The sequence below is a fragment of the Pezoporus wallicus genome, unplaced genomic scaffold (assembly GCF_028554395.1).
Source record: "Pezoporus wallicus isolate ANWC-B61680 ecotype Strahan unplaced genomic scaffold, APGP_CSIRO_Pwel_v1 contig_8333, whole genome shotgun sequence".
NCBI classification, from domain to species: Eukaryota; Metazoa; Chordata; class Aves; order Psittaciformes; family Psittacidae; genus Pezoporus; species Pezoporus wallicus.
In genome coordinates, this window is record NW_026637037.1 from 1,611,049 (window position 1) to 1,683,137 (window position 72,089).

General features: G+C 42.0%; 1 long non-coding RNA gene across 1 annotated transcript; it reads left to right on the top strand.

The window, feature by feature from the left end:
* The first annotated feature begins 2,472 nt into the window (after window positions 1-2,472).
* On the top strand, window positions 2,473-15,236 carry LOC130595761 (uncharacterized). The gene is made up of 3 exons (XR_008971386.1): window positions 2,473-2,729; window positions 14,166-14,294; window positions 15,099-15,236. It is a non-coding gene; the product is annotated as an uncharacterized LOC130595761 (long non-coding RNA).
* The last annotated feature ends 56,853 nt before the right edge of the window (window positions 15,237-72,089 follow it).

Genomic DNA, 72,089 nt, shown 5'->3' on the forward strand with positions numbered 1-72,089 from the left:
ATTAAGTATGTTAAGTTTGTGTGGTTTAACCTCAGATTGCTTCTGCCTTTCTTTACAGTGTTTTTTACAGTTTGTTTCCATGATCTATTCACACTCAGGTAAGCAAAATAGTCAAGGCCCACTCCTGCTTTGCTGCACTCAGTTCAGCTTCACACTGGCAGTAGAGGCACAGCCTACACTTTCACCCTGTCCATTGCTCAGCTTCCCATTTGTGATGATCAGTAATAATCAGAGAGCTCACTTACAGCAGGAGGAAGTTATTGATTGTCATTAAAATGGGGAATTGTGTCTTAAGAAGTCTCATTTTGCTCCTCACTGTCACAGCACTTGGTTGACCTTGGATGAATAGGATTGTTTCTAGGCTGCACGAGGTGCATGATGCTGTCGCAGAGCCCTCAGCTGTTTAAATAGAGAAGCACTCTGGAATAGGGAGTGTTAAAAGAAGTTAGTGGGGTGCCAGGGAAAATGATTTTGTTATTTTGTTTTGGGAGAAATGCAGGGACTTTTTGGGAAAAAAAAAGGGAAAAAAAAGGTAACAAACATGGATGCTGGAACTGCTCATAAGAAACGGTCAGGACAAGCAAACCTCCCAATGGATTTGTTTCAAACATGAAAAGTGAGAAGTCTGCAAACTCATTTGTTCCCAAAAGAGGTTATTGAATACAGGTGTAGCTTGGTTTGATTTGGTTAGGTTATTCATAAAATTGGCTGCGTATCTATGTGAATTCCACTGAAAAAGCATGAGAACTCTGTAAACTCTTCCCTAGGTCTAGTGGTCTTGGTCTAATCCAGATAGTCCTTTCTTCTTCTTAAGTGGTGTATAACTGAAAAGGAGCTGTATATATCTATTAGTTAAGATGCTTTCATTAATCTTTGTGGTTACAATCCATATCTATTTTGCCATCAACTGCTTTGCCTTTTGCTAATGCTCACTTGAACAGGATGGATTTTCTTTGTTAATGATGGTGCTAATGTTTCTTGTCTCTTTTCCAGCTTGCTTGTCTTTAGCCGCTTTCCCACATTCTCCAAGTCTTAAGGAGGAGGATGGACAGCAGAGATCTGTAGCATTTCTTAAAGGCAGCAGTTGAAATGATCTGACGCTGACTCTGTTTAAGGCTAAATTGTGCATATTTATCCTTAGCTGAAAAGGATCATTAGATTATGCCCCATGCTCATATGAAATTGATAGTAACATGTGCAATGAGCCTGTCCTCTCTTTTATGACATTACGGACTCAAGCATTTTACACATAAGTAGGGCAAGATGTGAAGTAGAGTGCATACTTCTTTGAGTTGGGAGGCATGCACCATAAATCAGGATATGTGTGCATAATTACAAGATATCAGAACAAGTCTCAAGGGTATTTTTAGCATTGTACAATGTTAGATAGACCTGCTTTCCTACAGAACATTATCCTTCTTACTGCTCCACTCCTGGGTACCAGACGGCTTTGTCGGCCAGATTACTTGACACAGTAGCAGTATGATAAATGGCAGCTGCAAGAGTATACAGTGTTTAATTGCACAATCAGAGCTTAAAACTTCTCCTGATTAAATTGTGCAAAGCCTCTCAACTAATTGTCTGAAAATGTCTTCAGGGCTGAGATGTGAGAATCAAAGGCTTGGCTTTTCTACCGGTGTGCAGTGTTTTGGGAAGGTAGCTTTACCTGGCCGAATCCTATATTTGTTTAGGTTGGAAAACCCCATTATGATCATTGAGTCCAACCCTTAACCTAACACTGCCAAGGCCACCATTAAACCATGTCCCTAAGTGTACATCTACGTGTGTTTAAATACCTCCAGGGGTGGTGACTCAGCCTTTTGAAATGCTTAACAACCCTTTCAGGAAAGAAACTGTTCCTCAGCTCACCTCCCCTGGTGCAGCTTGAGGCCGGTTCCTCTCGTCCCATCCCTTGTTCCTTGGGAGCAGAGCCCAGCCCCTCCTGGCTCCATCCTCCTGTCAGGCAGTTGTAGGGAGCGATCAGGTCCCCCCTGAGCCTTCTCTTCTCCAGACTGAACCCCCCAGGTCCCTCAGCCGTTCCCCATCACACTTGTGCTCCAGGCCCTGCACCAGCTCCAGTGCCTTCTGAACATGCAATGAGGGGCTTTGGGAAAGAATAACAACATCATCGCTGTGCTGGAGTGTCTTTATTTTTAGAAGTGTTTGGCCATGAGAAACTTAATTTGCAATGTAACTTTCAAACATATTTGAAAGGATTTGACAGGAGAGAGGAAGGATCTGTTTTGAGTTTAAATACTAATTTTTTGGCTAATTGTTAGTGTAGGCATGAATATGAATTTGATCATAATAATACCTGATTTTTTTTTTTAAGGTAATTTTCTTCTTTTTCTCTGTTTTCAGAACAGAGAAATGCATTCCATGCAGCTGGGGGACACATCAGTCTTCCTCATGCACCTTGTCCTTGTGTCAATACTGAGCATTAGCTGCGCCTTCTTGACTGCCACAGTTCAGGATCAGCTTGAGGAAAGCCACCAGTGCTCAGGTTCACTGAATGACATGAACTGGACACACAGGCAGTGTCTTGGGCAGCATTCTCATTTTGATACCTCTAAAACAACGACCACCAAACAGGAAAGAGAGGAGCGAGATGAATCACAATGTTGTATTTGCTTGTATTGTCCACATGGGCTGCTGCTGAGTTGGCAGGAAGGAAGAGGATGGAAAACAAACCCGGACAAAAGTGAAAAAGGGTGAGAAGTACCTCAATAGTAAGAAAAGCTATGATTTCTTTCTTCTATCATGTAACCTAAGCTTGTGTGCAGCAGAGTGTGTGATCCCCATTGCAGCTGAGTTCAGGCTTAGGAGTGTAGTTAGAGCTTTGATGTGATCATTGTTCCTAAGAGCAGATTGTAAACCTACTTTTGCACAAAGCCAAGACAGGGTTCTTACAAAACCTTAAAGGTGGTTATACCATGTGATTTCGCAAGAGACTAACGAGCTTCCTTGAGCTCTCCTGTGTCATTCCTGTCTCAGCGTATAAAGCAGCACCTTAGAGGGCAGGATGCCTTCAAATTGATACAGCAGGGATGGTGGTAAGAAGGGATGGGAGAAGAGGCACTGTCTAGTTGTCTTTTTCCTTGGGACATGTGAGATAATAGGTATGGCAGATCTTAATTACTCCCCTTTATGGAAGAGGGTCTGTATGAAGAAATGCTGGCTTGCTGTTGCAATGCAACTCTCCACTGCTACTGCAACACCCGTAATCTTCTCTGTGAGCTTCTGAATGTGAATTGTTACCCTTTTTTTTGGTCATCTGTTTTTCTGAAGGTGGAAAATATATAAATGTATATATATAAAATATAAATGGCTTTTAATGTGTTTTTAAGTTTCACAGGGAAAGACCCCTGCACTGATTTAAGTACCTGAAGCCTCTTATTCTGATGTTCTTTTGTGGAGCAACTAGCTGCCATTTACCTTCCTTTAGGCAATTTACTCATATCAATTAATTGGATAAGAGCCACAGGCAGGCTTTAGGTATTTTAAAACTATTATCCTCATTTACTGCAAGAGAAAATAGCATCTAAATTTTCCTCAAGTGTTCCAAAAACATTTGTCTCTTTGAACAAACTGAAATTGCCACAACTTTATTTGTCCTTGCTGGTCTGTGTTATCTTCAGATCCATAGTTAGTTTTTCTTCACTTCTCATTTGTGTAAGGACACTCTTGTATCGTAAAATGGTGAAACCACTCACGATGCCTGTACGTTTGCACCCATTGCTTAGAGGGTGTACCTTGCACCATTAGTTCTGTGGGTGTTTAGTTGGTAGACAGTTAAAGTTTAATCCTAAAGCTAGTTTGCTGCCATTTTGTTCCTCCATCTAATAGATGAAAGAAGTCAAATTCATGACGTTCTCTTTGCAGCTAGGGATGGCGGCGTGATTTCTTTCTTGTGCCTTTGTAAACCTTTTGTAACATGGCCTAAACTATTTTGAGAGGAAGGTGCTACATAGACTGATGGGCACATTAAACAGTGTGTGTTCCTAAAACAGGCCTTATCCACCACTTCAATGCAAGGAAAACACTTTGCAAAGGTATTAAACATTTAACAGGCTTAAAAATATACTTTTAATAACGGAGTGGCTCGTTCCCCTGGCAAAATGGGATTTTTTGATTAATTTCTGGGAGATGTTAATTTTTAGGCAGCGGTGTAATATTCCTCTTCAGATTTTCACATAACACCGAAACATCTTTAAATTTCACCTTACGATGCATTCAGGGATTTTTTTAATTAAATCTGGTACTTGCAGGTTTCTTATTGGCTGAATTATTATTTGGCTTGTATCTGCCTTTTAGTTTTATGCCCATTTAGGTGTATCAGTCAGTTGAGTCATTCTAAACCCTACTGATTTTGTCAAAAGGATGTGACTTGCAGCAGCAGGCCAAGGCTGTTGGGCTTTTCACAGTGTGGATGGATTCCTGCAATGCAAGTCCTTTGTACCTTAGAGGCATCTGCCCTTCCACACATGATATCAAAACATATAGGTCACATTACGTACTGTGATTTATTTCTAGGAGCCTGAAATACCACATTTGCTGTGCAGAAGTGCTGGATCTATGGCTTTTGAGTGCCCACATGAACAAGTCCATTTTTAATGTACAGAGTTAAATATCTAAAGAAGTTTGGGTTGGTTTGTTTTTGGGGTGAGGGTGTCAGGTTTATACGAATGTTACTTTTTTCAAAGCATGTAAATCTGTGCATGTTCTTATCAGGAAAAGTACAGGACTGAGAGATTTTGTGTTAGTCCTAAACTAGACCTTGAAAATGAAGGGTGGGGGGTTTAAAGTTTTAGGATACGTTTCCCAATAATCAGTCTTTTCTCTTTTTGAAGGGATTAATGAAACACTTTAAAGCTGCATTGGGTGATGGCCTGCAGCATATTGCTGAGGGCTCATTATCTTGTCAAAGCTCCTAAAATAGGGACTCCTTAGGAGTGATGTTGTTACTCAGTGAGTTAATATGGACTTAGTCTTTTCCCGTGGTGCTAGGAGGGAAAATGCTACAGTAGGTGGAGATGAAAATGCAGGACCCTGTGAGACTCTTCCCACTGCGCTGGTTCTGAATTTGTTTCGAGCAAATTGAATTTGTTGCTTTTGAGTTTTCCTTCTGAAAAGTCTCTTGTGACTTTATTGTCAGCTGAAGTGTTTATTGACTGAGGAGTGCTTGCATTGTAGTGATGGATATGGTGATCCTGGTAAACACTTCGGGGCTTTCGTGATGCAATATGCTGTGTAAGTGTTTGTGTCATTTTATGCTGGAGTGGGCAGCAGCTTATTTAAATAAAGGGTAGAATAAAAAGCCCATAGTTTCAGCAGCCATTAGTTTCATTAAAGCTAGGACAAAGATAAGAGTGAAATGATTTGTGGATAATATACAAATGTCTCAAAGTAGAGAAGTAACACAGGCTCCAATGCCATTATTGCTGGGAGAAGTGCCAGCCTTCTCATTATTTTTAATGACTTCCAAACTGGACCCTTAGTGACTGATGAGGTAAGCGATTTTAGATGGGAAACACAGTATCTACAGTGCTGGGGGGTGCTGGATGCCCTCAGTTGTTAAGGGCCATGGCTGTGCTCAGGGTGCTGTGAGAGGCAACAGACAAATTGCAGGTAAAAGGCTCCCATGGCTACTCCTTTAGGAAGGGGCAAGAGAAAAAAGGAAGTTTTAATGAAATAGAACCATCTAGGTGATAAAAATTGCGTGTGATGACACAGCTTCTGAACAAACATCCATCACTGCAGAGAGGTGCGTACTCAAGAATACAGCTGCAGCGCTTTAATTTTATCCTAATATTAAAAAAGCCCCCAAACCTAAACCCCCCTCCAACTGTAGCAACTGTTTCTGTTTATTAAAAAAGATAAGCACCTTCCGAAGTTCTGGAAGCTGTTACTAATGAACGGTAAATGGGAGGGATAGCAAATACAGGAAGCGTTTCAGTGGTGGAAAAGGGATTTCTGCAGGAGCTGGGCTCCTGGTTTTCACTCTGTCTGGCACATCTATAGCTGTATTTCAAACAAGAGGCCAGACAGCCCCTTACCCATGTTTGTCCCTCTCTGGACAGGGCATCCCTTCCCTTCCCTTCTGGCTGGACATGTCTGCATAGAAATGTTTCCTATTGTGTCCAGTGTGTTAAAAACCAGACTTTTTTTCAGGTTTCAGAGTTGCTGATCAGTCAGTGAAAAATACTGCTTGGTGTGGAGCAGGGAAGTTGCATTGTGCTGCTCCTGTCATGATGGAATGTCTGCTTTGGAGGTTAAGATTACTGCCAAGATGACCCAGTGGTAGCAGCCATACCCACAGATTGGGCAGATTTAAAGCAAACACGAAGAAATATATTTGTATGGGTTGGGTTTTTTTTTATGCAATAGATTCAATTGTGGTGCTCGCTGCTGTGTGATATTTGGGAAGCTAAATATATAAACAGATTACAAAGATATTAGAGAGGTTCATGGAAGATTGGTTGACTGATGGCTATTCAGAATGACAGCTGACGTGCGGCCCCCATCTTGGGAAATCCATAAATCACTGTGTGCTCAAATTTGGAGGGATAAAACAAGAGGAAGGCTCATGCTCTGTACCCCTCTCCTGGTCCCTGGACTTCTGTTACTGACCCACAGAGAAGGGGCACAGTGTTGGCCTCACCCTTGAGCCAATGTTGGATGTCTGTTCCTATGTCCAGGGATGTAGATTTTCAGGCACTCACATGTGGTCCTGCTCCAGACAAGGTGAATAACATTGCTCTGCAGTCTTAAAAGTAGCCTCTGCATATGAGACACGTGCACAGAGGGTTATGGCTAGTGGAAATGTTAGGTGAGCACTCCACTGCATAAATTCTCACTACCCTTAAGTGTAAGTTACTTTAGACACATAGTAATATCCATAATGAAAATGCTCCCCTGAAGTAAATAATTAAATGAGGATCAGAGTTATGAACCACAAAGTGACACAGGCGACAGGCTTGCCTTAAGTAGGACAATTAAACTGTAAATTAAAGTTAAACCGCTCCATGAAATTAGAATATCAGGTAAGGTAATTATTTAAGAGTAATAGGTGAGGTCTGTATACTGAATCAATAAAAAGGATTCTCTTGCAAGAAAGCTGCTTGGAAAGCACTATAAATTAATGTTTCACTCAGAATTGGGAAAATAGAATTGTGGTATCCAAATAGTGCATAGAATGAAGTATCAATTAGCTTTAGACAAAGTGGGTTATTAAAAAGAATATTCAGGAATTCTGTAGGCAGTTTTAGGAGCTTTCAGCACCTCTAGTGTGAGCTTCAAGGCCCTTTCTGGATTTAGAGGTGGTTTTGGCTTTGTCCAAGGGAGTAAGGCAGCATGCCTTATGGGATACAGTTAGGGATGTTGTATGTTAACGGCAGGATTTAGCAATTCCTTGCTTGGATTAATAATTCTTCCTCATGTAAGTATCATGACTTAGATTGTTGAGGTATTTTTGTGAGTAAGAGTGTTCTGAACATAGAACCATAGAATCATAGAATCCCAGACTGGTTTGGGTTGGAAAGGACCTTAAGATCATCCAGTTCCAAACCCCTGCCATGGGCAGGGACACCTCACACTAGAGCAGGTTGCTCCAAGCCCCATCTAGCCTGGCCTTGAACACTGCCAGGGATGGGGCAACCACACTGCTTTGGCTTGCTGGTATCTCAGCAGCTTTACTGATGTTGTTTATCACAAAGGCAGAGCTGCTTAGATCATTTCTCATGATTGATATGCCGCTTGCCCACTCTGTGTGTGTGTGTGGTTTTATTTATTTGAAGTTCTATTAATGTAAATAATCAGAAATTCTGAAATCATTCCAAAACTTAATTAGAATCTGATCAGAGTAAGTCAGCAGCCTTTAGGAACTGGACAATTTGAAGCACACCAGCCTGTTAAATCAGAACATCCAAACATCACGACAAACAAGAAACTCATTTTGACAGCCTTTTAACTCTTAACTGAGAGAAGAAGCAAGAGAGGTTTTGTCATCTTTAAATATACAGTCTTAAAGCCTGGAAGGATTTAAATCCCTTTTTAGGTACTGTACTCTGTTTAGTGAAATATTTAGTGCTATTAAGATAGTGTAAACCATTAGACTGCAATTACACTACCACAGCACAGAGAGTAATAGTTCTGTTGGAACACAACAGTGATGCATGATTGCCCCATTAAGATCGGAAGCTTTTTGTTATTAAAAAAAATCAATCACTGCTACAGTCTTGATTTTTGTTAGATTGCAATAAAAAGATCTTATTTGTGGATGTAAGAACTCCAGTGTCAACCTCTTGAAGGGTTTTTAGTAAGGATTCTTTGGATCAGGATTATTTTGCCTTACTGCAGCTGGAAACACACACCTTCATCTGTACTTAGCCAGAAGTGTTGTTTAGGCAGGTTGTGTGTCCACGACTTGGAGCCGTTTTAACAGGTATTTATGAGAGAAGTTTGAAAGGTTGTGAGAGATTTTAAGTCATATTGTTGTCTATATATTCTTTTCCTAAAATACCGAAACGTGCACCCAATATACTGGCATCATTTTGAATACAAGTATAGATGAAAGGTAGGAAGAAACGGTTTTTGCTACCTTGTTTGGCTTTTAAAGCATTTAAAGAGAGTTTCTATATGTACACAGTCAGGTTTTCACAGCAACGGGGGAATAAGAAGCATTTTGCAACTAAAAAGGAGATTGTAAAAACTTGCAAAACACGATCAGGCACTCAGGAGCTCTATTAACATCGGTAATAACATCTAACTAGTCAAGAAGAAAACGGATTTCATTTCCAATTGCTAGCATTCCTTTCTATTTGCACATGTGGGTGTCGGTAGCGTATCTGCCTGTGCTTAATATAATCAGAGAGGAGACTGCGAAATACCTGAACTAGTCACCACTGAGCTAATTGCTGGGGACTAAAAACCGCAGGTGTTTGCAGATAATTCCCTCTCCAACCATCCACATACTGAAAAATAAAGCAGGAAAAAAATCACTCTCAGCTGACAAATTCATCGGAGAAACTAATTTAAAAGTTTAGGAAGAATTAATGTCTGAGGGGGGGAAAGAAAGGCTGGCAATGATTTGTGTGTGCTTCACAAAGAGAATGAGTTTTGCCTATGGTGACTGAGGAGTGATGCTGGGCTTTGAAGGGGTGAATATGCGGCTAGCGGGGTGACTGGCGGATTCCCTCAGAAATGCTGCAGGAATGCACCCACTGCAGCAAGTTTTGGAAAGACATAGGAGGAGCAGAGATCAGAGGGAATGTGAAGAGTGAGGAGGATGGGTAGGTTGGAAAAGTGAAGAGAAAGCAGGAAAAAGAGAGTGTACGCTATGCAGGCAGAAGTAGTCATGTTCTTTATCCTAAATGATTCCTTGTCCCGAGTGGTGGATGAAGAATGGTTTTAGTCAGTATTTAGGTGTATTTGGGCAGTGTTGTCTGTGGTAGAGGGTTGCTCTTGTTTCTCTTAGTTGGGCTGCCTTCTTCCAAAACTAGTTTAGGTCAGCGAAAATATGGTTTAAACTTAAGGCTGATTAAACATTGTTTAACTTGCATTGTCTGCAATATAGGTAAAACGCATCGAACATGTCGATTTTCTGCATCTGCAATGAACTTCACGCTTTTGATAAAAGTATGTGTTTGATAAATACTGAATAGGGGTTTAAAAGTGTGTGGGCATAACTATTAAAACACTGTATTAGTGAGAAAAGGGTGCATTTAAATGCAGAATTAACAAATATGACTCAAGGGTAGGAGGTATTGCTTTAGAGAAATGATACCATTTGAATAAGGCACTTGAAAATAACACATTAAAGTGTCTTTAATGTTGTAAGTTCTTTGAATTGTGTCTGTTAGCTCCATAGTAGAGGTTAGTTTGAATAAGCCATGGTACAGAAGTGACCTGGCCCCTATTTAAGCATGCTCTGGCATAAAGGGATCTTTGAAATAATGCAGATATGAGTAGGAATCTCTGATGTTCAGGGTCCCATCACAGACCCTGACTTTGGACCAGCAGCTGATCACATCCACCAGGCTCCTATATGTTTGGGATTCTGCTGACTGTCATAGAAGGCAGCCCCATGGCTATTAATCTGCACCAGTAATACCAGTTTCTTAATGTCTGCGGAGTGCAGGATTCTTGATTCTGATTCTGCAGGTCATGCGAGGCCAGGAAAACAAATGTAATTGGGAATAGGGGAATGGCAGTGTTGAAGGAACCTATTTCAAAGAGCTGGAAAAGCTTCAGTCTCTTCCTCCACAAATTCTATTTAAAGGATCACAGGCAGAACACCTCAGTGTACACAACATACAGACTCGTGATGTTTTCTGTATAGCTTAGACAAGTTGGATGTTATCTCCCCACTTCTTTGGGATGCTTTCTAACAAGGCCTACCTGCCTTTGTGCAGTTGTCTCTTGCCTAGATAATGGGGGAGACCTGAACTGCTCTATAAAATGAAACGACAAAAGTGCTGTATAAAACGTTTCAAGTTGTGTATTAGCAAGTGCATGTAAAAGAGTCTGGTCCAGCCTTTTAGGGCAAATCTCATTCCTCTCTGGTGGAGAGGCACTGAGGACAGCTTTATTTTAAGTGAAGCTTGGAGTGTGGCTGTCTGTGCCTTGGCTTTTGGCTGCATCCTCTGGCTATTGTCCACAGTGGGTGTTGCTGGCTTTTGAAGCTCTTTTCTTAACCAACTCATTATGTTCTGCTGTTTAAACCCAATTCTGGCTTTAGCTGCTATAGCTTTCTGAAGCCTGATCTTTTGTGGCATTCTTGCAGGTTCTGCTTTGGGTTTTTTTGCCTGCTTTTCTAGAGGAGTAAGTTGGACTCAGCCATGCTGGTTTCTCCAGGGCACTCACTCACCGTTGAATGCATTGTTGTGTTCCCCCCACATTTGATGATGTGGGACAGAGCTTCAAAAATACCACGTTTCTTGGGGAACAGCTACATAAATACCATGGAACTGCTCACCTTTAACGTTAGAGAGATATTACACATGCCCAGTGGGGAAATCTGTGTTAAGAACCAGGAAAAACTCCAAGAGGAGACACAAAGCTGTAGGCATCCTGTCCATATGCAGGGTGTACTTCCCAGGCTGTGCACTGCACATCGATCTGCATCCCTTGGGTATCCCTGTGTGCTTTGCTGGTGCCTTGTATTAGCAGAGCTAATCTTAGCACTGTCTTTCTTGATTCCAGTTTAACACAGTTAGGATTTTTGAGTACTCTGACTTGTTTTTTCCCCAATACCAGCTGTCAGAAGCACACATAGGTCTCATGAAACAGGTGCAGTTTTTGAACTGATTTAGATGAAGAAGGGAGAGACATTTGGTAAGTATTAATTGGCAGGCACTTGGGGTAAGGACAGCAAACAGAATGGAAAGAACAGGAGTTAGGGAGTGCCTCATAAATGGGATTTATTTCACTTTACTTTTATTTCTTTATATCTCTCTGATAAAAAGAAAAGGGGACGAAGACCTCATTCAGTTCTGTTCCTGTGGAGCCCTTCATGAGGCTATATCCCTCTGACTCATTAAGTGGATGGGAGCATTTGTTAACTGTGTGGCACCTCCCAGTCATTATCTTCTTTTGTCTTTGGTGTTCTTGTTTTTGCCTTTGTGTCTTCTAATATTTGAAATAAGCAGTAAAAATGTTAACACAGGAAATAATCACGGAGATCTTTTTTCTCCAGGTAACATATTGCACAGAGCTTACCTGAGAAGTCTTGAACTCGTAGTATATACAAGAGCCCCAGCCCATTTTAAATGCTGCATTGGTTTTATGACAACTAGATTAGAGTTTCCCAGTCTATGGACCTAGCTTATAAGAAGTATTTGTAGATGAAGGTTAAAGGATGGAGGTAAAGTAAGGAAAATGTCTCTTTATTCTCTGATGATGCTGAAGTCTGAAAGAAATATTATGGTCTGCAGGAACAAACAGAAAAAAATGGGTATACTTTATACTGATTTAGGTATGTGTTTAATGCTTATACTTTAAATTTATACTACTTGGTATGCTATTATGCATTTTTCAGTGTGATTTCTGTTTATTACTGCCTGAAATGGGAACTTTGACATTGGAAAGAAGAACTCTTTGTGTCCAGACAACAAGAAGGATGTAGATTGCATCAGCCTCTTTCCCCCTTGTGACTTTTCTTTGTAGACTAAATCCTCTGGTATTTGTGTGCTCAGTTTCACATGGAACACTTCAACACAACATCCCTGCCTTGGGGAGTGGGAGGAATGGTATGCTTTGAACAAGTGTCCTTGAGGCAGAAAACAACAGGAAGGTGCACTGCCGAGCATCCTCCTTTCTTTATGTATGCATATGGAGTGCAAGGTAATCGGGTCTGCTGTGGGAGAAGGTGCAGTGGAATCAGGGAGCTCTGGAAGTTCAGCAAAAACAATGCCAGGAGTGCAGCTTTCCTGTATCTGCTCTGCGTAATGGAGACTGGTTTCTTCAGCACTTGGATGCTCAGGCGTCCTGGGATTTTGTGAAGGACATGGAAAACAAGTGCATTTGCTGTACCTACTTCCTGCTGATAGTCTGGAAATGGAGCAAATCAGAGAGAAATGTAGCTTTTTGGATCATTAAAAATCCATTTTCATTAAAAGCCAAGGATTGCAGTGACATACTTATTTATACATTAGTCCCCTGTCTGTCTCTGCCTTTACAGATAGAGTGAAAAGAGAGCCTTTTCAGAACAGTTTTAAAGCCTAAATGAAAGAAAAGCATTCTATTTACCTTGAATTACTTACATGGCATACTTGTTTGGGTTTTTTTTTCCACACTGTATAGAATGGCAATTACTCTGCATTCTTTCTTTACCACCAGCTCCTTTTGTCCTATGTACCTATAATTTGTTTTTATCTATATCTTCCACCTATCTATCCATTTCCTCTTTGTGCTTAGAGTTGGTTGCAAATTATATTTGTGATGCAGGGAGCTTTCAATCTGACTGCCTTGATATTATTTTATGCAACCGTGACTACCGTAAAAATTGGCTTTACTGCCTCTTTTGTGTTATTGATTCAAGCCCATTTCAGAATTAACTTGTTTGGAATGATCTGGCAATGTTGTGTGCCCCAGGTTCTCTCAGGAAAAAAATTTGTATCTCATAACTAAATGCAATAAAATGTTCAAATATAGCTAAACACAGTTATATTTTGAATTTAGATGGAAGCCTTATGGAGTCAGTCAAACATACAAGGCATGTGTAAGTTTTAGTTCTAGGCTTACAAGTAGTGTACTGCAGAAAAAGTACTCAGAGATCAGCTTTTTCCTAGAGGTCTGTTCCTTATGGATGCCATACGAAATGCCAAATCACATCATTCCTGTTTCCATCCTGGATTGGATGGACAGCAGTTTGACATTTTAACTAGAGCTGTACCTGTAATTTGAGATTATTGCTTTAATTCAGTCAGAGCTTAAGTCTTTCAAATCTTAGGGTTAAATCTGTCCTCGTGCTTAGGTGGAAATATTTGTGTGCTGACAGTCAGTGGAAAGCGATCTACAAACCTTAATCTTCCCTCATTAATGGCTTGACTGGTGAATTTGGAATTGGTTTTGTTATAAAAGGAGCAAACTAAGTGCTAGTATGAACAGGGAACTCTATAATATCAGTTAATTGTAACACCCAGGTGTTAGAAATCAGATCCCAGTGCCTAACATCTTTAACTAACCCATAAAACCAGTGCATACACTGAAAAGCTCATCTCCATTAGGGTTGTTTTCAGGTCAGAAATGTGAAGTACACTTTGAATAACCTAATAATGTTAGCCTTTCTATTTTACAGACACCCCTGCCCTGATGTCCACCACAAAGACAACATCTCCAAGGCTGGCTCAGGCTACACTTCACTCTGGGAGCAGAACAGGTTTGGCTGGTGGGAAAAAGCTGTATGCCAGCTACCCTTTAAAATGCTTTGGCAGCCGTGGATCTGGAATACAAATCCCTTTTTTTTCCCCTTCTTACCTTTTTTCTGACTGGTGTCTCCTATTCTTTACTAATCTTTTTAGTGTCCTTTAGAGTACAGAGCCTTTTGTGAGTATATATATTAAATGTGTGGAGAGGAAAAAGCTACCCAGCGTGAGCACAAAACAGATGCATGTATATCTTGAGATGAGTGCAATATGGATAAAGAACTATTAGTTTTCCCACAGTCGTGTTTCCATCTACTTATGAGATGTATACGTGTGCCTTGTTAGCAATGATCTTGTAAAGCAAAAGCTGAAGTTTTCGTATCGGAGGAAATGTATATTGTTAAATGAGCTGAGAACATTCTCCCAAGGGTTAGCATTTCTCTTGTACATGTGAAATCCTCCTGAAATAAATGGCCCTATTATTTTAATTGGATCTTTTGGTATTAGAACATCTTTCTTTGTACTGCAGTAAAGAACCTTCTTTTCCTTCCTTCCTCCCCTGAAAATGTGAAATGAACAAACACAGGCGCTGCATTAAAACATTTATGACTTCAGCAGTAGAAGACTACACCGATATACACAGATGCACATACACATGTATAAATTAAATTCATATTTTATGATGTATTCCTCCATTCTATTACTATTTGGGGGTTGGAACTGGATGATCTTAAGTTCCTTTCCAACCCTAACTATTCTATGATTCTCTCTGAAAATATACAAACAGGGTTTCTGCTTATAGAATATGTATGATTAAAATTGTGTCTTGTCCTTTAGGCTGATTCCTTATTTACAATGCTGCTAATGACCAAGGCACTTAAAACCAAGAAAAAAGCTCCTGTTCTTTAATCAGAACGGAGTAGGAGATGTTCAGAAAGGATAGTATCTATTTAATAAATAAATTAAAGCATGCTCTTTAACTCCCCTAACAGTTGTCAACAGACTTCAGTTCTCCAAGTATTTGGACTATGTGCTTAATTTTCTTCTGTGAGTGAGGGATTAGACAGTCTTAATAGAGAATGGACCATTCTAATCTGGTTTGTAGATCATCACAGAAGTGAGGAACTCTGTTTATCACATTGTGATCAACAGCACAATGGAGTATAAAATTTCCTGTGTGCATAGGCTTGAAAACTAATTTGTTGGTGTGTTTCCTTCCTCTGTTTTCTGCAGCTGTTCCATTGCAAACTGTTACTGCTGGTCAGAAAACCAAATATCTATTCTCCAGAGTTGGCTATGTGCTCGAATGTTTGAAGATTTGGTTTCTTTTATAACTTGAATGCAAGGAATTCTCCCCCTCCTACATCTGAATACGAGAGCTGAAAATACCTGTGTATGCATTGTGTGTTCAATATATAGATACAATAATGATGTGAACCTGAAAACAAAATTATAAAGGCAATTTTTTATCATACAGAAAAGATCAAGGAATTATTTATGTGCAAAATGAGAAAGTTACAGGGTTAGAGTTTATTGGACTTTCTTTTTATGAGGTCTGTTCAAGTTTCATAAGGGCAACTAAGCTTTGAGGGGGCAAAAAATGCTCATAGACCAACTAGTTATGAAAACCTGGAGAAGAAAATACAGCTGGAGTGACAAGCATTGAATTGTCTTGTTTTGGGTGTCTCTTCCCTCAGTGGGAACGATGGATTTTGTTTCTCATCTCTTTATCCAGAACGATCTGCTCTTTTGGACAAATTAAGAAGATAACTTCCAACTTACGAAGTATATCAGAATTGCTCTTGCATAGGTAATTGCAGGAACTTGCTGGGAATTGGAGCCGGTTTCCATGTTTGCTTCCCCAAAAACCTGTTCCAGTGCGTGCACATCTCCTGCTGAGTGCTGCTCTTGCTGGGTGCTGTCCAGCTTGAGCCCACCACTGCAGGTCACAGTGCCAAAGCATGGGATGGGTGCCTTGTGGTGCCTAAGCCTTGGCATCTTCCAGCTGTTTCCATAACAACACACTTAGAGAAAATAGACATTTGCTCCACTTCCACAATTGTCATTTTGCTGAGAATTAATGGATATTAATGTTTTTCCCCCCTCTCTGTGTTTAGGTGCGTTTTAAGAGTGACCCAGAAGTGTATATGGGACAATGGAGTATCCAACACCATTGTAGCTGGCTGTGCCTTACCATGCGTTTGGGGTGGTGAGGAGCTGGAGCTGGTAAAAAGCTGTCTGGTTTTGGTTAAAAGGCAGATTTGGTCCTAATGTGTTCTATAGAGCAGTGTGGGAAACAGCAGAGGGGAATGGCTGGTGGGAGAGAAGGGCAGGAAGGGGGTCTTGGATGGGCAGAGCTTCAGGGGGCCCTTCGCTGGCATCCTCTACCACCAAATGTGGCTCTTGGGTGTCCTCCAAACTCTTACTCCCCACCCCAAATAGCATCGTGACTCATGGCAGTCTTCACAAATGCCAAGAGTGGGATATGTACTGCAGGAGTCCTGTAACAGCAAGCGTATGCTTGGCTGTATTATTGTGGTTTGGGGCTGTTTTGGAATGGAGAATCATGGATTAAGGTTTAAAGGATGGTTGCTTCTAAATATTTCTTATGGTAACGGCTTGCTTCAGTGTTTAAAGATTGGGGATTCTGATTTTTAAGAAATCAGTTGCTTCGGAATTCTCTTTGAAGTCAACCAGTGATACAAGAATTCAGATTTACAAACCTTCTTGGGGTCAGTGCGATTAGTTTTTTAACGGAGGAAGTTTTCACCTACTAGCTACTTGTTTTCTACCTGAGGTGTAAGCCTGGGTGAAAAAAGACAGGCCAGGAGTTCAGCTACGGCAGCAATAGCAACTGCAGTAACTCCTGTCATGTGGCATATTACTATGATCACAGCTGTATTTTGTTATCTTGATCTATTCTGCTAGCAGGATGTATGGACATGACCCAAAGCCATCCTACTCTGGACTCTTTTCTGTTGTGCCCACCAGTACGTCATCTGTGTGCCATAAACACCATGACCAGAAGCTGTCACTTGGCACCAGTGTAAATAAGGGACCAAACACAACACGATTACCAACACAAGACTTTTGGCAGAGTGGAGTGCTGTTGCAGTTGTTAGTGCATCCCATTCAAAGCAGGGGTTACCAATGAGTCCTTGCTTAAACGTGCTTCAACTTTCAGCATTATGAAAAGTCTTTTATCTCTTAGCTGCTAATCCAGAGTGGCACAGCACAAGAGCAGCTCCAGAGCAAAACTTCAACCCTAGGGGACCAGGAGAATTGAGCTGTCCCCTTGCTGTGAAGAAGCAGTAGTATTTCACCACTGGTATAAGGTAAGAAAGATGTGTAAGCTGTGGAAAAGATTGGTGACAGTAGAGAATTAAGTTCATTTTAAAGGAGCGGGGCTTTACACTCTGTGTGTGTTTACACTGAATAGGTGATTTCTGAAGAGGTTTTCTTCCTTTAAATCCTGGAAGCACATTTAATGCTGAGGAGTGGCTCTTCTCACTTCAGGACTTTTCTTGGAAGCACTGTAAATCTTGCAGACGACAGGAATTTGGCTGGAGCAGAACAGATCTTGGTGGTCTCGTTATTCATCCTGTGCAAATACCTTCTGAAGATGGTCTGAGACGTTCTTGTAATTGGATATACACAATGAGCTAAGTGAGTGCTGACCAGCTGAGGAAGGTGAATGAAAAGGGCACGGATCAATTTGATAATGATTAATTTGCCTGTTGTCACTCTTGTGCTTTCAAATTTGTTCATAGAGAAGTTTTCAGTTCTATTAGAGATGATGTATTTGCATTAATGAACTGCCTAACGTGCACAGGGCAATGTTTTGCTCTTGTTCTGCATATCATATGTTTTATATAGGCTAAGCCTGTAACAAAAGCTCTGCTTGATCCGGGGGTCTTTTTGTATATGCTTAAAACAAGCCGGAAGAATGCTTGCTGCAATTACACTGGTAAATCAATATGTTGAAATAGTGCAATGAGATGACATAATGTTAATTTTCCTATCTAAACAAGGCTTCTTTAGCACCCACTGTTTCTATCAACCAAACAAAGGAGTTCTTTCTTTAATAACTAGCCTGCAAGTTGTATTGTTAATCTAACCACTAGAAAGAAGCAAGGCCACATACTGAAGCTGGTAGATGTTGTTGAATATTGATTTCAATATCGATACAGTTGAAGGTTGTTGGAATTTTTTGGCCTTTTTACTTTATGTATTTATGTTTTAATTGAACAAATTAGGAAGAAAAGAACGTTTGCATCCTTTCAGGACTTATGAACATGAAGCGTGGAGTCAATCAGGAGTGATGAGTGCCAGACGGGCACCAGAATAGTGATGGGAGCTGAAGGGCAGTACAATTTACTTCGCAACATGAAGTGGACATAAGGAGAGTAATGAATTCTTGGGGTAAAGTGTTTATGTTTTGAGACCATGTTTGAGATCTGTTCTGCAAGTTCACTTCTTCCAGAAAGGCTTTGAAAAATGATCAACATTATATTCCTAGAGCAGTTGTAGATATCATACTTTTTACTCTTTACATGTGTCCATGTTGGATTTTAACATGGGTTGGGATCTGCATCTTTTTCTTTCCTTTTTTCATGGAGTATGTTTAAATTGCACATTACAAATAGTGTAGGGGATGGATAAGGTCAGAACGGGAGGAGAACAGGTATTACTGTAAGGTGCATTTTCTATCATGCCACACAATGCATGGAGAAAGAAAATAAGCCCTAAAATGTATGACCATTGTTTTGAAGAAGGTCTCTTTTGTGTTATTGCATCCAGATGCATCTGAATCACACAGCATCTTGGGCTGTTTTCTGCCAGTTTAGGGTCCAGGAACTTGGAGGATGGAGATGCCTACCCACTGTGTGCCTATCTACCCTGGCAGAGCAGGTAATGGGTAGCAGGACAGCTGAGACTCACCGACAGCTTCAGTGCAAGGAGGAATTGCAGCCCTGCAGGTTAAGTTCAGTCTGCATCTTGAGCAGTGATTGTTGGCTTGGAACACAAGTCCTGCTGTTGTCGAAGTGCTTTCAATATTGGGCCAGATGAATTGGTGAAGTATCAGTAAATCTTTTAAAGAGAAATAATGGAAAGGTTGTGGTAAAGCACATGAGGCTGTACCTTGTCTCTTCAGCAATGATGCACAGCTGATTTGTCTTGTTAGCGAGTGTCTAGTCTGAATGCTCTCCTGTCACAGGCTGTTTATTTTGCTTCTCATTTTTACTTCTGTCTACTTGTTTATTGAATTTAGCTCTTCTTTTCACCTAATGTGTGGATTGGTGATGCTGGCAAGGAAACGTGGTGGAGGCAGACAATGAGATTGCTCAGCCATGTGTAAGGTGACCTACAGAGGTAAATGCTGGAGACTTATATTCCTGAAATACTTCATAAATATCACACATCACACAGCAAGTTTTCTTCTTGGGTTAAGAGGGATTAAGGATGGATTCCTGAGTGCAGGGTTTTCACTAAGCTGAGCTGTTTGTGGTTCTTGCTAAAGGTGGGACCTTCTCTGTATATAGTGATGAGCTGGCAGCTGCATTCTAGATTTCCACTGAGGTTTATGGGTGGAAAAAGTTCTGCACATGAGAGAGCTCTGGGAGGCAGTTCTGCAGGAGAGGGCTTCTTAGGAGACCTCTCTGCTCTGCTTAGGATGCTGCGGACTGCCAAAACAAAAGGGCAGAGCAGGGGAGGAGATTCCGCTTTCTCTGGAAATAGATGAAGAAATGGTGTAAGAAAATCAATGGCTGTGATGGGTATGTGTTAGAGCCATAGAGCCCGTTCGGTTTCCCTTCCTGCAAGTACGCCTTGGGAAATGAATAGAGAAAGTAAAGCAGCAGCTCCCAGGAAGAGATTAGAAGAAACAAAGGGCATCCTTTAAAGCCAGACATGAATGCTAATAGCATTTGAAATATGCATTAGATGGATTTACATATTTATGTAATGTGAAAAAACAAAAGTTTTTTTTTGTGAGTTCCTCTTTTGGGACTGTACATTCTTTTGGTTTATTTTCCTTTTCACTTTCACAATAAAATAGGTACCTGCTTTTAAATGGGGACCTCTGAACAGTGAGAGATGTAGGGGTGTGCAACCTTACTCCAGAACATGGGATTTCTGTCCACTTTCGCTGACTGGAGTTCCTGAAAGCAGGTTTCTTGGTCTTCTGCTTGATATCTCCTCTTAAAATCAAACCCTCTGTGAAATAACTTCATTTTATGCCCAGTGCTTGTGCTGAGAAGCACATCCCAAACTATCGCAGACACAGCTAAGACAATACTTTGTTTAATGAGCCAGACTTTACCCCGCAAAGCAGAAGGATCCTGTGAGCAGGTTTATATAGGTTTATGATGCGCACATGACTTGGTTTTATCTTGAAAGTGCCCACCTACAAAACCCCTGTGTCTGATTCACCAGTGATTTTGTTCCATTGTACAGTGTCATTTTCCTCTTTCTTCCTTCTTTCCGACCCCTTTTTACCCCCCTCTCCCTTTTATTTCTGTTCTTTGTTCTGCACCCTTTTCATACTTTGTATAGATTTCCCTCCCCTCTGACATTTTTACCATTTTAAAGCATAAAACAGGGCCTCTCTTCTCCTCCTGCAGCTGCGACCCCATCTCCTGCTGTACCAAATTGACACTTCTGCGAGCAGCAGCTCTAGTCACTCACTCGAAGGCTGCTGCTTTCACAAGTGCTGATTTAGTGCAGCAGGGGATGATGTGCCAGCTGTAAAACTCAGACAGAAATAAAGAAACAGGAGGTGGGAGAAAAGGCAGGAAGGAGAGGAGGGGAGGAAGGGGAGCGCAGGTCCCTGTGGGCCAGGGGGGTACCTGGCTGCTCAAGGGGCAGTGGGATGCGTGGGAGAGACGCTTATGAGCAAACACTTCTCCTTCTTCTCCTCCTCTTCCCTGTTATTGCTGCTTACAAGAAACTCCTGTGACTGACAGGGAAGAGGTTTTGTGTTTTTATCAAAAGGGGGAGTTATTTTGGGGTAACATCCTAGTGGAGTATTTAAACTGTGACTACGGGAGTGAGGAGCACAAGTACTCGTAATACTTAATGTTTGCAAACGCAACTTTTAAACAAGATAGTTGATGTTTTCATTTGTAAGTTATACCTTGTGCTGTCTGCTGGTGTGCAGGCTGAGTTCCTTAGAAATACAGAAATCACAAAATTCCAGGCTGGTTTGGGTTGGAAGGACCTTAAAGCTCATCCAGTTCCATAGGCAGGGACACCTTCCACTAGACCATGTTGCTTGAAGCCCCTGTGTCCAACCTGGCCTTGAACACTGCCAGGGATGGGGCAGCCACAGCTTCTCTGGGCATCCTGTGCCAGCGTCTCAGTACCCTCACAGGGAAGACCTTGCGATTTAAAGCATGTAAATGGAGGCTTCCATCTTAACCATCCCTGATTTTCCCTCAGTAATGTTCCTAGAGGAAATAGTTTGCAACTTACTGGGATCAAAATACTGCTGTAGAACTAACACAACTAAGGTTGTGATGAGCTAAATTTTCCTAATGCAGCCTCCAAGTGCTCAGAGTAATGTCTGTTCATCACTATTGATTTATTCTTGCTAAGTTCCTCGGGTGTTTTTAAGCTGCAGAGAATGGTGCAGGCTCATCCAGCTTTCCTTAATGCCTTCCTGCTGCACAAAAGGCAAACCCTACCGAGTGGGCTTAAACTGCTGCATGGAGAGAGGGGCTCTTACCAGACCTTTTATAACTGTTGCTTTGGAGCGGCCCTTCAGCAGCCACCGAAAAAGAGAAATAACCCTTTAAACAAGGATGGAATGGTCCTGAAGTTTTGTTTTGGCAAGAAAATGCTGGGAGGGAAAACTAATTGTAGGCGATATTTACTGGTTGGTGATTTGTTGTTGTTAAGTTTTCATTTTCAGACACCGACCCAGCAAATAAATGATTTCCATTGGGGCTAATATTTAGCTATCTGTCAGTGATCTGAAGCAGTGACTGAAATACACTATGTGCTAAATATTAATATCTGTAGTGACATAAACATCCTTTCTTAGCATTCGTTTCTGTCTCGTGAGACCTCGTTTGGAATATTGTGTCCTCAACATAAGAAGGACATGGAGCTGCTGGAGCGAGTCCAGAGGGGGCCACGAGGATGATCAGAGGGTTGGAACTAGATGATCTTAAGGTCCTTTCCAACCCTAACTATTCTATGATTCCAAGATGAAGATATAGAACATAATTCAGACTATAGTTGCCAAAGTAAGTTCAACATCTTTTCTTACTGTGTACATGTCACTGTGCCACACTGCAATCGATAGTCATTAACACTGCTCACAGTGTCAGGTGGGTTAAACTAAATAGGAATGAGTGCAGGAAGATGTGTGGGTTTGACCAGTGATCAGGGTGGTAGCTCTGAACTTCGCCTATCCTTGTCAGTGGAGGCTTGAAAGGTGCCAATACATGAGTAACAGATATTATTGTTTGTTTAAATCAAGAGATGCTTCGTAATAGGCTTTCAAAATGATCACCTCTGTAATCTTGTTGTTCATCATGTTAATTGAAGAAGCTCCTTTCTGATAACCTTTGGCTGTTCAGGGTGTGTTCCCAAAGCACCAAAGGCTGAAGAAACTTAGAAAGAGAAAAGACCTAACAAATCATTCAGTCCATTTTTCTGCCAATGTAGGATTATTTCATAGAGAACATTTTTTAGTGTTATGTCAACTTTAGTTGTTAAAATCCCAAGTGAAAGCTTCCATATTTCTCCTTGGGAGACTATTTCACAGGCTAATACATCTTGCTGTCAGGAAGATTTTCCCAATACACTATTGAGCTTAAGCTTTTTCTTTCCATTATTTCTACTTATATCCTTTTCCCTTGATGGCTTTACACACTTAAAATATTTATAGATTACTATATTTTTCCCTTAAGAAGTTGTTCACAAAACTTTGGTTTATCGGTATCTCTGTGGTTTTGGAAAGCCCACTTCTAGTTGAGAGCTACGTTTGCTATCAAACCATACTACATGTGCACACCACAGCAGTTTCTCTAGGTCCTTTTTCTCAGGGTCGAACACAGATTCTAGCTAAAGCAAATCCCATAAGTAAAGTATTTTCACCACTGATTTGAGAAAAGTCCCTATGCTTTCTTTCTGCTTCTTGACGTACAGCTTTTCTGGGTGCTGTGAATGAGAACCCCGAGGTGCTGTTGTTAATCTCCCACCTCTTGGCGCTGCATTCCCCTTGGTCTTTGTACTTCTGAAGGGCACACAAAATTCACTTCATTCTGGTTAAGGGCAACTGCTGTGGTCAGGGTTCAGCGTATTTCCAGGGCAACAGAAGGCAAGAGAATGAGGGTGGTGCTAGGCTCTAATCTGAGGTTTGTTTTGGAAGTCCTGGTTGGATTTTAGCTCCTTATTTAGGAGAAAATAAAATGTGTCCATGCAAGCAAATGCAGAGAGCTGTAACAGTTTATCAGGTGGACATCCCAGGGTGGATTAGTACTGTGTTTGCATAGTTCAGGGTTGCAGAAGGGGAGCCAACCCATGCCAGCTCTGAGTGTCGGCAAGCTGGTGTATTACTGGCATTGCTTCTCTCTGCATCCTCCCCCTGTTGTAGAAGGGAGAAGCTGTAGCAGTCTTCTGTATGCTCATGGATACTGGTGCTATACAGACCATGTACTGCAGGCAGCTGGAAAACCTTCCTTTCTTTTAATGCAACTTATTATTAGTGATGGGTGTTCTCTTAGAACCAGTACTTCAGCGCACATTGATTTCTCCTGACGCACAATGCTTCAGATCCCGGATTCCAGCTGTATTGCTGGAGATCTCCATGTTTCACAGAGGCTGATCTGCCACAGTGTCTGCTACCCTCTGAAGCTTTGAGCACAGCTTTTCTGAGAAGCATGCAGGATCGAAACACCACTCTGGGTGCCCTCATAGCCTTTGCAGGTACCACTACCTACCAGGCAGTTGTTTCTCCATCCCTTTCCCAGGGAAAAACCTGTGCCTGCTGGGCTTATCCCCAGGTCTGTATCTCTCGGAATGACAGCTTTCTGCTATTCTCCCTTTTGACAATTCCAAAGCATTTTCCATAGATCCTTTAGCTGACATTTGCCTAAGAGAATGTGTCTGTTATTCCCTTTTGTGTGCCTCATTTCTAGACACTGCTGGGTAGACTTTCTGCTTTACTTATGCTTGCGATGTCTTGCAGATTCCCATCTTCCACAGCTCTCGACAATGAGATTTACTGCCTAATACAGACAGTTCAGTGCCCTTATTTCTATATTTAATCTTCAAGAGATTACTTTCAACTGTATTTCTAGAACAAGTCTGAACAATAATGTTTCCTAGCAAGTTTCCCTTAGCTCCTTTTCATTGAGAACTTGACTAAAAAGGGGGATGATACTGTACTTCCACTGACTATTCTGCTTGCCTGATGCACGGGGTTATTTGCTCTTAACATGTTGTAAGAGTTAAAAGCAAAAAAAAAAAAAAAGTGTAAAACTTTATTTTTTTGGCATCCGGCTACAGTAGATCCTGTTAGAAGAAACATATGGCCTCACACTAACAGTGTTAAAGCACTGCTAAAGTATTGCGTGTATGACATTGACAAATTTCCTCCAGGCTTTTTGTTTTAGGTGCTATTAAGCATTCAAAGTCCAGTATTTCATTACCACTGATGATACGGGGAGCCTTATTGACATTCTATCCATCTGTTCATAACATGCATTATTAAATGGGAAGCAACTAGTAGGTAGGAGTGCACTTGCCAGCTGTACAATGAATTCTCAGCATTTTTGGTGCCCTCTGTACATTTTCTGCTGGGTTCTCAATATGGTTTGCAGCTGGGAGGTTTTCTTCTCTTGGTGTTCCACATTGTACAGAGGAAAGTTGCTTCAAAAGGATTCTCTGTTTTTTTATGCTTAATACATCGTTTCAAGGAGCCTTTTAACATAGAAGGGCTGTCTGTGCTATCAGATCTCACTAAGCAGTGTGGTTGTTCTTTGCTGGGGAGCAAAACTGCTGCATTACCTATGAGCAGGACAATGGGGCCCCAATGCGTCACCCTATTCATGTATTTTTGGAACCCAGAGGAATTGGTTGGACTATTTACAGATTATAACAGTTGGTAGTTGAATGTTTTATTTTCATTCCCAGTTGGTACAATATGTTCACCGCTGATGCTAATGGCTTGACCATTTGATATCACATATGGTCCACTATTTGGGTCTCCTGAAGCTTTCTTTTGTGGTCAGGCTGCTTTAAAAGTCTCCCATGTTAAAGTTTATTCTGTCTGGCTATGAAACTCAGAAACTTGGCACCTGGAGTGAAAATCAGCAATTCTGTTGATAAAGATTTAAAGAATTCATGTCAAAGTGTCCCACAAAGAATATTTTGGTACAAAATTGAAATAAACAAATGCCTGAGCAGATCATGTGGAAATTTAAGAGAAATGTCCTTTCATCTTTCCTTGTCTTTGAAGCTGTGATTGAGTTACCCTCCAGTGTTTCAACACCGTTGAGTGTCGTCAGGACTCGCTTTCACTGGGTGTTCTGTTCCCTGGAAAACAGTTCATGTGGGATTTGTATTGCTGGAGTCATTATTTGTGGTTTGATTTACATATTGCTTTTCTGGTGATGTTTTATGAAAGAAGACAATCTGAAAAAGCCAAATAATTTTCCCCTTGGTTTCTAGAATAAGAGCACAGGAAAAGTGAACTAAAATAATACAGGAACCAAAATTAACATTACAAGCCTGTCTGAAGTTCTTATCCTATGATACACAAGTGTTTATACTGACTCTTAACACATAGCTGATAAAGCCACAATCTCATAAAAAGATTATTTCCAAACCTATTGCGTTACCCTCTGAGAGCTGAGATTCTCATTTATTCATAGGAGTAGATCATAATAGCTCTAATTCCCTGAGAAGTGAGCACTGTATGATAATTGAGCAGGCTAGTATATTAATTGTCCTCCGCTTCACCTCTAGATGTTTAACTCCGTATTTAGTCAACCAGCAAAAAATAATGCTCCCTAAATAAGTATTATTTTACTTACTGTTCAAATAGTTTTTCTAACTGGGTAGTTTATATAAAATAAGTTTATTCATGTAGAAGGGGCATTGAAATCATGTTAGGTTAACGTATTCGATGCCATTTGCTGGGAGGATAGGGGTTTTATGGTTCTATTTTTTGAGCCATACAACTTTAGCTGAATAACAGCAATGTGATTCCTGCCCACAGGAATATTTCTCTATTTAATGGGACGGACCTAACAGTTCTTACTGCATGGCTTCTGCTTTCTTATGGCCTCTCTGTTCTCTCACGGATGCTTGTTAGGAGAGCAGGTAAGCGTGCGTTGGAAGTGGTGTGTGTGCCTGCAACGTCTGGCTCCTGCTGCTGGCTGAATGAGGCAACTGATGGCAGGAGAGAGGCTCTGACTTGATGAGTTTAAGATGAAAATGTGCATGTTGCTGGTTTAGGCAGGCCTTCGAAGCAGATTGAACTGGAGCTGAAGTAGGAGGCTTTTTGTCAAGTGAATAAAGTCAGTATTCATCCTGAAACTCTACAGAGGGAATTAATGTTTTCTCCTTGGGAGAAAAATACACCCTAAAACCCCAATGTTTTTGCAAGTGTAAGTAGTAGATAAGAAGTAGAATTCTGCACTCTACTATAAGCAGTCCCAGGGAACTGGAAATTATGGTAACACTTTTGCATGCCTACCTTAAAATGTCTTAAAAAATGACTGAGGTGATAAATTATTAGTTGTATTAATGGATAATCTCAGCAAAGGACTGGGTGCCTGATGTGGTAAAAAACATGTTTTAGGCAAGACTCAGTTGAAATTCAGAGAACTGACAGTACCTAAGACAGCTTAAGAAGTTAGTAACATGTGCCTCTCACTACTTATCAGATAGAAGTGAAAGATTATGTATGAAGAACTTGGACTTACTGACCACAATTGAAATTTTTTAGGAAAAGACATATTTCTCATAAATAGCAGAACTAAATGCTAAGAACTAGAAACAATACTGTTGAAACATCATTTTCTTGGCCTGATATAAATCAATCACAACCCTGCAGGCCTCCAGGAGTAATAGCCTGGGGGTATCCACCAAAATCTGGGTATTGCAATGCAAAAGTGGTCGTAACATGTATATCTTATGTTCATGAGCATGTCGCCAGGGGTCCATAGACATCACATTTGGGGTGGCTGAACCTGGTCTGAGCGCACTGCAGTGGTCTTGTACACAGCTAACTAAGGAAGAGCAGCAGGGTAACGTGGTGGCATGCTCATTGTGGAGGTGGTGTGTCTTGTGCCTGCTCTGACACCCTATCACCATTTCCAAAGGAAATCACAGTATGGCCCCTATGGAAAGTAAGGGGTGGAATGGGCTTGATGAAAGCAGCTTCATCTTGGGAAAGGGTTGAGTAGAAAAATAGCATGAAGTTGTAACTTGCCAGCCCTAGATATATTTTGGGGGGTTCTTTCTCCTGAATGGGATTAAATTACATATAGTGTTAATGCAGTCTTCTGCACCAGTGTAAATGAGTTGTTAACATAGCACTTCATCGCAATAATAATTCAAAGCTACCAGCAGGCTTGATGGGTCTGCAATAAATGTTTTATTATTTCGGGAAAATATACTCTACAAGTTGCAATGTGCCATGCTCATTCATGCTGTAAATCAACAAATATCAGCAGGCTGAATAGGAAAATGAAAAGCTTATTTAGGAACTGACACAAGCTTTCAGATGAGCAGGGATGGCTGAAGTTAACTGCATTCATTTTTCTTTGCTTGTCACAGTTGCCACTTGAATTTCACTGCTAAAGATTGTGGGTAGTTTTGCTTTATGAAATTATATCTACGGAAACAGTATTTGCATTTATATGGGCTTAGTTATAATAAAGTTAAACCTAACACACCCCCTTGGCTCTGCAAACAAACAATCCGACCAGCCAACCAGAGACTTCAATGTTAACATAATATCTTATCCCTCAGTTTTCCTAGATCTGAATAGGATTCAGACAAGTGGTTCCCACTGGCTGCTTTAAAAAAAACTCCTACCACAGGAAATGCAGGAGTGCTGAGCTATGATTGACTCTCCCACCTTCAGCTCTCCTGTAAGGCCGTCTCTGTTCTCACATGGATAAAACCAGGGTTTTCTTAAGGCACAGATTGGATGGAGACTGGGAATTAAGATGGTCCTCATGATGTGGTGATGAAGTGGTTTAAATCTGCTCTGCTACTATCATCTCTTCTCTCCTCTAACACCCGAAGGCCCTCACTTGAGATATACAGTATGGAAAACGCAAGTCCTAAATGATGAGCAATGGCTTGTCCTGAAAACTGTACATGTTCAAACAAGGTATAAATCCCTTTGCAACCTCTGTGTGTGGATGTCCTTAGACAGATGGGACTACTTTGACCTATCCTGTCAGGGGACGGAGGAACCAGGACGACAAGACAAGTCAAGGTAATGCATCACATTCCTATGTAGACTTGAAGAGGGCATGGTTTGCTAAGCTAGCTTCAGAAATATTTGGGGTTTTTGGTGGTGGTTTTTTTTGTTCACCTTTTCTTCCCCCCAGAGAGGAACAAAGAGAACATAAAATTATTTGTCTGTCTATCTATCTATCTATCTATCTATCTATCTATCTATCTATCTATCTATCTATCTATCTATCATCTCTAAAGCATTTGCACAATGATGCCATACCCCTGGTCACGGTTCTCCAAAGGCAACAGCTACTTTATGCATGGCAATTCAGTGAACGTGCCTGATGAGGATGGCAGCAGGGACTGAGCATAGGAGGAGGATGCCCCCTGGACCAGACTGGGACAGAGCAGAGCCTGCCCTGACGAGTGTTCACAACCTTCTGACTGCAACACCATCCCAAGCAAGCTGCTTATGGATGGAGGAAACAGTAGGAAAAAAGATAGGAGGTCTCTGTTAAGGTTTGTGCCCACCAGTGTATGTGTATTTGAATGTATCAGTGTGAACATTCGTGTGTGTATGTAGACACACACAAAACAGTTTTGGCTCTCTGTAGTCTCTGTAGTGGATTTCTTGCAGTTTGGTAGATAGGAGTGTCTGTCTGTGAATGGATGCTTTCACTGTGCTCTTGGTTATGGAGTTACTTAGTTGCAGTCTTGACTGTCTCAACTGACCATCTCAATTCTCTGTTTTCAGTAGGTCAGTTTGCATCACCTAAGTACACCATGATTTTGTTGTGGTGTCCTATGTGCTTGTAGGAGAGGAGTCTAACTTGTAGCCAGCAAAACTTGGTCTTGAATGTGGTGTTGGGCTGTTCAGAACAGTGTTAAGCATCCTGTGACTGGAAGCAACCTGCTTGAGGCAGGTTGCCTTTGCTCCAGTGAGTGATCCTGCATTGGGTATGTTCCTCCAGCCCCCAGGGAGTACTGGTGAGGCCTTGCTGATGGTGCTGGCTGTTGGGGTTCCATGAGCTGACGTTTGGGCATCATGCCCTGTTGAGGAGGCTTCAAGAGGAGGCTTCACTTCCTTGATTTTTAAAACCTGTTGTCCTGGGTTCAGCAGTAGCAGTCATGTTTCTTCTTCTTGGTAGCTGGTGCAGTGCTGTGTTTTGACTTTCAGCCTGGGAACAGAACTGATAGCAATGTTTTGGTTTGGCCAAGGACTTTGTGAGCCTCATGCTCTGCCAGGGAGGAGGGGAAGCCAGGAGGAAGCAGAGACAGGACACCTGACCCAAACTGACCAAAGAGCTATTCCATACCACAGCACGTCATGCCCAGGAGGTAACTGGGAGTTAGCCGGAAGGGCTGGGGAGACTGCAGGGTTGGAGGAGGTATCGGTCGGAGCTTGGTCGGGCTGAGGGGGGCGAGTTATCGGTCGGCTGGTGGTGAGGTGTTGTACTCTCTTCCCTTGTTATTTCCTTTATCATTATTATCATTGGTGGTAGCAGTAGTGATTTGTGTTCTACCTTAGTTACTAAACTGTTCTTATCTCAACCCGTGGGAGTTGCATTCTTTTCGATTCTCCTCTCCGTCCCTCCGGGAGTAGGGGGAGGGAAAGAAGGGGGGGGAGTGAGTGAACGAGTTACCTGACTGGGTTTAAACCCCGACACCTGTGCTTCAACTTTTCAGTCACAGAACTACGTTAAGGATATACGTGATGTGTGAGAAAACCATGCAAGTGATGCGTTGCCTTACCCAAACTATTTAACTTTGCTAAGAAAGGAAGTGAAATGACTTTACCCCTTTGGAACATAATAATGAGAGCTTTGCTTATGAGAATAGGAGCTGTGAAGAATTTAATTTGGAGAGCTGTCTCAGACTTACTTCAAAGCTTTTGTCATCATGGTGATTTTTAAAAAGGCAAGAATAAGTCAAAGTCTCTAAAAAAGTCCCTGAGACTGTCCGCAGTGTAGGACTGGAGTTTGTTTCACGGGGCGGAGGGGAAGAAAAGGTTTGCATCTTGAGTCAGCTATTTATATGCTAAGGAAAGTCCAATTAAGATCAGTGAATTGTAAGTGTCATAAAATAGAGGAGGTAAAGGGCATTTCATTGTAGCTGTGCTGCCTGGCACCAATATAACAAAAGGAAAAATGCTCACCTGCAACACAGAGTGCTGCCTAATACATTTGGTGTGATAAAGAGACAGTAGATGGTGTAGACATACACCTCGAAACAGTTCAAAAAGCTGCATCTTCTGATTTTCCTGAAGGTATTTTGCAATTACCAACACAATTTAAAGGACAGTAGTATTGTTTTAAGTGTTGAGACCTTCAACTCTGGTCGCAGGTCGAAGAGAAAGCATTGTGTGCATTAAGACAAAAACGTTGCCTAAGAAAATGGATTCATGACCCAGAAGAATGTATAATTGATGCATGTGGTTGTCTAGATGGCGGAATAACAATAGCAAGCATTAGAGATGAGAGCTGGAACTAGTCAGGCAGTGAGGCAGGATGTATTTTATAGGTCATTTGGGCTCCATTCAGATCTACAGGTTGCTATTCTTTCTCCATACTTGAAAGCATTTAATGGATTATTACAAAAAGAAAAGGATGGTATGCAATAATGGTTTAAATTGAAGCTCTGGATATATATCACCACTGTGTGACTTCTAAATGAATGCTTCATTTAGGAGATTCTCGCATGACATACTTGAAAGTTTGCCAGAGCACCAAGGAATTAAAACAATGAGTTGACCAGCAGCAAGAGTAAAGGACAGTGCTTAGTACAGTAGAAATCGTTCTTCTCTTTCATGGCACGGACAATAATAAGTAAGAACAATTGACCAAGAAAGAGTTTTCAAAGCTGATGTCCGTCCTCTTCAGGGCACATGAACTGGTTTTGTTCTGTGTTGTCTCATAATAAATATTAAGTTAAGAAAAAAAGAGAACTTTCGAAAGAGGTTTAACTGTCAAGCAATCAAAGCCAAAAGCGCATAATGCTGAAGTTAAATTCTGAATCCCTACTTGTGTGGAAAATGCTTTTTCATCTCAAAATTGATACAAGTTAAAGGGTGGAGAATCTTTTCTGCTTTGTTTCACATGAACATAAAAGTTTTGTTCCTGCTTTTAATGAGTAGTATTTTACAGATGTAATGGAACATAATTTTACCAGGTTTCCCTAAGGGAAAGTCATGGCATGATTACACAGGCAGTGCTGTCTCGTTTAGTATCATGCTTACAATATACGTGCAAATATACTTAGGAAGCTCAAGTTAGAAGTAGATGGAATGGCATTCAGATAATCATAGAGCAGTGCAGATGCTGAAGAAAGTTTTGCAGGAGGAATATGCATTGAATGACTGGGCCCCTGCAGCCACACATGCCCTCAAGTGATGTTTCTCTGCGATGCAGAAGATTCAAGCTGTGCCAAACAGAAGTACCCTGTACGTGTATGATTGGCACATCTTAGCTTGGCCCTATTTGAGCCCCATTGATAGCATACCCCAGCAGGCACAGCCTGGAGAAGGAGCCATCCCCTTAGGGGTAGAGCTCTTGTAGTATCCCTCAGGATAACTGCTGCAGGGTAGTGGGACACAGAGGAGCTGCATGGGCACAGGTTCGAGCCAGGTCAGATAGAGGCACAGAGAGAGGACAGAGCTGGGAGTTTCAGGCAAAGAGTGTGCTCTCCAAACTCTCAGCTAAGTTCTAAATAATAAATGACTTATCACAAGGCATTGCAAACTGTGGTTCTAGCATGTCAGGTGTAAAGAGTAAGTAAAAATCTCTGTTATAAGCTAGTATAAAAGGTCTTACATTTAAGGGAGTTGTAGGAGTGCTCTTTCTTGTGCATTGATGAAGCAGAGATCTTTAAGAAAAATTATCTGAATATTCTGTTTTCTTGTAGGGGATGATAGAGCAATTTTAAGACATTCTACTAGCACATATGAGGGGAGCATATTCCCTAGTTCATGAACAATACATAGTCTTTTGCTTCCATTTTAAGTGGGTTCTGCTAAATTCACACCAGACTCTTGTACCAGGTCTGCTCTTAAATTAACCTGATGTAGATCACTTTACCATCACAGAGATCAGAGATGCTGTCTCACCAATGAAGTGATGTAAAAGTCTAGTCTGTATGAACCTAGTCTTGACACTGGTTGTTTGGAGGTGCATGAAGGAGGCAAAGCAGCATCAGTTTCTGGAGCTCTCCTGTGGGACTGCTGGCAACAGAGCTGCTGCCTTAGCTGGCACATCTGGATTGCAGGTGTCATGCCAGCAGTGGGCCTGGCAGCTATCACCCTGCTTGGGCAGGCAGATCCTTTCTTGTTCTTTTGGGGAAGGTCAAGGGATAACAAAGAGAAATGAAGTACAGAAGCTCAACATCTGTTAGATTTCTCTTCAACTTTTCCAGTGTCAATGTGAGTAGCTCACATCTGTTGGGAGCAGCAATAGATAGGTTAGAGCAAAATCTGTGTTACAGATGTATGTCTGTATCTGCTATGGAGAAAACCGGACAAAGGCAATTGTATTGTAGTTAGTGCTCTCTGTTCCCTGACCCACTTGAAGCCAAACTACTTTTTAGCAATCGAAAGGATTATTTGTTTAATCTGTTTTGCTTTGTTTTCTTTACATTTCTATCTGGCACATCCCAATTACCTGCCAATAATCAGGAATGGGAGTTGTTTTGATCTCTTTGTAGTTGAGTGTAAAACCTGTCAGTCGGATAAGCTCACACCTGAGTAAGTATCGGACCAAGGAAGTGTTTGCTCTTCCTTGTTCATTCGTGAACATTTCAGCTGTGGCCTGGGGTGGGTAAATTTCAGAGTGCATCTTATTTAAGCCCTAAAAACATATCCTCTGTTCAGTGACAAGGGGTACCCCGGGGCTCTGCCTGCCCAGCTCAAGCTTGTGGAGGACAAAGTTGCTGGATTCTTTCCATCACAACCTTGCCCACTGAGGCTGCTTGGGTTTCTGTCATTCCATGTCTAAGGAGATGTTTTCACATGGGATGTAACACTGGATTCAAGCTTTGATTCCGTGTTTGTTTGCTTTTCAAGGTTAGTAGCAGATCAGTAGGAGCGCTGAAGTTGCAGAACCCGGGACACATGCTGCTTCCTTCTGCAGTACAAAGGGGTGGCTCTGGTTCTGCTCTGTGCAAAACAGCTTTAAACCAAGTAATCTGGTAATGTGGTTTAATATCAGCCAGAAATAGAACAGGGGAGAATTTTGTTTAACCAACTGTAGGAAAATTCAGGCAAATTAAGGAAATGTGTGAAGGAAGTGCCCCAAACCCACAGTGCTTTAAGCTCCTCGGTGGATGATCTAATTCAAAAGGAAAATGGTGTTAGTTCATGGTAGCTTAATCCTCTTTTACAGCAAAGTCAGACCATTTTGCCTCTCAGTGAGAATATCCATGCAGGAATTTAATGCATTTAAACTTACATGCATTATCATTGTGAGTTTAGTTCATTTATGTTAACTTTCCTGAATGCTCTTTTCCATAGAAGTAGATATATGGTGCAAGTTTTATTTAAAGCATAGTCATGTAGTCATGCCCTTAATGTAATAGGGGTTTTAGGAAACCATGTTAAAGGGTGAGAACTACTTTGTACGCTGTTTATATACATCCTGATCCCACAGGGTCACAGATTTAATGCATTATTGGTGCCTGCACTGAACATACTTGGAAAGCTTTAATGTAAGTGCTTGGTATCTGCTCGCACGCTGGACACTGCAACCACTCCACACATAATTCCAAACCCTGGAATTTTGGGCCTAAGGCTTATAGAAAGTAATTCCAGTGATTACTCTTAGTTCACTCTATCCTCTGTGCTTTTCTTCAGGCCAAACATAAAATGATGCAGATCGCTTTGGGGTAGTTTTGCCTAACCTGGTTATATCATCAGCAGAATGCAGAAGCATCTCTCAACTTGTGTGGAGAGCTTCGATCCCTACCTGATGGAGGGAAACCCTGACTAGACCTTTGTCCAGCATGTCTTTGTAACTGTTCTCTTTGAGAGAATGACATTTTCAATGCCAGACAAATAGCATGACCAACAGGACAAGGTGGTGCTGGAGGCCTGCAATGCTGCACAGTGACAGCAGAAAACAACGTTGTGGAAGGCTACTTCTGAACAGATTGGAGCCAGCTTCTGAGCAGGTTGGAGCACTACTGACTACCAGGGCTGTCCCATGGCAATAAGTCATTGCTGCTCTTCTGATTCAGCTGGCCACAAAGGCAAATGGAATGGAAGTTCTCTTCAGACTGATTCTAGCCACCAGGATGGTAAGTTTGAGGAGACCATTGATTGCTTTGTAAAGCTCTGTGATCAGGAAGTCCCCAGAGCCACTTCTTGGTCTTCCATATAAGGTCTTAGTGTTTGTTCAGTGAAAGAAAGCAGTGTTAGGCTTAGCTGAGTGAGTCTCCATGGGCTTTTAGTGCGGGATGCTCTGGAAGGGCAGTATACCTCTAGAGGAGTAAGGAAATCTTTGTTTAAACCTTTCTTTCTTGTTTCTGCAGCCTTGTTTGAGCAGTTTACTTCATAGTGACTTTAGTCTGAAGCTGAGGGCACTAATAAAGCTGTTATATAAAAGCATTATTGGTATTTGAGGTATTAAGGCTGTATTTGGGGAGTTAAAGTTTGCCCTGTCTGATGTTATTAGTTTGTGTTTTAGCAGTGTTCGTGTGCTGTGCCTTTTGGAGTTGATGCATAACAACTCAAGTCAGCTAAAAGTGTACGGCATTAATGAAACTGTGAGCCACATAAAAGTCTAAATTGCTTTTTCTCTTTCTGTAATTGCCACTACAATAAAAGCTGCCTTTACTGTACAATTTTTCAGGGTTAACCCCTGCAGAGCTCCCAGCTTGATGAGGGAGAAGTGTGATTAGAGGTGTGGGGAAGCGGGAGAACAGCTGACTTACAGTAATGAGGGGTGCTCAAAGGCTGGAGGCAGCAGAAGGCAAAAGTTGTAACTGTGTGCCCCCTCCCAGCCCCTCCAGTTCCCAGGTGAATTGCAGTGTAATGCGTGAGGGTCAGCCGCCGTCCTGCAGCTTTTGCATCCTTTTCAGCCATCCAGCTGAACAGGGCATGGAGTGATGGGAAGGAGGGGGATGGAGTGGCCAGTTGTGGCTGCAAGGCAGGAGAAAAAGGGACTAGTGGGGTTTGTGTTCTTTATGGGCACTGTTTTGAGCAACAGCATGAGTATTTTGGAGTGAGAGAGCAGAGGTTTCAGGCAGCAGAGCAAGCGGAGGATTTGGTAGATATGGACCATTTCCTATGGGATAGGCATGCCTCCAGCCCAGTAATTATGCCATCCCTATATTAATCCTAAATATAAATATCCTTTTACTGAAATATCAGCAACGTGTGCTTAAGTTTTAGGTAATTCACCACATACCATGCGTAGGCAATGTGATACATTGCTGAAAGTAAAAAAGAGCATGTATACCTATATGTATATAGGTATATATGCCTATATACAAAATGCCTATATACCATCCGCTGAAGGTATATAGGCATTGAATTGTTTTGTTTTACATGGAACAAAAATGCCCTATCATTGTAATCTGAGGGACTGTCTTTGCTAGAGAGGTTGAAAAGCTCTTTGCAGCATTCACATGGTCAAACAATGCAAATGCTTAACAAAGAGTGGGGATTGCTTCGTCTGCTTTCCGAGTCGTATATGGTTTGTTCTGTTTTGTTGTTTGCTTCCTATTGGAGCAGAAAATAATGCTGAAAGCATGGAGAATATTTGATTTTAGGAGATGTCTCAAATACCATTTCATCTGGAAAAAGGGTTACAATGAGTAACCTGCCGTGTTCAAAAAGGTTGCTAATTACCTGAATTTTACTGTGGTTTAATTAGCAGCAACTATGGTAGACGTGAGAGGTGGTGCTTATCAGCTGCCAAGGAAAATGTTGTCTTTTGGAGGAGGGGAAGTGATGTCAACCAAAATACAGCTTGATTTTAGATCTTCAATAGCATCCCCTTTAATGTCCTTTGATGGGCAAAAGGTGATTGGGCATTAAAGAAGTAAGAGGATGCAGAGCAAAGATACTAGAGCACCGACTATCTCCAGTCCAGAGTCTGAGAGCCATCAGCATCTGCAGTGTTTGTCCGGGAAGAAGGTGGCTGAAGGAGGCTTTCAGATTGCAGCTGGATGGGCAGCATTGCACATAGCAACTCATGGGGAGTGTATCAGATCGGGTGTATCACGCTAATAGTTTGCTATCTGTGAACCATATATATGTTAGTAGAGGCAAAAATATTTCTGGTCAAGTGTGCGCCATGTTGGTGTTATGCTTTCTTTGTTGTCCTTGTTAGCTGTTTTAAGAAGTGCAGCCTGTAATTCTCTTTGAAAGTACCTTATAGTCAAGGGAGTGTGGTATAGATAGTAGTCATTTGTTATAGACAGCTCTGCTCACAGCAGCTGGATGCATGGAAATGCTGGAATCATCTTAATGAGGTGATGGGTCTGAGCTGGAAGTTGCTGGGGTCAGTGGAAAGGTGGTATTTTGTGTCCACTGGATTAAACAAACCAAGGTTGAATCCTTACCTTAGGTTAGACTTAGTAAAGGTTCTGTAATCTAATGTTTTCCTTGCTGTTCTATGTATTTCCAACATTTTTATTCCTCCTCTAGAGGCTGAAATGCAGGATGCTGGGAGCCAGGGTAGGCACAGTCTGTTGAGATGTGTAGTAGTTGGCGTTTTAGCATTATTTCACATTCAAAAAGGTGTTTTGGGCTCTATTCTGTTTAGAAATGCCAAGGAATGTACTTAATGTATTCCTGCTTTGGAACTGAAGGAAGTAAAATGGGGCATTCATCTTCCATAAAAGGGATTACAGGCTAAAAGGTATTTTGGGTTTCCTTATGTTGGTGTCCATGTGATTTTGAATGTATAGGCTGCCCTATAACTACATATTGTAGTCCAGCATGTATTCCCATAGCATGGTCCCCACTCTAGGAGATACTAAAGAGCAGGGATCCACCAGAGAAGGGTTGGCTTATGGCATTCTGTCATTTTCATTCCCCTCCTGCTTACTTTGCACTCCTATCTTTGTCCTATTGCTTTCCCATGGGAATGAGTAACCCCTGCATGGCTGCTTGTGCAGGGGTCATGTGCTGCTCCAGAGGTGCTAGCTGCTGTTTCCTCTCATACTGCCTGAGGGATAATAAAACAGCTTCATCTCAGAGCTTATCTTCCAACGTGCTTTTACTGCAGTTTTCCACCTCTGTTTCAGACCTAAAGAATGGCTTATTTGCTTGTGTGTATTTTTCCCCCAACTCTAATAGTTTGTCTCATAAAGGATATTACTTTATGCCCATAAACATTGGCTCTCTGGTCTGCACATGTGTTCCTTGGGGACAGCAAGCAAGAAAACAACCTCCTCAAGCCTGGAGTTTCCTTGTAGGAGGAAATCATAGCCACTGAATTATAGATTTAATCATTAAACTACTTCTGTGACCTCATTACACCCAATTTGAATATGCACTGGGCTTGAGAATGGAAGCAGAAGGATCCTCAAGATGCTAGTTCAAATGACCCTGTCCTGCCTGCGTATCCAGAAGTCCCAGCAGGGAAGGACTTGGGAGCTTTGGCGGTATTTTAGTGGGAGGCTACAAGGGACATAGGAGTCCTGTTCAGAGGCAGGAACTCCAGCCCATGCCTACAGGCATGATTTTCTCATGGGAAGCTGACTGTGGTTTACTAAGCTCTTTAACTATGGGGAAGGAATACTTACGCAGGTTTTCCCCTTACCTAACTTTCATGGACTGCTTTAAGGTACTCAGCCTTGCAGGTGAAAAAGCCTTAAGCTGTTTCTTAAACCAGCTGACAAAATATGATACAGCAAACCAAAAACAGTGGGTTTCACCACATGCTAGGACAACCTTTTGGGGCATTCAAAGCAGTCAGACCTTATCATACTTAAACTGGTGGTTTGGAACGTGCTTAATCCATCCATAGTTTTTTGGAAGTGGCTTCATCAACTCACTGCCTTTAACTTCTAACAAGAAATATTGATGTAAGGGATGGGTAAAGTTTATGACTCATGGAGGTACTTGCTTCACTCACGTGTAATTTCTAGTGCAAACAAGTAGTCAGCCTGCACTCAGCTGAGAAAGAAGTGGCAGTGTACAAAGCAGAGCAGGCTCATTCAACTGGCCTTTCTTGTTCACTCTTTCTTGTATAAAAGCTAGTATATTATATATATAGGTTATATATATATAAATAAAAGCTTATATATATATGTAGCTTATATATATATATGAGCTAGTAATATTGCATAAGATTAAAAGTCAAGAGGATAAAAGGATATAATGCAGCATTAGCTGTCAATGCCCCCATGTGTTGTTATGGGACAGTCTGGGCTCATACTTAGTGAATTCAAGACTTAATTAGACATTTATAAAAAGAAGTGTTCCTGATGTTCAGAAGCATAAAACCGTGGTTACAAACACTCTTCTTCAAGTCACCAGCCAGTCACGTCATGCTGCTCCTTAGTGGATGGCTTTCTGTATGAGTTTTCTAGCCATACCTTTGGAGTATGTGGTTCTGATGACCTTACATCGGGTGTGCTCCAGCTTCACTGGGCTGTTGGAGTTCCCATCTCTGCTCTGAGATGCACTTTGCTTCTTTCCCCGAGCACTGCCACTGCTGCACAGGGGCTATCACAAGCCCCTGTGTCAGCCACCACCTTGCAGGATGTGCTATGAGTAGTACAGGATGTGCCTAAAAGCTAAGAAATCAGGTTTGTTTTACAGCAGTGTTTTGCCATTGCCAGCTAATGTAGTGCCACGTACAGGCACATGCTTCTGGAGGGACACTGCTGATTTTCAGCTGCTCAGGGTCTGGCCTGCAGAGTTTAAATACAGAAAACCTCTCATGAAGACAGGGAGTGTTTGTCTGTGGGGAGCTAAGGAAAGCCTTGCTGCATCATCAGCCTGGGTGTAAAAGCCAGTGACTGGCAGGCAGTGATTGCTGGTTGCCGCAGTGCTGGGAAAGGGAGATCAGGTATGGAGCGGGAACAGCAGCCAGGATCAATACATCACATGGCTTTGCCGGCAGCACCGGCCAAGGCAAGCCAATATTTAAGCCATGATGGACAAATAGCAGGGCCTGAGACAAAGGGAGGAGTGGGAATGCATGGTGAGGCGGTGAGTGGGAGACAGCAGCAGAGAGCAGCATGGAGCTGTGCTGGCAGGGCCAGCATCTGCAGTGGGCAATAGCGATAGCAGTAGGGTTTCTCAGTGCTGGGAGCTCTATGTGTACCAGCACGTTAGTGAGGATGGACTTGGAGTGTGCAGGGGGGCATTTCTGGTCCATGAACCCCACCTTCATCGCTGTGCTGCAAACTTTCCATCCCCCTTTTGCCACCCGGTGTGGTTTGTGATAGAGCTGCCTCGTGCCTCCCTGATGTCTGCTTTCGTTTGGATGCATTGCGCTGCTGAGCTACTTTGTTGGGTTTTAACCTAAGCGAAGGAAAAGCCTTCAGTCACTGCTTAAAAAGGGTAACATTCCAGTTGTACTTCAGGGAGCAGAAATGATCTCTTTTGGCATCGTGCTGTTATCGCAAATGCGGGTGTGTGTGTTTTATCCTAATTAAAAAAATATGACAGACATAAGCCAGAGAAACGTCTGTAAATGACACAATCTGCTCCTGTCTTTGTTTATCACTATCATAATGCATTGCTGGCCTCCTGAAATTATTAGCCTTTGTTGCTTGCTACCAGCCACAGGCTCTTGCCTGTGGAACTAGAAGGTGTGCAGTAGGAAAGCAGAATGCAAGCATTTCAACGTGGGATGAGGGTTTCACTTAGTTACGCTCAATCCTTCCTTATTGCTGTCTTTTGATGTATTTTCTGTCTGTTTAGCGGATGGAACATGATTCCTCAAGCCTCTAGCTGAAATGCAGAAATCTGGAGTGGCATTCAGAATGTTCTCTTTCTTGGAGTGAATTAAAGGGTTGGTTATCTGCTTCATAAGGCCGCCAACTATCAAATTCACACTGGTCATTTCCCCAGGTAAGTTTTCGGGTCAGACCGGACCTCTGAAGGGATGTGCACTGGTGCATTAAAAAAAGATGCTGCAATATTCTGTACCAAAAAGTTTAATGCATGGGATTCACTGTAAACACTCATTTTACCCCAGCTAACCTGTAAAGATTTCATTTTGCCTCGTTTATCTTCTCCCTTACCCTATGCTAAACCATCCCGAGCTCCGATGAAAGAATCATGTCTCCATTCATTTCCTATCTTGCTGAATTGCCTTTGCATTTCCTATCATCTGCACATAATCCTATTCTCTCCATTATTGTCTTAATACCAAGTACAGCACAAGATAATGGATAGGCACTGTAATAACAGTGTGGCCTGTAGGAGCCCCTCGAGGGAAATATCTTTGACGCTGGTAGAATATTAATGCATCCCAGGTCCCTGATCTTCCTCTTTCACTTCATCTCCTGTTTTCTAAACTACATAATGACTTTCATATACATGACAAAAGCATTAGAAGAGAAAAAGGCTCGTTGATGAGCAGCAGGGCTGTGTGATATTAAGAAGCACTATTCTCAGTTCTTTGTACCATTTTTGACCACCATCAGAGACAGCGTGTGCAGGTAATTTCTGATTTGAATAGATAGAGGCATAAAGAAGCATTATTGTACCCTGTTAATCCAAATGCCCATCACAGGCTCGGCATGAAAATGAATTAAAATGTAATTCTTCAATAATGCATCTGTCTACGGGATGATTTTCAGCAGATTAAAAACAAACAACTTGATATCACTTAGAAAGGGTAGTGGATTGTTTCTGAGAAGCTTAATCAGCAGCAGATTATGAATGGAGCAGTAAATCAAAGCGGGCTATGTTAAACAATGTAGATTGTGTCGTAGTGGCAATTTACTGCATGTAATTCTTTAATAAGAGGGAAAAAATTGATTTTTGTGAGCATAAACATGGAATCCTGTGAGAATGTGGCTGCTCTGATTGCAAAGGGGGGTGTGAAAAACGATATTCTTGTCATGTAGGAGCAATAACCTTTCATTCCGCTTATGAGAAACAGAAGTTTGCTCCCTTTAGGGCTGCCTTTAAGCGTACCTCCTTTCCTCAGTTTCCTTTCCTTTTGTGACAAACTCCATCTTTCGCTATCACATTTCGCTAATGTATTCCCGCTTCGTCCCCCCCAGAACCAGGCTGCACACCCCCAAACTTCCCTTTTGTGCCGAAAGGATCTCGCCAAACTCGCGCTCCAGGGTTTTCGCTTGGAAGTGTGGAGATCTGCCAACAGGTACCTCTCACTGCTTGTCTTCAAGGGCTGGTTTTAACTGTTCCTGGTGCTAGGTTTCAAGTGAAACTGCGGTTTGGGTGCTCGCCGGCAGACCTGCCTGCTGCCAGCGGCTGTAGGAGCAGGGCAGCTACTGACCACCAATCACTGCAGATTGAGGAGAAAGGGAGGAATTACTTCAGATCACAGCAACTGAGCTAGGAGCAGGAGCTAAGCAACAGTCTGGTGCTGGCAGTGTGCTGGAGAGGAGAAAGACTAAAGTCTGGGAGAATCAAGGGTGAGAGCTAATATATAGAAGTCCAGATGGAATGTGTTTCTGAGATTTAAAAAGTACTTGAAAATTACTTCTGTATTAAATCAAAGATTAAGGAAATCCTCTCTGAATGCACAGGTATTCGGTGCTTCAAGAGGATGTCTGCTTTCCCTTGTTTCCTGCTAAGTAAATGCTAAGAAGCATCTTCCAACTTCCTTGCTCAATCCTGACCCAGGTTTGCAAGGGGCTCCGGGGAGCCTAAGGAAATGTCAGCACAAGTGACTGAAACCATACTAAAAGAAATCTGTCCCGAGAGGAAAAGAAGAGACAGTCTGTCTGTTCCTGGGCCTACTTTTCTTTTATATATACTCTGAATTTTGTTTTCAGATAAATCATTTGATAGATTTCGCTGCTTTTAACGTTATTTCTTCTGTCTTGAACTTGTGCGGTGCTGTGAAATAGCCTGATAGTGAATTACGCTGCTTCTGCATTTAAAACTGTACTCAGCAGGGTGGGAAAAAAGATAGATGTGTATCTAAGGCGTTGCACTGTACATCAGGAAGCTGAAGCTGTCCCGTCAAAACCTGGTAAAAACTATGTTAGCAAGTTCCAATGCTATCATTATAAATGCAATGGCTTTTCTTTCGCATGTGTTTACTTGCCAAGAGGAAAAATGACATCCTGTGTGACACTGGTAGTGTGGGATCCCAGTTTATGAGACTGTAAACAAGAGGAGGTGAGAAAGAACTCAGTTTGTTACTTTGAGAATTCGCTTCAGAATCGTTACAGTCTAAATTTAGGTCTGGAATGAAAATACTAAGTTGGGTTTTTTTGGCTTCCTCTTCAAGCCCAAGTCTGGCAAATGGCTTTTCTTACTCTTCTGTGGCTGTCCTAAAATAAGGAGAGCAATTGATTTCCAATTGTAATCTACTAAACCACTAGCATTTGGGAAGCTGCAGCCCTGGGGCAACCACTCTGCCCTGGCCCTGGGAAGGTCCCTGTGAGCTTGACAAACCAAAGTCTAGTTTAAGTGCAATGCATTGCTTGTATTTATTGCCTTTACCGTGTCTTCATGGATGTTTACAGGATGTTTCCAGGCTTGGTGTTAGGTGAAGCAAGCCAAGGCAGGCAGGAAAGGAGGCAGGAATTTATCCAGGGTGTGTGAAGCGTTTTTGAGCACGGGGGCGTGTCCTCCCAGGGACTTGGAGTTGGGAGGTGATTGCGTTATGTATAAAGAAGAATGCATGCGCTCTTCCAGGGAGTTGAATGAACAGATTTCAATTAAACCCCCTATTTTCAAATGTATTTCCTACCATGTGTATTAATTAGGTCCCTGCGATCTGTTCTGCCGTCAGGTTGTAAGGCTGAGGGTGGTGGGCTTTTAACTGCTCACAGTTACTGTCTTCTGCTTGTGGGGCCTTTTGTCAGTGGAAAACACGCCATATGCGCCTTTCGGATCCCCTCCATTCACTTGGCTCCTGTTTGTTGTTTTTACTTCATGAGTGCTGCTAATTATTGCTGGGTTTTTTCCTCTTATTTATAATCACCTTCAGGATTTGAACCAGGGGAAGAACACTGTGGTTGTAGGGGTGAAATACAGCTTTGATGTCTTTGGCGCACTGTGTTCTTGGGGCATACAGCAAAGTTCTTTCACATTGACTTCTAACAGCGAAGGTCAGTTTTATCATTCAAATACAGATTCCTGGAACAAGATGGACTCTGCTTATGACCCTTCTGTCATTTTTCTCGGATTTGGTTTTTTTTTTAATGTGTATTTAACGATCCTGAATTGCACAGCTGAGCTTCAAACTGGAATTTAAGTATCACACCTCGTTCTACAGCTTGTTATGCCTCTTAAAAGTACATTGCTTGTGAGAAATCTAAATGAATGCTCCTGATTTATCTATTCTATATAGCTGCATTTCTCCTCTTAGACAAAAATGCCCTCCCTCAGACTATCTTCCTACTGTAACTTCTCATATTCTAAGAGATACTGTGTGTGAAACACATTTGCAAGGATTGTATTGGTGATAGCAGTTCATGTCGTTTCTAATCTTAATCCAGGCACCACTAATTTAGTGTTTGCAAGTAAACATGATAATGAACAAGAATCCTCCTAGAATTGTAGTTGGCTGTGCTCTTTTGTATTCTAGGTCTCAAATCTGTGTGTAATTGCCAGTGCCCTATAGAAATGTTAATTATCTTGAATAATCCTGTGTGACTTGATCAGGCTGCAGCAGTCCTAATCAGTAAAAAGGTATCACCCAAGGAAGTTAGAAAGGATATGTCATTAAAATGATGCAAAGAAACAGAGAGGCACAGTTGTGGCTAGGACGGGGAATGCTATGGGATTGGAGAGGAAAAAGGAGCATGGGCTGCAAACAGTGGTGTGGGTTTTGTTTGGTAGAAATGGAGGAGACCACCTACAAGTGTTTAGTGTCTATTCCTCTATGTGCGCAGGCATTCAGTGGTGGTACAGAAAGGAAGAAGAGAAGTTGCTGCAGTATCTCCTGTGGTGTTTGTTAATAGCAACCAGCAGTATTTTAGAGGTGATGACTGCAAGCAAAAGTAGGGTGATTGCGGTGCAGTTGGGTCTGTGCATTTAGAACATGTTGGTATATTATCTGGGCGACCTGATCTAGTTGAAGGTGTCCCTGCTCATTGCAGGGGGCTTGCACTAGATGAGCTTTGAAGATCCCTTCCAACCCAAACTATCTTATGTTTCTAAGATCCGTAGGACACATGAGCATACGCTTGGTGAGTGGGATATGCAATCAAGTATGGTGTAAGCTCCTGCTCAAAATAGTCATTCTCCTTCATACTACAAATTTAGAAGTCAAAAGTGCAAAACCTAAACCTCTCATAGCAGTAAAATAGCCCAAACCAGTGTGGATAATCCTACTCCTGTGCAGAGCAAGAGGGGGACTGGGTGACCTGTTATCTCAATTAGGCAGTCCTCTGAGCTTGGTCGAAGGGGAGGGGGCAGTCAGTGAACTGGGGGAATAATAAACCCTAAATGTTATCACCTTCTGAAATCATAGAGGATGGGATGATTGCTTGAAGTTTGGCTCAACATTTGTGAAGCTTTGAATTACTGTGTTCACAATTAACCTGGACAGCAAACCTATTCATAACTGTGCTGAGAAAGGAAAAATCACTGCTCTAGAGTACCAAAATGGTTTATATTTAATGGTTTATATTTACCTCTTTTTTGTTAATGAAGTTTTTTGGTTAGTGGCTGCATTAATAAGAGTGCTTTACTCATGTGATACTCAAATTTGGACTGCAAAGGCCTGGATTTCTGTAGGAAGACCGTATGGAATTTAACTTAGAAAGTTTAGGAATAATTTGTAATGCTTAATGACTAATTTGTGGTTATCAGGCGTGCTTGCCAACTAGCATTTCCCCTCTTTGTCATTTGTTGATCCTGGGTTACACAGTTTTGGCTCTTTGGGAGTTCTGTGTTACTCTTCATATGATGCTTATTGTTACCATGTCCTGTGTGGCACAGATTACATATTAGTTTGAAACCACTTTCCAGTGGCGTCTCCTACCTGGTCATCCATTTTTACTTGCTGTGTAGCAATGCTGGACCTATTTGAAGGACTTCAGCAGGTACCTGTATTATCAGGGGCTCTACTTCAGTGAGCTCATTCCTGCTGTTGCTCTATCAGCATCCCATTTTCTTGGAAATGCAGGGCAAGTGAAATCTCTCTCCTCAGGCCCTGATGGGAAACATTAATTACTGTGGTGCCTTCTAATTTCAAAACGGGAATACTGTAGTTTTCTCCTTAATGGACTTCCAGGCTCTACTATGTGGAGATTAAAGTGAATTAAAAAACTCTGCAAGAAATCTTTTATGGGCACCAAACTTTGAACTCGCATTGAACCTGCTCTCAAATCACTCCCCTGACTCCCTCCTGATAAAGTTTCCTGTTTCTTTCAGAATGTGATTGATCTCATTAGAAGATGTTAACACCTCTTTAATCCTATCATCAAATTAATCCCGTTGATACTGTTAGTATCTGTGTAAGGAAATAGAGAGAAAAAGAAGACTGCCATTTGGCCTTTGCAGATTTTCAGTGTAGCTGAACTGACATGCAGACTGTACCAGCCCTTGCACTGTCAAGAGATGCCCTAAAAAGCCCTTAGCCCTGATTATCTGTTGGAACAATGGCTGTGTCTCTAGTTACAGTGGGGTGACTCTGCAAAGGAGCAGGACAGTTTGTGCTGCATTCCTTTCTCAGAAACTTGAACCCTGCTTGTTTTATAGCCCTGCTGTTTACAAGCCTAGGAGCTTCTTGTAAGCACGCACTGCTGCACCATGAATGGCTTCAGCATTTAGCACTGTCCTAGTTCCTAGCACTAGTGCTATATCCTTGCCACTCATAGAATCAACTAGGTTGGGAAAGACCTTGAAGATCATCAAGTCCTCAGTGCCCTGCTGTTGCACCTCTTAAAGTGAATCCTGTATTCTTATGTAAGAGCTGTGGTGTCTAACTCGTGTACTGCAGCCCCCTCGCAAAGAAACCTTTATGCTGTAGTATCCAGTTTTCCTGGATAATGTTGTTTTTCCTCAGAAATTCAGGATATAAATATTCACTTAGAGCACATCTCCTAAATCAATGATGTACTGTGGATGGGAGTTAGGTTTTCATAAGAGTACCATCGTCAGGCAAGGTATGAACTGGATAATTTGTTATTTACATATCCCTGATGGCTGAACTGCAAACCTGTAACTAAGAACTCTTCTTGTGACACTGCTTTTGAGTGGGAAAGTTACTGAACACAGCAAAGAAACCTCTCCAAAAACCTTAACCAGAAAAGAAGCTGAGCATAGATTGGGAAGAGGGGATATGTAAAATGCCTAATTAAGCATAAGACAAACTCCGTGTTGGAAGTTTCAAAACCCAAATGAGCATTGTGTGTGGAGATGAAGCATTCCCAAGGGAAATGCTGCAAGAAAATGATTCTTGGTGTTTTCTATTCATTTCCATTGCCTTTTTTAACATCAGCTCCTGTAAAATTTATCCATTTCAGGCAGTATCTGCAATGTGCTGCTTTGCATAGTGTACCCTACCAGGTATGCATCATATCAAGGCAGACTGCACTCCACTCTCTTCCAAGTCATGTTGTTGGCTCTGTTTTAAATTGCTCTGTCCATCCAACAGAAGTGGTGCCTGAGAGCAGATGTTGTTCATGCCTCTTAGCTACCTCCTCATTGTCTTCTGTTGGGATATTTTAACTTGGTAGAGTGTACTTCAGGCATCACTGTTACACAACCATCTGGTAGCTCTTGAATTTATGGCATCTGCCAGGCGGACATGTGCTGACATTCAAAAAGAGAGCAAAAGGCTGTTAGCCGAATGATTCCCCCTTTTGTTTGACAGATAATACTTGGCTTGTACTTGGCGCACCAGAAAGTTCTCCTTTAAGAAGTCAAAATCAAATTAAAAAGATGTCATAAAACCCTGTGTAATTCATCAAGCTGTGCTCTAGCTGCTGGTTAACCTGCTTTCAGATGGCTATTCTTACCACCACACAGAAACAGTAATCTTTGCATGCAGTAATACCTCTGTGCTACTCATCGGTGGTGCAAACCCTTGAGTTGTATCTGCTCTCTGCTTCCCTTTCTGTATGAAGGTTTTAAACATGGAATCATAGAATAGTTAGGAGTGTAAAGGACCTTAAGATCATCATGTCCCATTAGGGTTTCCACTGGAGAAAACCCTACAGCAGGTGCCTTCCATCCCTGTGCAGGACACGCCATAGAATCACGGAATCAACCAGGTTGGAAAAGCCCTTTAAGCTCATCAAATCCAACCATTCCCAGCACTGCCAAGGCCACCACTAACCCATGGCACTGAAGGCCTCTTCTACATGGTGTGTGAACACTTCTAGGGATGGTGATTCCCAACACGCCAAAGTAGATACATTTACAGGTTGTGGTAGAGTAACATGGGCTTTACAGCTTCTGCAGTGTCTGCTGTTGACCTCTAGTAAGTCATGGGCTGCTCCCAGCTTGTCAGTGCAGTTTGAAGGTGAGGAAGGAGTAAATAATTTATCTGAAGTTTATAACAAGGTGATGTTGAAAGCTTTGACAGACCAGCGCTGGGCAGGATGGCACTGTAGTAAGGGAGCAGAGGTGGCTGCTCCAGCACTGTGTGGGGCTGGGCAAACCTGGGGAGCCCCATGGGGTGGAGGGCCATCACTCTAGGGGCAGCTGTGACACCTCATTTCTCCATTGATTTTGCCCCATTCCTTGGTGCAGCTGGTTTGCGAGTCTGATTGTGGAAACAGTATTTCTTTTAAGCAGCCACTTTATTCTCCATTTGCCTTATGTTTTGCTTGAAAACAGGCAGAAATGATGAAGTATATTGAACACAGTGCCTTCTGCTGAGGCAACACATGCATAACAGAAAGCGTGAAGGTTTTCCTGTGCACAAATACAAACTTCTTTCCAGTTCACCACTCCTATGAGGAATAGCATGTTTGAACTCAAATGAGCACTTTAGGGATGCTGGACTGACAATCACCCAGTTACAGACATGCTGTATGTACTGGCTGGGAATCTTTCAGGTGCAGGTAAGCGTAGCTTGCATAATGACGAGGCTTAAGTCCTTAGCACTTAATTATCATGGTAAAAACGATTCTGTCTTTATATCTCTATAGACAAAAAAAAACATACTTGAATTATCCATCAAATGTATTTTTAGTGTAGCTATAGTGTGATAACTGCCAGTGGTAGCACAGTTAATCCACAGACAAGCTCCCGCCAACACAGGCCACTTGAAGAATGCATTAGAAGGGACAAAAGTACTTTATATTCTGATAGTCAAAAAGACACCTTATAGTGCATGTCAATATTACTGTAGCTATTTGAGGTAATAAAATACACTAATGTGCAGGATGGTGATTTTTGCCAAAGTTGTTTTGTACTAGTCTTTGCCTTTGAAAGGGCAAAGGGAACGGCAGTCTTGGTTTTACTGGTGACGTACCAAGGTATCAACATGTGTGTGTTGGTGAAGCTGTGCAAATGAGGATATAGAGTGACTAGAGGAAACTGTAGCTTCCTAATAGCCTCAGGATTTATCTTTTTTTACTTCACCTTCAGGTAACTTGTTAGTAAATGCTACCTAGCACCAAAGGCAAAAAAAGACACTTACTTCATTCCTGGGAGAGGCAAGGTTGGATTTACATGACTTTTCTGGCAGGAGTGCCCAGTGACCAAGAAACTGCACCCCTAAGGAGCAGGGAAACAAGGCAGCTATTATCCAAAAGGGAATACCCTTCTCCAGGACTTAATGCAATCCACTGCTGAGGCTGCCAATGGGGCACGTTCAGGTTGCAATGGGATGTACAACACAAGATGTTGCCGATACACAGAGTGCAAGCCATCGAGTGTTGAGGTGTCTGCTGGAGATGCTGCTGTCATTCCAGGACATTGTTCAGGGTATAGAATGCATTATTTCAAACGGCCTAAAAGTAGATGGCATGCAAATGAATATTACAGCGCTGAGGTGAGAATGCAGTAAACTACTTTGACAATACTCTGTGTCAGGTCACGGAGGAGATAATAAGTTCTGATACAATAGTGCAAAAAAAAAACAAACCCAGAAGAAAACACAAGCCTATCTTCCATCTGCTTCCATCTCTTTAGTTCACAGAAGTGAATGCTGTACAGGAGAGGCAGAGGGTAAAGGGGGATTGAGGTGAGAAGGATTGTGATTGTACTGGAAATAAGAGATTTGATTAAGTTAGATAATGAATCAAGATTAAAGAAGAAATAATATTTCACATAAGATTAAAGGGGAATTGCTGTAAATTCTCCTAAAACAGAGGATTTTGGTTTTGTTGTTTTTTATTTAAAGAGAGATGTTACCAGTGTGCCATTATTAAGGAAGTTTTGAGAAGGACTTGTTTTAGGACAATCACTGTAGGTGAACGTGAGCATGTTGGAGGCAGGATAGGCAATCATGGTGTAGCGGTTAAGTGTGTACCACTTCCAATACTCAAGCTGAAATACCAGGTTAAGTAGAGGAGCATTAAGAATTTTATCTCATTTGTTTCCAGCTCTTGTAAGGAAGATGGAAGTGCAGGAGGCGAAAACAGCAGAAGAAACAAGCCTTGATGAAAATGGTACCAAGAGATGCATAGAAATGGGAAAGATCTAAAGGGCCTAATCGATAACACCTTCAAGATACCACCAGTGCAAAAGACAAAGGAATTATTCAGCATCTGAGATGAAGACACAAATGAGAGCCTGTGGCAAATGCAGGAAGAGTTCAGGGTAAATATTAAGCAAATTCCTCCATAGTTTGTGGTTTGCTCCTGAAGCTGTGGCTGTGTTCTGCAATGTGCAGTGCTCAAACTGACCTGGTATGCAGGATAATATTTTTCCTTACAGGGTAGGGAGGAAAACAAAGATTAGGATCATTTTTGGGGATGTACTTGAGTATGATATATTAAATATACAGCTCAAGTTTGTAATAGAGTGGGTTTTATACAAAGCATGGGGAAAATTCCTCCTTTGCTGATGGGCTTTGTGGAGGGTGTGATGTACTTGGTGGATGCTGTGAGACTTAAATCCTCTGGAAAGACACAGTGCTGCGTTAGACAGAAAGTTAAATAGAACCTGGAATTCACAGGCTTAAAGATAAGCAAAATGGGTAGAAAGGGAAATAGAATCCTTCCTTCTTTGCTTTCTAACCTGTTAGTTTCAGTGTCTTCTATGAAAATGGAGGGTCATTCAAGCTGTTTCATTCATACAACTGATTACTGGTGGTGCATATGATGTGCAGGGACGAAGAGAGCTCTAGGAATAAAATACACCCATTTTTTAGTTAATGTCTGAAGATGCTGACTCGTATCATTTGACAGCTGGTGTGTTTAGGGTCATGGAACAAGGACCTGTCTTGAAGGAATTGTTCTTTTTTCCCCAGTGAAGAACTTAGGGAAAACATTAGTCACTACTGGTAGGGCTATTTTCTGTTCCTCTCTTATATATCTCATGTTGGGGATGGATTTCCCCATGCTGCACATCCGTGGTGGTATGCGGAGGGGAGCAGGCAGGAGTAAAGGGAGGAATGGTTGCTATGCAGCATGGATTTTATCCTGTGAAGTGTCATCCTCTGCAGCAGCTTTACAGGAGCTTTGCTTTATGTCACAGTGTAAAGAGTTGCCAGAAGAGGGGGGAAAATGGATAGAGAAGGAGGTTTGGTTTATAAAGCAGGCTTTCCCCTCGAGTGAGGAGCATTGGTGTTGTATCAGTGACTGTACCAGGTTTTCACGTATGCAAGATTTGGCTGCAGGGCTGTACATCCACGTGTTAAAAGGTAAGGATAGTCTCAGACAGCCTGTACTGCCAGTCTGCCTGCATGTATTCCTGTGGATATAGGCTTGTGGCACAGGTTTGGGTGATGCTGTTTCTTGTTCAACACAGCCATCAGCTTCTTGGAGAATCTGCCTTGTGCTCGCACCGTGATTAAATCTTATAGGGGGACATGTGTTTCTCAGCTCTCCCTTCAGCCTTTTGGTTTAAGTTTGGCAAGGGGAGGTGAGGGTGCACATGAAAGTGCTTGGTTCTGAGTTGGCTCTTTTTGGTGCTTTCATGTTGCAAAGATCAGTAATTTACCTCCTGTCAGGTGAAACCAGAAGATGAGTTGCATTCCTTTTTGAATGCTTGCATAGTGGGTGCAAATTGATCTTACCTTGCCCAAGTCTTCTTTGCAGCCCTGCCATGCTTTTGTAGCAGGGGAGCTACACTGGGCTGTGCTGGCTGAATGTATAACTTAGAAAGCGCTTTATGCGGATCAACATTGCTGTTAGGAGGCGGAAAAGAGGGGGAATCATCAGCAAACTGGCGCGGTTTGATGGGGCTGGGCTGTTAAGCTGCTTGTTGGATTGGATTTTTCACCCAAATTTTTTTTTTGTTGTTGTTGCTGTTTTTTGTTTCTTCTCAAATATACCCGTTTTGTTTAGCTCATCCCCTGTACATACATCATAGAGCTTTAGGGTGATTTCCAGTGCTTTCCGAAAGGCCCATACTTCTGCACCACTATCAGTACTTCCTGTAATCCACAGTGATGCAGAAGTGCAGTGCTAAATGTTCTGGCAGGGTATGTTTTCAGCTGAACCCAGAACAAGCATTGCTGCTTGTCATGGGTACCTTGGTACGGTGGCACCAAGATGACTGAGGCATCAGTCATCACTGATCATGACCATCACTGAGGCTCTCACCCTAATTAATTGGTACCCAGTGGATCCTGGTCCCCTCCTGCTCCTGCCATGCTGCCCAGCATGGGGACATGTTCTTAAGTGACTCTGCATGTGGGTTTGGGCTCCCCCAGCACTGAGGAGGAACGATGCTTGCCCGACATCATCCTCAGAGGTTCCTCAGAGAGGCATTTTGCTCCATTATATTCCTTGCAAAAGCCTGGTAGCTATTATAGTGCCACCTAAAATGTTGCTTCCTTACATTATTCCGAACAAATGCTGGTGATAATCACCTAGCAGTTCCCTCTGTGTTCAGAGGCATCAATTGCCTACTGCAGCACTGCTCTCTTCAGCAGCTCAGGAGCTGCCTTAGGCCTGTGGCAGCGCTCTCTTTGCTACCATGAATAAATGCAATTCTCTGATCGCATCTCTCATTTGTGCATTGATTTTGAACTAACGATGTGTTTGTGTGTGCATACCTAAGTGTTTGCATATATACCAAGTCTTACATGCTAGAATTCGTCCTCTGGTTCGGGCTGCATAGCTCAGGGCTGTTGTGGAGGTACTGCATGTAGCACTGCTGCTGTGCCTGGGTTTATGAAGTCCTTAGAAAGATTTAATTAAAACTGCTTTCTAGACTTCATCTTCTGCAGGAATGGCCTTTTATGGGTTCTACCCATAGGGTATTGTTTATCCAGTGTGAGGTATTTAAATGCAGAATATTATTCTGGTGTATTCATTCCATGGAAATCTGGACTAAATGCTTTTCCCCAAGTGTTTTGCTGTTCTGTGGAGCAGATGCAGTCCACGTTCTGCAAGTGCGATGAGAGATGAGATTGAAGTGAATTCGATTCTCTTCTGTGTTGTCAAAAGCCTGTAGGTAACTTGGCCTTGCTGTGTCTGAACATCCTAAGTATTACCCTCAGTTCTATTAAAATACTTCCATACGTATCTCTGTCTTTTAGTCTGTATTTTAACCAAATTAGTTTTTCTCCTTGAGATTTTCTTCAGTTCTGGTCACTGTACTTCTATTCCATATGAGCTATTCACACAATCCCTATTGCTTGCTTGCTTTCTTGCAGGGTTTGCTTATGAATTGACTTCCCAGGAGTTGCCCTGAGTGCAACGTGAGGGCACATCTCTTGCACTGCCATTGCACCTGGACACAATTCCCCAAGTTCCTCAGTGTGCAAATCAGAGCTGACCATTCAGCCAAATCATGAAGTTTGAGCACCAAGAAGTGCTGGTGCTCTGACCCACTGCTCTTCCTCTGCTGGAAAGACTCAGTTCCCCACAGCTTTATTTCCCATACATCCTCATGAGTTTGCAGCTTCCTCTGCATCACCACAAACACAGTTGACTTATCATACTGAAAATGGAGCTACAGCAGATTTCTTCCGTGATCAGTTCAGCTCACCCACGAGATGCCACTGGCCCTTTTCGTCAACCCCCAGTTGATGCCTTCTCTCTTTGACTCACTTCTACTTTCTGCCTTAAACTTATTCTTTTATGCAGCCAGATTTCCAGGCCATTCCTCCCCCTATTCAAAGAGACCAGGTTTGCACCTCTCCCGCTCAGGATGTCTCCAAAGTCAGAAGCATTTCCTTTGAATATAAAATTCAGTCCTTATATTTTCTGCAGGCCTTTTCCCATTGCCAGAAGCTCACCCCACTCAGGTACTCTTGGTCCAGTTCTGTCTCCATCAGAGCCCTTGGTGGCTCTGCTATCCCCTGATCTCCTTCCAGCCTTCTCGACCTGGCTCTGCCCACCCTCCAGGAAAGTGACCAGAGCAAATCCTGGTATGTATCTAGTTTTGAACATGTGAGTTCCTGAGTACAGTGTCTGAAACAGTACAATAGCTCCTAAATGCTTAGTTTCCATTTTCTAGTGTGGCTCTAGTTCTATATTGGTATATATTTTATGTACCCTTTATCATATTTGTCAGTAAATCTCCAGCAGACACAAAGCAGTGGGGTGTGTTTGCACTGCTACAGCTACCAGGGCTTGGCAAAATAGCAGTGTAAAAATCATTTGCATTAGAGATAATAAAGACAGCTGGAATGGACCCCAAAATATGTTCAATAAACCAATAAGAGTGTTTGCTGATTATACTCCTACTTGAGCAAAAGGAACTGGTTTTCATTCAATGTTTAGAGTGCTGTAATTGTGTAGTGTAGTGTTTTACTCGCAATTTAAATCTAATATAATGGTCAATGCCTGCCTTTAAAGGCTGACAGTTTGCTGACATTTTCCAATCTCATGTCTTGTGCATTTTATTTCCTCCATTTAAGGATAGGGTGAGTGTCTCACCATGGAGTTTGCTGTAACTCCTGGTAAACGCTGCTTATTTCATTGTGACCATTATAGCTGCTGCTTTGGGGAATGAAGGTATGTTGGTCCCCCCCCTTCCACCCCAATTCCTATATTGAAGGTTTTCCAGAAATCTGGAGGCATCATAATTAGGAAAAGAATTAAATGAATAAACCAATTAATAGGATGAGTTGAAAATCTGGTACTAACATGCTGCTGTAGATTCCATCTCCATTCCCCCGTAGCAGGCTCGGCTTGTCTATCCCATGGAAATGATTGATTTAAAATAGAAGTGTCAGACCTCGAGACAATAATATCCTACCAAATCTGCATGTCTTCAAAATATGGGCTTAGTCTGAAACATGCACATATTGGCTTTCAGAAAAGAACATGCCTGGCTCTTTCCTTGTCTGAGGCATGCCAGCGATTTGTATAAAGAGGATAACTGATAGACAGTCTTAATAATAATGACAAATAAATAACATCTCTTCCCCACAGTGCGAGGGTTCTGTGTTTTACTATAGGCAAAATCACTACAGGCAAGAATAACAAGGGGCATTTGCCTGTACCCTGCGCCATACATGAAACAACAAATCCATCCCTGCTAAGTTCATTTAGTCCCATTTTACACCTTCTCGAACTGGAATGCTGTAGCCTACAAAACAATTTCTATTTTATCTGTACCATCTAATTAATTAAATGGCCCCAGAGTACCAGGCTCACAAATCTTGTTAATAGCTGAATACTGAAATAAAGGCTGCTCACCCCTACTAGAATAATATTTGCATATCTCCACCTGCGATGGGTAATAAGTACCTGCCACAAATCAGAATTATGAATTTTGTACGCCTAACAAAACCGCAGGGGAAATTATACCTCAGACATTCCATAATAATTGCAGCTAAGCTGTTTAGTGCCATCCACTTATTCTGCCTGAAGTGTTTAAAGCAGCAACAGTTGTAAATGGATTCAGGCACGCATTCAAGAGAGAATGTTTCAGAAAGTTTTTCTGTCTTGCCATCTGTAATTATCTTCGTAGAAATGCTCAGCCACAAGTTTGTAACACGCTCACATTGAAAATGGCAAATTCAAAAGTGAGTTCCTCCAGTTAAAGTAGATTGTGGCAGTTCAAGTTGGCCATGATGCCCTATGAAGCAGCTTGGGGCGTGTTTATCCCCTTGGTCTCCCAGCATCAGTGATACAGCTATGATTGACCACAGTGAGGGGCTTGCCTGTGCGGCACTTCCTTCCCCAATTACATGGAATTCCTGGGGGAGAGTTAAGTGTTAAGGCTTGGACAGAAATATACGGCAATGTAGGCAGTCTTTCATAGGCCAGGGAATTGGGATGTTAAAGGAAGTGGGATGAGTTGTCCCCAGTTTGTTTATTTCATGACAGAAATGAAAACTGCATATGGAGCAGAGCTGGGAATGAAGAGTAGTGGGATGCTGGTAGTCCTAGCTTCTGTATGGGAATGGAAGAGAATGATAATGCCATTAGGGCATAGTTATACTTTATCTAGTGATCTGACTTCCAGAGAGCCCCCAAACTCTTTATAAGCTTAGACCCCCATGTTAAGACAAGTTGAGCAACTGGAGCATCCTTTGGGAGTGCTCCATGAATACGGAGTGAGCCCACCCTCTGTGTGTATCTGCCACTTACGGCACTATGTGCCAGTTCCCAGTGTATCATCAGAAACAAAGAAGCCTGGGCACAGGCAGTGCTTTTGCAGCCATGGCAGCACAGGGTGCGTGTTGCACCACTGGAATGTGGCTGGAAGTGGTTCTGGGCAACCTGATTTAGTTGAAGGTGCCACTGCTTATTGCAGGGGGTTGGACTGGATGAGCTTTGAAGGTCCCTTGCTACCTGAACCATTCTGTGATACTATCATTCTATGACTCTGTCTCTAGATGAAGATAAGGAGACAGGACAGCACTTATCCCTGTGGGATCCCTGGTCCCATCCTGCCTCACTGCAGGAGCTGGCAGGGGACAGGTCTTTTTTACTGTGAACATGAGGCATTAGGCAGCAGACTGGTGACAGTCCTGCCACCTCTTCTGATGTGAATGTGTGAATTGTTATATTGCAGACTTGAGAGAAGGCAACAGACCAACAGAAATAACTCATCCTTCACCCTGGTTCTCACTGAACACTTTGTGTTGTATGAAAAGCCAGGCTTCCCCTCTCCACAGCAGAGGAATGAGCAACAGAGCCAAAACTGCAGTCTGAGCAGTATTTGGATGGCTGCAATCAGCTCATCTTTTTAAAGCTAGTCTTCTCATTTTGGGGACTTTCTTCTCAGTAATGCACAGCATGGGCAAGCCTGGGGATGCACATTTAGGCTGGGGGTGGTAGTACCCTGAAGAGAAGCGAGACACAATGAAACCCCATTTCCATCAGATGAGATGGGCAGACGCAGTCCAGAAGTGGGCATGGGGTGGTGTGGGGACAGATCAGGGTATCCCTAAGGAAACAACCTCCTGGAGGAGGGCTGGCAGTTTGTGTAAGCATTCAAAAGCACAGCTGTAGGGACAACCAAACTCACCCTGGGGCTAGGTTTAAGCTATTAGAACACAAGCTGCCTTATAAAATGAGACTATAACCTGGCTATAACACTTGCTGCTGCTCCCAAAGAGGAGCAGGAGAAGCTAAGAGAGATGGTGGTACCTTCTGCCAAGCCCCTGCGCACAGTGCGGAGCCTCAGGGGAAGAGGCCCCGTGGCACTGTGCCTATCAGCATTCACATGTGTATGCCATAGGAGCAGCAGTCATTTTGCCAGTGTTCTAGTAAAGGATTAAAAGGTAATTAGGATCTCTATAGGTTCAAAATGAAGGGGCACAGTGTAGCGAGTCACCAGGAGGTGATTAAGTCAGGTTGTCTGGTTCTGCCTAGACTGACAGCAGTGAATCTGAGGGTTTAAGAGAATAGCTGATAGCCTATTACCATGATGAAGTGTAGCTTAAAACTAAATTTTATGTTTTAGAGGACTAACAGACAAGGTCCCTATGGATTGTAGCTTTTTTTCCATATCACATAAAGTGGCTCTAGAAGCTGAACTGTGATCTCTTGCTAACATACACATTAGCCCAGGGCAATAAAGATGTTTTTATTGGAGGCAGATTTCGTCAAAAGTTGTTTGGTTTTATCTCTGAATATTGTACTATGCCGAAGCATTCAAGTATCCTGTTGGGATGCTCCATCTTGGAAAGCAGTTACTCTCAAAAGGACAGGGAGGTCATTGGCAAAGCTCTCCTTTCTGCTGGGGCACTGCAGGATCCTGCCTTTTCTCCTCTGATCATGTGCTGCTGTTTTGCCCTATCTTCAAACAGAGGCCAGGCCACACTTTCAGACTGCAATCCCTGCTTGCACTTGGATGGATATGGATCCAGCAGCTGAATGGGAGGCCCTGGTCCTCAAGTCTTGCTAGTGGTGCAGGATGCCGTGTCTCTCCAGCAAGGCTGTGGGTCTGCAGGTCTTACCTGGGCCATTCCCAAAACCAGCAGGCAGGTTCCCTGCCATAAGTTGCCGCTCTTCCTCTCTTGGAAGCAATTCAGATGCTCGCCCCAACTCCCATCATCTTATTCACAACATCCTGCTCTCTAATCTTGACAAAGTCAGCAGCTAGTTCCTGAGCATCATGGAGCATCACGGCAATGGTGAGCCAGGCTGCCTCTCTGTATGCATCCCAGAGTATAAACCAAAAGCCTTAGAGTCTAGAGCAGACTAATGCCTAATAGCATCAGACAATGCTCGTTGTACTGCTATGTAAATGCAGCAGTGAATGGCCTTAGCAGCAGTATAACTTGGGATCAGTCCCTTTCCAGCTGTATTTGCATCAGCTTCCCTCTGTGTCAAGGCAGATGAGGAGCTGGCGTTAGTGGTATCTTTCCATAAACTATTATGCAGAGGATAATCTCTGATTGATGAGGTCATGCCCTGCTACCTTACAAAGAAACATGTGTCTCTCTTAGATTTAAACCTAAGGCCATACTTGGCAATCAGTCAGCAGTTCTTCATTGATTATGACTGCAGGGATTTTTTATTATGCTTATTTTTTGTTTTATTTCCTTCATTTATCCATATACACAAAATATTTCTGTTTAATCTTTCAATCTATAAAAAGTACAGATTTCACCTTATACGATGCAAAAAAGACAGCTTTCCCTTTACCATGCACTTTGCATTCATATTGTAATTTTTTGTTCAAGCTTAGGCAGGCCACATTTCATTAAAAAAACCTGCACTATTCATACTACTTTCATCCCTATAAGATGGTAAAAGCAATGTTGCTTTGATGAAATTTGGCAGGTAAGAGGATCTAGTTGAATCATCTCAAACCCCTGGAGTTTTGGGCCTCCAGCTATTCTAGTACAGCAGCTATGAGTATTCAGAAATTGGTCCTTTGTTTGCACTGAATTTCCAAGCCATCTGTAGCACACAAAAGCCACGGCTCTCTTTATAGTTCAGAATGAATATTTAAAAGTTCAGTTTTAGGTTTTATTTGTAACACTTCAGATCTCTCTATCCCATCTGTCTTGTGTCTCAGAGCGGTAGATGAAACCGTACGCGGCAAAGTCAGAACTGAGGGTGAACCATGGTTGCTTTTCAGTTGGTGGTGCTGAGTATGCACATGCATGACCAGGATCTGTACAGAGTAGTGAGAATGTGTACTTTTAGCTATTTACATGCTTTAAACTGCTATTTGAATATGGGCAAGCAGCTGGAGTACCAGGTCATCCGCTCTGAACCTTGCTATAGTAGTGGTAGAACCTTGCTCTTGGTGTTGGCAGATGCATTTACATTTGTATATATGTGCCTGCCTATTTCATGGTAAATTTAGCAAGAAATAACAGACCTTCTTTAAATTATAGGAAAATAACTCCTTGTGCTAATTTACCCTGTTGGAGTATCATCATCTGCTTGAATCAGATTCAGTATTTGCATGTGTCAACAACATGCAGTGTTTTTCTCTTTTTAACAAGATACCTGAAGTCACCTATTCTGAGTCAGTTGCATGGAAAAAGGAACTCCATATCTTCTGTAGAAAGTGAGAATTATCTACCTCTCATTAGCTGTTTTTCAGTTCTTGTACATCATTTATCCTTTGTTTTCATTTTGAGCCCTGTCCTGAGTTCTAGTAGGATGTTTGTTAGACTCCTGAGGTGTAAATGTATCATTGCCCGTAATGGAGCTCTTTAATATTGTTTTTTAATGTAGAAATATATAAATAGATATTTATATATATATACATATATCTAAATATATAAATAGATATGTAATCTATGTATATATATGTGTGTATCGCCGTCCTTTCTGGAAAAAATACGTCCTTTCTGCATCACTATGAAAAACTTCTCTTAACAAGAACTTGAATATACCAAGTATGTTGCAATTCAGTATGTTGCAGATGTAAAATCTGTCCTAATAGCTGTTTTGTGTTCATATGGTAGGAACTGAATGGAGAATGGTATCCTGAACTGGGATTAACTGGAAAGCTGGAGCTTCTAAAACCAACAGCATATGTTCTCAAATAATAAATGACATATCGTCATCTCATCAGTTAGACAGGTAAGAGCTATCCAGGTTATTGTACTGTTTAACATCATGAAAAATAGTTATTTGAGAATAGAAGCAATTCTGCTGTATTTAATAGTAATTTAAAGATTATTCTTATAGTTCTTTGGATAGATCTTTAAAGAAAGCTATATGCAAGCCTGGTAGGCGTTTGTTTCCATTGCTTCTCACTCAGGTCTTCCCTGAGGCCAGATGCTTGTTTTTCCGAAGAAGAACATTTTATATAATACTGTAACAACTTTCACACTAATCTCTGCAGGTTTATGCTGCTTTAAAGAACAAACGGGATAATGATAAAAGTAATAGGCTTTTGCTGCACTGAATAAACCATGGGGAATGAACTGTTGCTTCTGGTAGCGATGTCCCCAGTAGGGAGCTCTGAACCTCACTGGAAGCTGTGGCAGAGAGCTTCCTGGCTGCATTCCCATGAAGAGAGGGGTGTTTTTATGGTGGTAAGTTGTCTGTTTTCCTAATAAAGGAAGCCTTATCTTCTGGCTTTGCATTTCCTTACATATTCCCACATGAGTTTTTTTCTCAGGCTTTAAACTAATGAGCTTCTCTTTACCACAGATCTCTGACATCTACTGCTAATGCTCCCTGGAGAACATGGTCTCAAAAGTGAACTGTGTTTCTGGGTGCGTACGGACTTCAGTCCATACAACCATTCCCACAGCTTCAGATAAGCAGCCTAAAATAAGTAAGTATGAGAATTTGACTCCAAATATTGATTTGATTATTGGTTTTATTTGGATAACTCTTTTCTATTACCACTTCATGAGAGACAGAAACAAAACAGACAAGTAAAATCACACCACATGCTAAAGCACTTACTGAGACCAGCTGAGCTCACATGGCTGCACCAGTGCCATGTGGATGAGAAGATGAGGTGCCACACACTTAAGTACTGTTTGTGGCTAGGAAGGAAGCTGTGCAGGAGTTGAGGAAGAAAACAGCTTGGTAAAGGCATTTATCGATGGTAAATTGTTTTGTGTCAATGAGCATCTATTCTGTAAAGCTCCACCTCACTGCACTTTTATATGGAAATGGGGAGTAAGCTTTGATCTTCAGAGAGTAAAATCTAAGCTAGAAAGAATATAGAGGAAAGGTGAAAAAAAAAAGAATAAGTCAGCTTTTGGTTTCCTTTCCACTGGGAAATGAGTGGGGTGAAAGAAAGATTTTATAATTTTATGGAGGGTGGCAATGAAAGCTCTTCCGGCTGGTGGCCTGGATTAGTTTGTTAAAGACAAGAGTTGTGGAGTGTTGTTTGCTAGCACAGGTCTGGCCATGGTTTACTGAACATCAGGTTTTTGCCCTTCAAGTCAGGGGAATAAAGAAAATATCACTCATTCCTCAGAAATAAAATCTCTACCTGGAAAACATAATGGAGCCTCTGACCAATCCTTATGAAGGAAACATGCTCAAAACCAAAGACAGCAACAACAAAGTCTTTCTCTGGGGAGCTCCATACCCTTTAGGCTCCAGCTGCCTAATATTTCATTTATTCTTTTATAAACCCTTTGTTTCTTCCACAGCCATGCATGGCTGAGCCATCATGAATCTTTGATCTTTGTTCTAGATGGTATTTTTAAGCCTTCTGCTTTGCGTGTGGAACAAGCTGTATATTTCCTACGCTTTGCCCATCTTTATCCCCATCTCCTTCCACAGCAGTAACCTTCTTCTGCTTCGCACTGCATTGAAATGTCAAGATGGGTTTGGTTCTAGTCCAGGATTTCTAAAACCAGGAACTTGGGTGTTAGGTGCCAAAGTGCATCCAGAAATACTGAACGCACTGGAGTTCTGACTGGCCTCAGGAAAGCTTCCTCACAGTCTATATTTCACAAGATGGTTGTTTTTTAGGCATCTCAAACATTGATTTAGGAACCTAAACTTTGAGACTTCCACTCTTTTGGATCCAGCCCTGCAGTCCTTGGTGGGATTCCAAGCTGTTAGTCTCTCTAAGCAGAAAGATGTTGGAATAGAGCTCTTCTCATCCAGGTGTACGTGTACTCCCCTCTCTTGCCTCGCACACCAGGAGCACGCAGGCAATAGCAGTGTTTGGTATTGAGTTCATGCTGGCTGATGGCATAATCCTGCTGCTTCAGTGTAAATCAAAAAGGATTCTGAAATGAGCAGGTACCGAGTGCTGTCAGAGCGAGCATTTAAAACCACAGCGACTGTAAGAGCCAAAGAGAACACCTAACCTGAGTTTGTCAGTCAATCCCACCCATTTTGTCCTCTCCTTCAGAAAGTGGCTGTGGTAAGAAAGCAAGCACGTTTCTCCAGGGGCTTTCTGACATTACCTGGTGTAATCATTCTTTCAACATGAATCAGTGTAATTTAGGGACCAGTTTCTTTAGGATTGCTTAATCCTGAAATATTCGGCATACTTTTATTGGCAAATCTGTGGTATTTAATAGTAAAATCTGTGATATTTAATATCAAAATCTGTGGTATTCAATATCAAATCTGTGGTATTCAATATCAAGCAGTGCAACCAGTTAGGGTGAGAGGAGAAAGATGGTAAGCTGTTAAATCCCAAGCCCTGTGAGAGAGCTGCTTTCCATGCCCAGTCTTCAGCACCATGGTGCTTTAAGGAGATGGACTATGGAGAGTGAGGCAGAACGTATTTTGGCTGTAATCACATTCCTAAACCTGGTGTGGTCTGTGCGAAGGACTGGAAAGGAAAAAGCTAAAAGAGAGAAAGGTGAATAGCAGGGGGGTTGGAACTAGATGATCTTAAGGTCCTTTCCAACCCTAATTATTCTGTGATTCTATGAACCCCCTCACTCCATATTATTGGTGTATTTATTCTTTTAACCATGGTAATTTGGGAATGGGCAGGGCAGAAATATCTTCTATGTGGAGCTTTGCACAGCCCGACTGATAGCCTAAGTCCATTAGAAAGTGGTAAAGGTCATCTCAAAATGGGGAGGACAAGGAGTATGGTGCCAATGAGGTGCATTTGAAGTCACAGCATTAAGGTGCAAAGTAACTAGAGGATTTTTTCACATTGAATTTGTTCTCAATTTTCCCTTTTATAGCATTACCTCTGTCTGGTGCCCTGTAGCTGCAGTTGAGATGAATATTCATGTGCATTTTGAGAAAGAATAGATGATAGACAGTGGGGGGTTGGCTGTGATTCTGATTAACGCTGAAAACAAGAACGTGCACCTCAAGCCACATGTGTGATTTTCACATGCCGGTTGATGGAGTTTGCAGAGAAGGAGGCTATTCAAATATTCACTTGCTTGTAGAAAGCCAAAGAGATTTTTAGACCATATATTCCCTGAACTTCCAGAATTCCATCCTGTCCTGGGTTCAGCAGCAGCAGTCATTTTTCTCCTTCTTGGTAGCTGGTGCAGTGCAGTGTTTTGACTTTCAGCTCGGGAACAGAGCTGATAACAAAGATGTTTTGGTTTGGCCAAGGACTTTGTGAGCCTCATGCTCTGCCAGGGGGCAGGGGAAGCCAGGAGGAAGCAGAGACAGGACACCTGACCCAAACTGACCAAAGAGGTATTCCATACCACAGCACGTCATGCCCAGGAGGTAACTGGGAGTTAGCTGGAAGGGCTGGGAGACTGCAGGGTTGGAGGAGGTATCGGTTGGAGCTTGGTCGGGCTTGGGGGGGCGAGTTATCGGTCAGCTGGTGCTGAGGTGTTGTATTCTCTTCCCTTGTTATTTCCTTTATCATTATTATCATTGGTGGTAGCAGTAGTGATTTGTGTTATACCTTAGTTACTAAACTGTTCTTATCTCAACCCGTGGGAGTTGCATTCTTTTCGATTCTCCTCTCCGTCCCTCCGGGAGCAGGGGGAGGGCAAGAAAGGGGGGGAAGTGAGCAAACGAGTTACCTGACCGGGTTTAAACCACGACACATCCGGCTGAGTTACTTGGTAGTCCTTAGACTAGCAAGATGGCATTAAAACATTCCTTGACACAGCCACTGTCTGTTGTAGCTAGATCTCCACCATTACTAATTCAGGTCTTTCTGCATTTGCATGCTGCACCTCAGCTACATGGCTTTAATGCTGTTCTCTGTTTTGTTCTGCTGTCAGGTATTCAGCTCCAGTGTCTTCTTCACTGAAGAATTTCTATATTACAGCTCTGCATACAATCTGTTTTGTATGCTCATGAACCAGCTCTAGGACTTGGAGAAAGCCTGTTTTATATTCTGCACGGGTTAATTCCTCATTCCTCTGGCACCTTCGTGAAAAGTAGTCAACACAGTTAACGATACACATTGTGCACCAATAAATATTTTATTGGATGTATAATCTGCACAATTTACAAGTTTGATTTTTTTACTCTGGGACTCTGAATAAATCTATAATTTTGAATATCTGGTGAAAACTCATTTTTTATAAGTATGTTGCTCTGTAATCACTTGGAAAGGTATGACTGGCTTTTTAATGGGAGCTATAGAGTCATAGAATGGTTTGGAAAGGACCTTAAGATCACCCAGTTTCAACCCCCCTGCCGTAGACAGGGACACCTCACACTATAGACATTACCTTCACTTTGTCCCCTAACATTGTTAAACTCTAATAAAGCTATTTTATGGGGAGGATAGCCTGGAGTGAGAAATATGGAGGTTTCATCCTGGGAACAGTATATAATTCATATGCTAGTAAATTACAGTGTATTCCTTATACAAGATAACTTGAAGGAGGGTTGTAAAAATGTGTATGTCTAAATACTTCTATATCTAGTTTATGTATGAACCTGATGTACATTTGTTTGGGTTTGTTGTGCTTTCTGCTTTACTCTGCTGGAATGAACTGATTTCTTTGTCTAGCTCGTGATTTCTCTCCCTGTCCTAAGCCTGTTGCAGTAAAGGAAAACTCTGTTCTTTTCTACTCCAGTGTTTCCACTCTACACCTCCACATGTGTGTTTCTGTTCATGGTTTCGTATACAGGAACGTAGGGCTGGAGATGGTTTGCTTTCTTTATGTATTAATAGATTAGGCTTTTCCTGTTGCATGCACCTAGAAACTGTACTTGATCCAGGAGACAAAAAGATAAATTACTCCCTATTCAGGGTATTGAACTCCTATCACTATATTGTGATACATGAATTCTTCTTTAATGTATTTATCCTCACTGTGCGCTGGTGAGATAGGGAGGCTAAGTCATGCTTATCTCAGAGATGGGGGATTAAGCCACAAAACCTCCCCCTAAGCAACTTGACTGAGGTTGCACAAGGTGTTTGTAGTAAAATAGTGAGTGATCATAGCTCTGAGTAGTGATGTTAAGCACGGGATCACTCACCCTCTGTTCTGAGGCTTCAGCTCTTGCTTCGGAAGCTACACTTCCACTTTGCTTAAGTAAAATACCATTGAAAATAAAGCAACAGTTGTAAATGTAAGTATTATGGTCTGCAAACCAAGCGAGGGGTTTTCAGCACTGTGTTACTGGCTCTGTAATTCCCCATCATTTTCCCCTGGTACTCTTGCTTTTTTGGAACTATTGACCAAGTCTCTTAATGGAGCACAGCAACATTAGTGCCTGTTTGAATATTAATAAGATTATGAAAGGATGTGGCAGCTGAGGACTGTGGATGGGTTTCAAGCATGTAGAGAGAAAAATACCCTCATGTTGTCTAAAGAAGGAGCAGAAAAGGAGAAAAAGAACAATGCACAGCAGAGGAAAGTTACCCAGCATAGCTGGCTGCCTTCAGGTTGGTGAATATTATCCAAGAAGGGGAAATGGAAGCTCAGGTGCTCAAACAGTTTGAAATGAGACTGGTGAACGTGTTCAGAAAGCAATTTGTGATTAAAGCAGCTCTGTTCCCATTCTAACAGTTGTTTCTGAAACTCATATTTGGTGATGCATTTGTTCCCAAACCGGTAACCTAAATATTGATGCATGGTCGCGAATTGTTCTGTAGGTGCACAGAGTAGCTGAGGTTTAGAATTCTCTTGGGTAACAGGAACTATCAGTTGTTTCTCCCAGATGAAGATGAATGTGTTTACTGTTGACAAAATAGTCTTTATTCTTGTAATGGAGAAATTTAATACTGCTTCTTTTAAATGTCATCTGCCTTCCCAATATCTTCTTTTCCACCTTATCTGCTCTCAGGAACTCAAGTGAAAGTAACCTCACTGAACACAAACAGTTCTTGAAGTTTCATTAACCTCCTTTTGCCTCTTCTTGCGTGCTTAGTGACTAGGAGATCTTTACAACCACTTTAAAAGTGATTATTGTTCTGACAGTATCCTCTGTGAGGCTTGCTGTCTTGCCTTTGAATAGGCTGTGCACAGGATGTTATCTGGCATATTATCTAGGAACAGCAGAGATAAAAGAATTCATAGAATCATAGAATGGTTTGAGTTGGAAAGGACCTTAAGATCATCGGGTTCCAACCCCCTCCCATGGGCAGGGATGCCTCACGCTAGAGCAGGTTGATCCAAGCCCAGGTATAGGACACTTGCCCTGGTGCACGTTCAGGTTCCTAAGATGATCTTGAACCTGATCCTCTCTTACAGTGGGCCTAAGGTCTTCATTCTCACAGTCCCTGCATCTGCCTTCCAAAGACTTGAGCAGCGTGGTCAGAGCATTTGCCAGTGAGGACTGAGGCAAAGAAGTCATTGAGAACCTCAGTCATCTCGCTATGCTAAGTAGTACAGTTTCTTTGATTTTAGACATGTGGATCTTAGTGTAAAACTCCTCCTGACATTTCTTCTTCCTTTACTATTGCCTTTTCTGTCCCCCATTGCCCTTTCCTGGTTCTTCCTTTCCCTTATTTAAAGATACGGTTGTCACTGAGCTGCTCCTTGCTTATCATCAGCGAACCCACCTTTCAGAAAGATCTACCTTTTTGCCATGTCTGAAGTCAGTCAGAGTTAGCCTTGTCATCCTTTATGAGAGCCCCATCATTGACTGTAACCCCATGGCTGACTGCTGTGTTACACAGAACGAGGCAGGCTGCAAGGATGTCAGATGCAGTATTGAGTCTGTGCTTTGACAATTGGAAAAGACACTGAGAATGAGATTTCACAATCCCAGTAGACCTTGCAGTGATCAATGAATTCTGAGTAAGTGAACTAGTAAGTGAACTTCTGCTGGTATAAGGGCAAAATCAAATTAGATCCATCAGCTCTTTCTGTCCTGGATAGCCACTGTCGCCTAGAAATTATACAATAGAAAAGTAACTAAATCTGATGTATGAGACAGGGGATCAATGGTGTGTTAGAATAAATGCAATGTAGCAGTAAATCAACCACTGAAAATACAGACCATATTCTAAGAATCTTGCCAAGAAAAGGACCTTTTCTGTTTACAAAATTCATGAAAATGAGGACTCAGCCGAGTGTTTGGGGAATAAATCTTGTTCAAAGTTCGCTTAGTAAACTGGTAATGTTACGAGCCGGAGCTTTGATACACTAATATGATACAGGCTCGTCACGTTACAGGGTGGCATTCTGATGTGAAAACGCTTGTCTCATTATTAATAATTGACAGAGCACATGATGTTATTCACTACAGGAGCCTGTTAAGTGAGCGCTGGCAGCAGCATACAGCTGCAGGGATTAGCCTGTCCTTAAACATAAAGCAAACGGCATCAACTAACCTGTGTATATCCATTCAGCTCTTAGGGCAGTGTTCACCTGCCACTATGGGAGCAGATTGCTGGCCAACACCTTCTCAAAGTCTGTACCAGACCCTGGGGCTTCCCCACTATCCCAGTTCTTGCATTAAAGGGGAATTGATGCGGTTGGGACTGAAATAGAGCCACTGGCTGTAACTAGCATTTATTAACTTGTGTTAAGCTATTGCAGAGAGCCTCCACCAAGGACCAGAGGTGCTTGTGCTTTGTTGTATGCTGATGTTCATGCAGGTAGCATTTTCTTGCCCCTCCTCATGATGTGCTGATGACAGGGGTCATGAGAGGCAGCTGAGCAGGATCTGATTGCTATGGTTGGAGAAAGTTGAAGTCCCAGTTAATCACTCAGATCCGAATTATTGGCTTCACCCACATCTTAAGTTATTTTTCAGAAAGTTAAGAACCAGAAAATTCCCCCTTTTTTGTGTTTGTTTTCTTTTTCCTAAGAAATGATTTTTGCAACTTGCAGCTCTAAGGTCCTTAATTGGTTCCCAATCAATCTGCAATTGTTCTTGGTTCTTCAGGGACAAGAAAGCCTAAAATATCCTGGTTTATCATGAAAATGATCAGATCTATAGAACCAGCATTTTGTAATCAGAATAGCCTGTTCTCCCCAGTGGCAGGCAGTATTGATGACATGTCTGCAAAAGGAGGGTTAGATGTACCAAAGTGCTGAATACCAAGGTACTGATACCAGTGAAACAGAGCGTTCTGTGCTAGGAGGGAGCTTGGGAAGGGGTGTGGGGGGAGATGGTTTTTCTCTCTTTCAGGTTAATCTTACTTATAAACTATTAACTTCATGTTAGTTAACTGGCAAGGTGAGATTTTTGCCTAGCAATAAAGCGGCAAGAGACTTGTAGACATACTGAGCTATGGCATCTATGGCACCTCATTATGATGTAGCAAATGGTCCCTAGATGCTAAGGTATATTCAGACCAAACCTATTCTTCTTCTCTTCTGTCCTTAATTAGTACCTAAAAGATAAATAATTTTGCTGTGATTGCGGCACAATAACAGTCAGGGCAAGGCAATGCCCAGTGAGTGTTGTCCTAAATCCTGTAGCACTAAATGTCCAAACACACAAATCCCCCTACCCTCACTCCTTACTTTGATTTATTAACTTGAGATGAATGATTTGCCTGTCAAAGCCTGTCAGTGCTATGCAATGAAAATGAAATTGGTGGCAGTGCCCCGTGTGTGAAGCCACTCATGGTATCTAGCTTTAGACATTAGAACTGAAGCTCCAGTACTAGCCTGCTCCCCACCCCCATTCATTAGCTTTCTAAATCCTCCTGTCTTTGTGGAATCACTGCAGCAAGTTAGAAGTGATATATGTAATGAAAAACACTGTCTGCCTAGTGCAGAGAGGGTGGGGGAAAAGACTGTGTTTAGCAGTGGCTGCTGTGCTGATTCCAGCAACGATTAGCACAGACTTTGTTAGGGGAGCTCACCAAGAACTGAATATTAAGGCACAAAAGGGAAACTCATTGTTTGTGAAGGTTTGCCTCTGCCTGGCTGGTTTTGTTTCCTGTTTGAGCGCTATGACCAAATGCACTTAGGGTCTTAAGTGGGAAAAGAAATGCACTTTCGCAAATGGGAAAGAAAAGATGTATTTAAGGCTTAGTTATAGTTTGGGGCTATTTTCAATATTATGCTATAAATAGGTAATTGTCTTTTCATTATGGGTACCTGAAGAGCAAGAAACCATGCACGTTCTGTTTCAAGTGCAGGCAGAGGGAATGGCGCTGTCATACTGAAACACGATTCAACTCAGAAAATGATAGCTATGGGGAAATACCAACAGATAAGTATCTCTGAGGGTTTGTGAACACACGAAAGGTTTGATTTTTCAGAAGCACTGGATTTCACAGCACTAATCTAACTCAATGACAGTGTGGGTGTTCAGCGTCTCTGATGCCAAGCTATAATTGGACTTGATAAGATAGGGTAAGGAACCTACATGTTTAAAACTCTTGTGCATAATAGAGGACTCCAGCACATCCTGCCTCATAATGTGAAAAAAAAATCTGTCTTATAACTATACAGCAGTGGCTATTTTCTTGGTGGGAATATAAATTCATTATGGTCCAGATGTAGTATAAGCTGACAGGCCACCAATGCATCTTTTGGGCATGAAGCTCCACGGCCATCACTTGGTTTTCAGTGAATCTACATACAAGCTGTTATGGTTTGGGCACGGAAGGTTTGAGATACTTACATTCATACATACACCATCATGTTCTTCCTTCAGGTGTCTGGCCAAAAGCTTGCCTGTTCCCAAAGCTTTTTTGTGCCACTGGACTGTAGAATATGTTTCTTGACTGCTGGGGTTTATAGTCAGATTATGTTGTTAAAGGTGGTTTTAACTGACTTGGTATTTGCCCCACAGACAGCAAATAATCCAACTGTTGTTTGTATCCTGGCGTACCTTGAGATGTCCATGGAGATAAAAGCTTGTTTAATGCCTAGTGTGTTGGAAAGTTGTACTAGGAAAAAGTCCTTGCCCTGAAGTGTTTTGTGTGTGAATATAATGGTGTGAAAAACAGGAGGAAGGAAAATGGAAAGCATGGGGAAGTGAAATGAGTTGCCCAAGTTCTGGCAGCTGGTTTCCAGCTTGTAATCCAGTCCCTGAGCAATGAATCACAACTGCTTACCAAAGGCCAATTTGTGAAGGAATGAGCTCCTACTGGGAAGCAACAGGCTGGTACATGCCTATTGACATCCCTGCCAGATCTTCCCTGTCTTGGCTCTGCGCTGCACTTTACCACTCAGAACAAAGTCCAAAAGTGTTCACAGTGTAGCTCAGAGGTAGCAGCAGACTAAGAAGAAGCCAGAGATGACCCTTTTGTGTATGTGTGTGTGTTTCTGGATGCAGGCATGCAAATCCTTGTGATGGCAGAATGTTAGAAGCAGTTACAATTGCATTTGATTAATGTCTTTCTCCAAATCCACTTTGAAAAACAGCCTCGGGTATTAAAATGATGGACACGCAGTGCTTATCAAAATGATGCATGTTTTTAGGATACAAAAACTCAGGGCTGAGTGTGCTGAGTCTAGAAGTGCTTGCTTGCTTTCTCTTGTGCTCCAAGTGCTTTTTACTTCTGCAGTCTCAACATTGGGCTGTCTGCACACATTGGGCTCTCGTTAGGATTGATGGTCAGATAGTACTGAAGAACAGATGGCTTTGCCTTTTGAATTGATCAAATATGGAGATGTTTTTCCTTTCAAGTTCTGTGTCTTTTTAAGCTGTTGTGTTGCTTCATAGACATTCCCCTAAAACTACTCATTCTTGTCAAAGTAATCAGAATCTATCCGTTCTGTTTGCCTTCTTCCCCGAAACGATTCCTTCATTGCGTATATTGGGTACTGGTTCTGTTTTGAGTGAAAATATCAAAACTGTGTTTATGCCAAATGCTCTCAAGCGCTGAATCCTGTGTTCTGTGGACCACAGGATATGCTGCTCTGTTCTCTTTTACCTTTCCCCCTCACAATCCTATTTAAAAACAGCCAGAGAGAAAGAGATGGCAGCCTAGCGAAAAGTCCACATCGTACCACGTCCTCTCCTCCAGGCCTGAGCCTCTTGTTCTAGCAAAACCTCCTTTGCTTTCCCCTTTGATCCACACACATCTACCTTCAGAATGTTTCAGGCATTGCAGTGCATGAAACACTACAGCAGATGGTGCTTTTTGACGATGCCTTTCTCCATGAAGCAACGTTTTGTAGTGTATGCTGCATGATCAAAAAATCAAACATGTAATTATGCAAATATGTATGCCTTTATAATAATCAAGTTTTATTGTAAATGGTTGATGCACATCAATTTGATCCTGTAGTGCTGCTTTAAGTGCAGTTTAAGTGGCTTTTCAGTGTACCCAGAGGCAACACAAATGCATCTCTGGAATATTAATAAAATCCTGAATCTTTGAGACACCAACTGGTACAGCATTGCTTATACTGATTGAAACTAAATGCTAATCCTTTCCTTTATTTAACCAAGAAAAAAATCCCCTTTGTTATTTAAAACACTGATCTTAGTGCAATATGAAGGGCCATTTTATTTGAAATTGTATTGTGATGTAGTTGTTAAAATAATGCCTAATCATACTATATTCAGATTCCACAATGTAAATTTGATGAGACAAGAATCCAGTCATTGTACAGCCCTGAATACAGAGATGTATGTTAATATGTCCAGTTTTCCTAATTCTGTAAATTTATTAAGGGAATATCCATTTTCAGGTTTCAGTCCTGGGTGCTTCCAAGTAACCGGTTCCTGACTGCTTGCTGGATGCTTTTGCTTGTGAAATTCAATAAGCTAAGATGTAGCAAGGATTTTGACATCCTTAATGAAGTGTAAACTTTATTACTGATCTGATCCTGGCTTTTATACGTAGCTTAACTTCATTGGTCTAATGACAGCTATCTCTCGGAATGCACGCATACGCGTTCTGCTGCGGTTTGACTTAGCAGATGGGCTGTGGATACAGATAAACCACGACTGTAAATTATGTTTTGCCTGTTTCTTCCTCGTGTAGGAGGAGCCTGCATTGCTTGT